Source organism: Camelus ferus, chromosome 23 (assembly GCF_009834535.1).
Source record: "Camelus ferus isolate YT-003-E chromosome 23, BCGSAC_Cfer_1.0, whole genome shotgun sequence".
NCBI classification, from domain to species: domain Eukaryota; kingdom Metazoa; phylum Chordata; class Mammalia; order Artiodactyla; family Camelidae; genus Camelus; species Camelus ferus.
Genome location: NC_045718.1, coordinates 27,169,373 through 27,230,129, shown reverse-complemented (window position 1 = coordinate 27,230,129; position 60,757 = coordinate 27,169,373). Strand labels below are relative to the sequence as shown.

At 42.0% G+C, this 60,757-nt stretch overlaps 1 protein-coding gene and 1 long non-coding RNA gene across 5 annotated transcripts; one reads left to right on the top strand and one right to left on the bottom strand.

Annotated features, from left to right (window-relative positions):
* Positions 1 to 661: 661 nt before the first annotated feature.
* On the bottom strand, positions 662 to 24,820 carry C23H1orf100 (chromosome 23 C1orf100 homolog). Of its 2 annotated transcripts, XM_006182693.2 has the most exons (5): positions 24,708 to 24,820; positions 19,936 to 20,004; positions 13,707 to 13,802; positions 8,940 to 9,112; positions 1,580 to 1,715 (listed from the first exon to the last, which is right to left on the bottom strand). In XM_006182693.2, exons 2-5 carry the CDS (start codon positions 19,989 to 19,991, stop codon positions 1,624 to 1,626), a joined length of 417 nt encoding a protein of 138 aa, XP_006182755.1. In that variant the 5' UTR covers positions 19,992 to 20,004; positions 24,708 to 24,820; the 3' UTR covers positions 1,580 to 1,623. The 2 variants fall into 2 exon arrangements, with proteins under 2 accessions (XP_014413092.1, XP_006182755.1); XM_014557606.2 differs by lacking the exon at positions 24,708 to 24,820 and having other exon boundaries at positions 662 to 1,715; positions 8,940 to 9,016; positions 19,936 to 20,040.
* LOC116659255 lies at positions 15,908 to 44,201 on the top strand. Of its 3 annotated transcripts, none has more exons than XR_004314495.1 (5): positions 15,908 to 16,099; positions 18,985 to 19,128; positions 32,985 to 33,047; positions 37,404 to 37,563; positions 38,410 to 44,201. It is a non-coding gene; the product is annotated as an uncharacterized LOC116659255 (long non-coding RNA). The 3 variants fall into 3 exon arrangements; XR_004314493.1 differs by having other exon boundaries at positions 32,952 to 33,047; XR_004314494.1 differs by lacking the exon at positions 32,985 to 33,047.
* The last annotated feature ends 16,556 nt before the right edge of the window (positions 44,202 to 60,757 follow it).

Below are 60,757 nucleotides of genomic sequence, written 5' to 3'. Positions count from 1 at the left end.
ATCAATAACAGAAGGAAAACTGAAAAAATCACAAATATGTGGAAAGTCAAAATTAAACAGACTAGAAGAAATCACAAGGGAAATTAGAATATACTTAGAGAAGAATGAAAACAAAAGCACAACATGCCAAAACTTACATGGATGCAGCAAAGGCAGTGCTCCATAGTAAATTTATAGTAGTAAAAAAAGATCTCAAATCAACAACCTAACTTTATCCCTTAAGGAACTAGAAAAAGAAAGTAAACTAAACCCAAAGCCTGTAGAAGGATGGAAATAAAGATTAGAGTGGAGCTAAAATAGAGAAAATCAGTGTTATCAAAAGTTGGCTCTTTTTTTAATTTTAGGTTTTTAATTTTTTCATGTCCTAGGTAGCAGCGTAGGTTCTTTCATTTGGGAGGGTTCTGGTCTTAAGCTCTGTGAAAATGTTTCCTTGATAATTTCTTCTACTCGAATTTTTCAGTTCTGTCTCCAGAATGCTTTTTAGTTAGATGATGGACCTCCAAGATTTATTACTCGATGTCTCTTTCTTTAAAAAAAAGTCATTTTCTTTATTTTTCTATTCTCCATAAAGTATTTCAGAATTTCCCCCCCAATCCTATCAAATTTAAAATTTTAGCAATCATATTCCTCAATTCCAAGAGCTTTGGAAAGATTGCTTTTTCATGTTTATGGATGTAATTATTTTGACCTATCGGTTGTCAGAAGTTATTTTGTTAGCTTGTTTTAGGTTCCTTTGTGTTCCCTAAATTCTATTCCCTCTGGAATAATTTCTTCTGTTTAATTTGGTCTTTGTCTTTCATGCTGCAATATTTTTCAACTCTCTGGTGATCCTTGGTTGGCTCTTCACAACTAAGACTAAGGAAATGGAGAGCTCTAAGTAAATGTTCTTGGGGAAGTTTGTTAACTGGTATTCTGTATTTGGCGGTGTCAAGTAGAGAACCAACTAGTATGCTGGTGATCCCTAAGGAATAGAATGTAGGATTCTTTGGAATCATTTCATTTCTTTAGAGAAGCACCTCTAGCTTTTTGCCTTAGAAGTTGATGCCTGGTTGTCAGGTTTTCTTTTTGTCAGGATAGGGATGTTAACTCTTCTGTATAGAGACTTTCAATTAATTCTTTTTACGAGTCCCACATCCCACTACAGCCCTATGCCATATCTGGGTTTCTGCATCCTGAGCACCTTCAGGGTCTGTGATGCTGCTAATCTTCCTCCTTGGCTACATCTTCAGGTTCTTCTCTTTCTCCTTCTCCTCCTCCTCATTCTTCTTTTTTTTTTTTTTTCCAACAATGATGCAATTATTGAGCAGATGCAATTCTTAACTGGTCCCACAAATAACCTTTTAAGTAAGTATAAGATGGTTTGCCAACACCAGCAACAAGACTGGTAGTGGAGCTAAGAACAGGCGACAGGCCTTCTTAAGGCTGATCTTGATACCCTGCCCTAGTCTGACAAACTTAATTGAAAAGAATTTACAGCACGTGAATATTTTAGGATTGTAATCATCCAGACACACACTGAAAAGTAGTCCTCTTACCATTATTTTAGTCAGAAAGAGCTATATAAAAACGTCAAATATTGTTTTGTTCAAATGCCATGCTATTTTGTTTTTAAAAGCCTCTCTTTCAAAGCCACCTCTCTTCACGACAGTAGTGCTCTGGCAGTGAATTAAGTGGTCTAGGATTTGCTGAAATGGTGGCTAATTTCTGGTCCCAATCTGGAATTTAAAACAAATAAATTATTTTAATATTACCCACTCTGAAATTTTAACACATTGTCCTTTCAGCAAAAATTGTATGCAGTAACAAAATAATTTACAGGATTTAAGACAAAGGAATATATTCAAAAGATGTAGAAAAAAGAACTTGGTCAAAAGTTTACTTCTCTGCTTCAGTCTCTGATCAAGACATATTATTGAATTATGCCAAAATGTTAATAAAATGAAATAAATTTACATTTTGACATCCTAATTCTAGACACTCCCTCAAAAAAAAAAAAAAACCCTCTTTAAACCCTACATTATAAACAGGCCACTTTGGATCCTCTTTTGTATTAAACTACAGTTGTTACTAGCCCTAAATTCATACCCATTGGAGTTCCCTCATGTCTTACAACCCCTTGTCTACAATCAGTAACAGTTCTGCTTATCTAAAGGTAAGGTTTAAGGAGCTTGGGTTGAATACTGCAGTCATCACATCTATACCTAATGAACCAAAGACTAGAGCGTTTCAATGATAGAGTTGTAATAAAACTTTATCACGTACAGTGCTATGTCCTGTATTAGGTGTGTTACTTACATTAACCCTATTATTCACAGTAACCCTCAGAGGCTACTGACATCATCACCACCTCAAAAAGATTAATTAACTTACCCAAGTTTACAGAATTTGTGGGAAGAGCCCACATTTCACCCAGGATTAGCAGGCCCCAAAGTTCCTAATCTTTTCACTGTTCTATTCCACCTTCCACAGCACTTCAACAGCATGGAAAGAAAGAAACATTTCTTGATATTAAGAATGGGTAACATGTCGTTAACCCAGGCATTAAAATCTGCCATCTCTGGAAGACTTTAAAAATCTAATTTAATTAAGTATGATCTTGTCTGTAGTCAGTAACCATGTGACTTCTCGAAGTTTACTGTTGGGTTAAACAGTAACTCTGACCTATAGGGGATTTCATTGCATTCCAGGGAACTATATGAAAGTAGTTCAGAAGTGTTAGGAATACTACTTAACAGCCTTAGTGATCCTTGTTGTAGGAGTTATCATGGAGCTGAATCATATACACATTTAACCAGGTAAATTCTACAATAAATGTTTTGAGAACACACAGCAACATTTTGGGGGGATTCCTTCTGCCATTCCACTTAGCGAGTATATACGCCCACAAATAGTGGATGCTATCAAGCCTGAACTATACTGTACAGATTTGGGGGCGGGGAATACTATGGAAAGAACTTGTGAAATGATTTTTTGGATTTCCTTATCGTTTGACAAAGGGAAATTATTGTTCATGTGGATTTGTGGTGATGGCTTTGAAAGTCATCATTGAAAAATAAAATGAAGAATTAATAGAGAACCAAAGATAAAATTTAACCAACTTGCTGAAGAATCCCATGTGTTCCAAACACTTTAATGATGTAATATCATTTAATATTATCATTTTGAGCAATTTAAGAAATTTAAATGATGACTTTGATTATATGTGATTAATAGCTTATGCACTGATTTAAGAAATAAATCCCAGTATAAGATGCAATTCTCTTTTATTAGGTTTTTTAAAACAAATATTTATTATGTTTATTCTTGATCAATAATAATAATAGCTAACATTTTTGGAGGCTTTTTAATGTTATGTACAGGCACAATGCTAGAGTCTTTAAGTGGACATATCAATTCTATTAGGTAGATACTATTTTTATCCTTTTTGCACGTGAGAAAATGGAAGGTCAGAGAGTCTAAGAGTCACATTGCTACAAAAAGCATATATTTTATTTTGGAAGAATGAATTTTTTGAATTATTTGGCACCAGGTTGCATAAAATCAGGGCAACTTTCATCCGAGGGGCCATCTCACCCTCCCAGGCTCATAACAGAGTCTTCATGTCTTCCACTGTGTCTTGCTCATAATCAGTGCTTAATAAATATTTCCTAAATAAATAAATGAACATCTATGTGCTGAGAAAACATTTTTACTGAGTGAGAATTTCTAAGGTAATAACTATGATCTGTAACGATCTATATAGAATCTGTTCTTCAATCATTACCAAATAAGAAATAAGAACTGAATGTGAAATACAAATCATTGCTAATCTAGACATATGCTCTGCCCCGAAAATCTGATGACAAAGACTGGTCAAATGGATAAGATTAAAAAAAAAAAAACCAAACCTACCCTTTGATAAACAACCAACAATATTTACTTTATCTTATCCTGTGAAAATCCCTTCCTCCAAATACTCCTTTAAAGAGTCAGTTTCTCAAATTCAACAAAAGCTCGATCCAGTCCCTGCTCCTTTCCCTGTCAAGTGCTCAGATTTGTGGCAACTCTCTGTTAGGTCCCTGGCAGACCAGCCTTTGCCTACTTGATTGATGTTGTTTATAAAATAATTACCACCTAAGTCTCTCTCAAATCCATCTAAATTTCCCATCATCAGTTGCCTAAACCACTGGTTCTTAACTTGGCTGCACGGCAGAATTATCTGGGTAATTTTAAAAGTCACTGATGCTTGGAAACTCCTCCCTCGCACCAGGAGATTCTGGCTTAATTAGTATTAAGTGTATCTGGATTTTAAAAAGTGATGTAGCCAAGGTTAAGAAACTTCATCCTAACTACTGCAATTACATCCTGACTCTCCATATTCAATTTTTGCCCCACTCTACTCCCCACCCTGCCTGCTTCTTTTCTCCAGTTAGAGTAATCTGTTCAACATGCAATTTTAATCAAGTCCCCTCCACCCTCCTTAAAACTTTTCACTAGTTTCTCATTAATCTCAGGCTAAAGTCCCCAAACCTGAAAATGGCCTGTAAAGCCCTACTTGTTCTGATCTTGCTGCCTCTCTGGTCACATCCTGCTCCACCCTTACTGATTTCTGTGCTCCAACACATTCACTTTTTTTTTTAATTTCCTCAAACATGTCATGATCCTACCACAGTGCCTTTGTACATGCTGTACTCCCTGAGAAGCTCTTCCCCCATTCCTTGCATAGTTTACTTTTAGCTCATCTTTCAGCTCTCACCTCATCATTTTTCTGACCTATTATATGCTGCTATAGCACCTCCTGTACTCTGCTTCATAGGACTTATGGCAGGTGAAATTTTATGCAGATTTCTGTTCTGGTTCCCCACCGAAGCTCCTTGAATGTAGAAACTTTGTGTTTATTTCTTTTTCACCTGGTATTGCACACTGACTGGCATATAAGTAGGCTCTCAAATTATTTACTGAAAGAATATGTAAAAATGAGTGAAAATGTGCTTGACATCAAATCTATCACCAAGTCCACCTGATGTCACCTCCAAAATGTCCCTGGAACCCATTTATTTCTTTTCATCCTTCCTGCTGGTCCAAGCCACCATCATCTCTGGTCTCAACTACTAGTTTGGTCTGCACACCCTCCCTTTTGTTTCTCTCCAAACAATGTTTATTTCTCTCTTAACCACAGCCAGACTGACCTTTTTAAAATACAAATCATGTGTCACTCCTCTGTTCAAAATTCTTCCAAGTCTTTCCATTGCTCTTAGAAGAGAATCCAAACATCTTACTGGTCTTATCCTCACTGAAGACCCACCAAGCTACACTGGCCTCCTTTCTGTTCCTCAAACCTGCCAAGCCCTTTCCAGCTGCCAAGCTTTAGCACTTATTGTTTATTTCTCCTGAAATGTTCTTTACATGATTCATTCTTATTTTCCAGGGCTCAGCTAAAATTGTATAGTGGTTTTCCCTGCCTGCACTAATAAAAGTAACCTCCCTTAGCTACACTCATCACTGTTTATTCCCTTTACAGCCCTACTACCATCTAATTTTTTAAAAAAGTGTACCTGGTTATGCTTTCTTTGCCTGTCCATAATGTCAGCTCTAGGAAAGCAGATGTCTTGTTTATCCTGGTCACTGTACCCTCGGCAGACAGCACAGAATCTGGTTTGTACTGGGTGTTCACTCAGTGACTGAACTATCTTATGGTTGGTTGCCAGCTTCCAAGATGGACCCCAATGATTCTTCCCCCTGCCCCCCCCCCCCGCCCCGGTACCCCTGCCTTGGGTTCTCCCCTTGCACACTGCTTCAGGGCTGGCTGTGTGTGACTTTTGAACTTAAGTCTAAACTGATGGCTTACCAGCTGCCTTCTTGAGTAGGTTTCTATGTCTTTAAGCCTCTGTGTCCTCTTCTGCTAAATGGAGTTCATAACAGTGCCTCCTTTGAGGAAGCCATGATGACTCACTGCAGCCATGACTGTGTGTACACATTTGTGAGTAAGTCACTGAGCAGAGTTTGGGGCCTATGACAGATATTTTAAATTCTAACAACTATCCTATAATGCAGACTTTGACTCTGCATTTTACAGAGCCACAAAAAGGTTTGGGAAGTCAAGTGTCTTGGCCACCCCACATAGCTAGAGTGTGCCAGGCCCTTGGGGCCCCCCAAGGCCTGAATCCTGCTCACTGCTTCACCCAGCTGCGTCCTGTGGTCTTGCCACAGCCTCCCAGATGCTCTCCTCACCTGCTGCCTGTGTCTTCTCCAGCCCAGGATAAGCAGCCTGACAGACCAGCATCCTCTGATCCTGACTGGATCACTCTCTTAACTCTGATTGGACCACGGCTCTGGTTGTCCAAATTCAATTTTCCAAACTCCTGCAGCTCCTTTCAGTCCAGGCATTCTCTCCTGCTCTGCCAGTCCGCACTGTATGTCCCAGTCCCTGGTCCGCCTTGCCCAGTCAGGCCAGGGTCGTCACAGCTGGGGGCCTCCCTACTCTCCCACTCCCCACAAATCTCCTCCTCCTCCTTCTTATTCACTGCCCCTGGTTACAGTGTTCCCATCCGGGGTTTCCCCCGGTTTTTCACCATGCAAATCTTTCTATTTTTACATTTATAACTTTATAACACAGACTATTTCACTATTGTCAGGAATTGTACTTATGTGCCTTTTTAATACAAAATCACATAGTTACAATTTAAGTAATGGCTAATCAGCCTTTCACAGATTCTAGTTTTTGCCAATAGCATCAAGTTTTCTTTTTTCCTTCTTTTTAACACTGTTATTGTGGTCTGGTTCCTGTACAGTAAACTGCACATATTTCAGATGCACAATTTGATGAATTTTGATAGTTGCCCACACCCATGAAACCACCACCACAATCAAGATAGCTAACATTTACATCACTCCCCAACAGCTGCAAATTTTGAACTCCTGATTCATCCCTTCCCACCTGCTTTCCCTCCTGGTAACCGTAGTTTGTTCTCTGCCTCCACCATGCAAATCTTATCCGTCCAGGCCCGGTTTAATTCCCCACTGGTGCATGCTGCTTTCCTGGCTCTTCAGGCCCCAAGTGACCTCATCTTTCAACTTCTGCTCCCCTACTTGGTACTTCATGATTCTCTGATAGGTTGATTATTCCCTCATCTTCCGAATTAGATTGTGAGCTCCCTGTGGCTGAGGTCACAGACTGGACTTCCTTTTACTTCACCCCACCTGGCCCACGTGGGGACATAGTAGATGGTAAATATTACTTTGCTAAACATCCATCTGGTTCTTCAGGTTTGGAAAGAATTAGGAATTGTCTTCTAAAATAAGCAAGGGAGAAACCTTTTGTGTCTGTCTAACAGGATTTTCACACAGCAGGAGAATTGTAATGAAGTGTTTACTATCACTTTGGAAACTAGAGGCTACTTAGATTCCCTCATGCAAGGGAATCAGATTTCACATTGGGTCAGTCTTGTTTTTGTTTTTTTGTTTTTTTTTTTTCTGCTTATTCTACAGGGATAGGAACCCCACTGATACTTCCTGACCACCTCATCTTTTCAACCCCTCCCCAGCACCTGGCAATGTCCCCCATCTCACCCTGGCTCCCTTTAACCTCACCCTCCCAGGGTGAGGGACCCTAACTCCTACCATCCTGCCCCTCCTCCTCCAAATGACTTAATCTCAGCCCTCCTCCTCCCCTCCCCTCAGCAACCTCTCTTCTCAGGCTCCAATCTCCCCTCCCCTCCCAGAACCCGGCTTTGCCCTGCTTGTAACCTCTTATCCTGAACTGTCCATCTCCAGCCCCAGTCCCAGCTTCATCTATTACCACCCGTATGCCTGGCTCAGCTCCCCCAAGATCTGCCTGGTCCTGCCAGGTTCCCACTCTTCCTGACTCCTGTTGTGCGCTGCTCCCTTGGGAACTGAATCAGTCCCAGCCTTGCTGGGGAGAAAAGAAGGCAGGGCAGATTCTTCCCATTCCTCATCCCACTCTTCCGCACCATCTTTCCACTAGGTTTCTTATTTTTTATTTTAAAAAAAATGGCTTGCTTTAAAGAAAATAGTAGGACAAGGGATGCTCAGCTGTGACAGAGGCTATCCACCTTAAAGATCAAGCCCAGAGCTTGGCCTGGAGCTGACTTCTGTGTCTGAAATGGCCTGGGTCTGAATTCTGCTTCCATGTATTGCAGGGTGATTTGGGGCTAGTGAATTAACTGTCTCTGCAACTCAGCCCCTGTAGAGTGGGGAGAGTACTGTCACTTACCTCAGAGAGCTGTTTTAAGGACAAAATATGTGCCTAGCACAGGGTTAGAGCCCTAGAAATATTGGGGTATAGTAATTTAAAAAGTCTGTCAATGAAGTAATTCATTCTGTGACTAAAATTCAAAGCATCAATGAATAGAGGTAATTAGATCGATCAATTCACTCATTCATTCATTTATTTTAATGGGGACACTGGGGATGTACTCTACCACTGGAATACAGGTAGTGTTTAAACTGGTGTCTGTGTGTACCCCCAGGATCATATCTTGGGGAGCCTTGGGCCCTCAGTCCACTCACACATGCTGCAGCATAGAGAAAAAGGGAATTTAGAGTTTTTGAAATATACCTCCCAATGTTGAATAATTGTCATAAATCCATTTAAAATAGCTGAATGGGGGGAAGGTCCCCTCAGCAGTATGTTTAGTCACAATAACAAATGTGTTGAGTGACAAGAAGGTCCAAGGAGTGGGCAGACAGGCTTGCTTCCTGCTGAGAACATTTATGCATTTGCATCCTTGATGTCTCCCGTACAGGGAACTAGGAAAGGAGGAAGCAGCCCAGGGTAGATCTCTAAATTCTTCTTCCTGCACCCAAACACACACATACTCCTCTCCCCAACGTGACTGGTCCCAGACATGCTCCCTGAGATGGCAAGACGCTCAAGAGAGATGCTCATCTGTGGCGCAGGCAAGGTTGATCTCAGAATCAGAGCACTTGATCTGACTTACCAATCTTGTAAAATGGCAGAGAATAGTCTCTTTGGTAAGTGGTTTCTTTATACCATGGTTCAGCAGGCTTTGAATGTCTTCGAAAACAAATATATCTAGTGAGAGTCTGTTGGTCTAATTGAGGCTGATACTGACTTTTTCTCTTGGATGGAATTTCCAAGTCTATGAGAGGTCTAAATGAAAATAGAAACAGCTTGCTGAATACTCATGCAGTAGAAGAAAAACATTCCATTTTTTTCATCAGCTGAAATCCATTCTCCAGAAGTGGCCAGGAGACTACCTAGATAGTCTTGGCAATACCCCATAACTCCAAGGCTAGCCCCAGCAAAGTTGTCAGTAGGTGGGATTTCAGGAAATTCAGATGCCTGTTCTTCCCTTTAACATCCTTCCTCCTTCCCAGTCACAGGTCACAGAAGGTGACCTGCATCAAAACTTCCACTGGATCTGCTCATGCATGGCTACTGCCCATACTCCAGACCTTCCCATACTCCAGACCTTCTCAGTGCCCCTTTGCAATGTAATTTTTCTATGGATGTTTGGTTCCATCAAGGAACCAGTGCTTTCTTTTCACTAGACTAACCACTATGGTATGGTGTGTACTGGTATTTGATGAACTTGAAATTGGTAAAACCTTCCTGTACCTCCACTCAGATGAGTAACCTCTGAAGGTGAAGGTAAATGTAATACTGAAATATTTTCATACACTTGTGGGAGTATACATTCAATGGTGCAATTTGTTTGAGAACACTTCAGTGATATGTAATAATACGTTTAAAATGTGTATATATGTTGTCCTAGAAACCCCAGAAATTAGGAATATCAACAAAGACTTAGCTCTAAGTTGCTTGCCAAAGTATTTTTATAATAATAAAAAGAATGGAAACAACCTTCATATGGGAAAAAATAAGGAATTACCACAGACAGGAATGCCATTCCACCATTAAAAGTGATGCTGTAGAACTATAATTTTTGAGATGGAAGAAAGTCCACAATATATTATTTTATCTAAAGAAAGATTGAATTGTACAGTTTAAATGAATGAATCATATGGTATGTGAATTATCTCAATAAAGCTGTTATACAAAAAAAGGTTTCAATCAACAAAATATTAGAAAATGGATTTCAACAATACATTAAAAGGATCATATACCATGATTGAGGGGGTTTAGTCCGGGATGCAAGGATGGCTCAATATCCACAAATCAATCAATGTCATGCACCACATTAACAAAACGAAAGAGAAAAATCATATTATCATCATGCACAAAAAGCACTAACAAAATTCAAAATCATTTATGATAAAACTTTCAACAAGCTGGGTATATACTTCAACATAATAAAGGCCATGTATGCCAAACCCACAGCTCACATCATACTCAATGATGAAATGCTTTTCCTCTAAGATCAGGAACAAGATAAGGATGCCCACTCTCCCCACTTTTATTCAACATAGTATTGGAAGTCATATCCAGTGTAATTAAGCAAGAAAAAGAAATAAAAGGCATTTAAATAGGAGAGGAAGAAGTAAAGTTGTCTTTATTTGCAGATGACATGATCTTATATATAGAAAACCCTAAAGATGCTATCAAAAAAGTGTTAGAACTAATAAACAAACTCAGTAAAGTTTCAAGATATAAAATAAATATAAAATATCTATTGTTTCTTCTATGCACTAATAATAAACTATCTGGAAGGGAACTTAAGAAAATAACCCCATTTGCAATTTCACCAAAATAATAAAATACTCAGGAATAAATTGAACAAAGGAGGTAAAATATTTGTACACTGAAAGTTACAACACTGATGAAAGAAATTGAAGAAAAATAAATATAAAGGTATTATTTACTCACAGATCAAAAGGACTGATATTATAAAAATTTCCATACTGTCAAAGCAATCTACAGATTCAATGCAATTCATATCAAAATTCCAATGGCATTTTTCACAGACATAGACAAATAATTCTAAAATTTGTATGGAATCACAAAAGACCCCAGAAAGCCAAAGCAATCTTGAGGAAGAACAAAGCTGGAAAATCACATTTCCTGATTTCAAACTGAATTATAAAGCTATAATAATCAAAATAGTATAGTATTGGTATATAAATAAACATATATATCAATGGAACAGAACAGTGAGCCCAGAAATACATCCATGCATATATGGTCAATTAATTTATGACAAGAATCTCAGTATGTGTGTGTGGTACTGGAAAGGGGAGTGACACTGGATGGGTGGAGAGGTGCTCTGTGTGGATAGGTGTGGAGGTGAACCAAGAATTCCCTCCCACTTCTACTTGCTATTGTTTTTTTAAAATATATTTTTATTGAAGTACAGTCAATTTATAATGTTGGATCAGTTTCTGGTGTACAGTATAATACTTCAGTCAATAGGGAGATACATACATTCTTTCTCATATTCTTCTTCACCATAGGTTACAAGATATTGAATACAGTTCCCTGTGCTATACAGTATAAAGCTGTTGTTTATTTTATATATATTAGTCAGTATCTGCAAATCTCAAACTCCCAATTTATCCCTTCCCACCCCCTTCCCCTCCTACTTGCTATTGTTTTGTGCTTAATAGGTACTTGGTCCTGTAAAGTGGATACCTTATATGGTGGGCAGGAGCACGTCTTTCCCTCCAAAAGCTTGTCTCCTGTGTCAATCAAAACATTAGCTGTCTGATGAATGTGTCAGTCTCTTTGTGAGTTTGGGTTCTGTGTGACTGTCACTCAGTCTGGTCATTTCTTTGCTATTGACAGCTATGGCTTCTGAACCAGACCCTGGCGATTGCCCCTAGACCTACCCCTGCTGGACTGGCACCTTCTCTGCCTTTGCTCTGGGTGTTTCTCCAGAACCAGAATATGCTCCATTTTCAAGTAATACATTAGTATTCTGAAGACAAGATTTTCACTTAAAGGAGAGACTTTAATTCCATCAAGTTGTTGGAGGAATATATCTGAGGAAGGTAAACCATTAGTTTCCCTCTAAGGCTAACCTTGGGCAGGCACAAGTCTTGTCAGAGTCAAGGAAAGTCAAGACTCCCTTTGCCTGAGCTGTCCTGTGGCAGGAGGAGGAGGGTGAGGCATTGGAGTTAGGAGAATGGTCAGAGTCCACAGAACGCACATGGAGAGTGCCCTGGGGAGCTGGCTTCAGGCAGTAGGGTTCTGCTGTTTCCTTCCTTGTTTTCCCCTGGCAGGGGACAGCACCCTAACAGGAGTTTAACGTAAGTATGTATCTGAGTTAGAACAAAGAGTCTAGAACTGGGAATCAGAAAATGTGGATCAATTCACATCCCAGCTTTTACACAACCAGCTATACTTCAGGCAAGACGTGTCACTTCTCCAGGCTATGCTTTGTTTATCTAATTAGATCGGAATGTCCTCTAAAGCTATTTCCAGTTTGATCACCTATTACGTTTGGACTATGTGCTGCTTTACAGTTGCCACGTCTCCCTTTTCTTTGGAGAATAGTCAGGAGATGACTATATCAAATGCAATTAAGAGAAGAAAAGAAGTTTGTAAGATATACTAGATGATGATAGCAATTTTTATTTTATTACAGTCTGGAATTTTACATCAATTATTTTATTTAACAGACAACTGATACTCAGAGAAGGAATGAAAATTGTCTAAGATTAAACATTTCCTAAGTTACTCAGATTGCTGCTTTAAGTGCTGTGGTTTCCAGCCTCCTCAAACTAGAAAATAACATCAAAGTGCCATTTTTTTTTTCCTTTTTGTTAAAATCACATACAGGAAGGCATAAATCATTTAGGCAAAATTTGTAATTTTATTGAGGAGGAAATTGAGTCTCTCTGGAAGTTAAAATGCTAAACTCATGATATTTCTTAAATTTCTTTAACGATTTAATAAAACTTAATTTTTATTGCTAATTATAAAAGTAATGTAAGTTCTCATGCATCCCAATATTCATAGCAGCACTATTTACAATGGCCAAGACATGGAAACAGCCTAAATGTCCATCAGCGGATGACTGGATAAAGAAGATGTGGTACATATATATATATACACATATACACACATACACAATGGAATATTACTCAGCCTTATAAAGAATGAAATAATACCATTTGTAGCAACGTGGATGGACCTAGAGATTATCATATTGAGTGAAGTAAGTCAGACAGAAAGAAAATATCATATGATATCACTTATATGTGGACTCTAAAAAAAGATACAAATTTTACTTACAAATCAAAAACAGACTCACTGACCTAGAAAACAAACTATGGTTACCAAAGGGGAAAAGGCGGGGAGGGATAAATTAGGTGTTGGAGATTAACAGACACCTATTACTATATTTAAAATAGATAAACAACAAGCACCTAATGTATAGAACAGGGAACTACATTCAATTTCTTGTAATAAGATATAATGGAAAAGAATCTGAAAAGAAAAAATGTATATGCATTTATATGTATAACTGAATCATTTGGCTGTACACCTGAAACTAACATTGTAAATCAACCCCACTTCAACAAAAACTTTTTAAAAAGTAATACATGTACTTTTTGGAAAATCTGGAAAATAGAGAAAAATAAAATACAAATATCAATAATCTCACCACTCATAAAAGAAACCATTGTTAATAGTCTGCCGTATTTCCTGCCAAACTTTTCTGTCCATTACACAATAGTAATTAAGACTGTTATTATTATCATTACAAACTGTGACTCTTATTTTTTATTTATTCCAATTTTAGTGAAATTTTTGGAAATTAAAATTTAAGAAGGTGTCTCACCTGGGAGATCTCTTCACAGTATAATCATAATGGACTCTTGCGAGCTGTCCAGGGTAATAGCCATGGAGATCCTTTCCTTGATGGGGGATGAATATACTAGTGGAGAAAGTAAGGTGGTGAGAGAAAAGCAGTTATTATGATTAGTTCTTTACAAAGGAATACCAGCTGTGGTAAAATAAAAAATACATTCAGTCTTTATCCCCAGTTCCTGGCACAAAGCTCCTAAAATCCTTGGACTCTCTTGATAGGAGTGTCTTCTGTTACCCATTTTTTTCAGGGTTGAGTTTTCAGGATTCATAAGGAACTCTCTGACATGTCAGGTATTACGTTCAAAATATCAGGGAAAAAAAAAAGGAGAATATGTAAGAGCAGTGGGGCAAATGTTGACAATTGTTGAAAGATGGACATGGGTAAATGGGGCTTCTTTACAGTTTATTTTTTCACTTTTGATATTTTTACAGACTTCCTCAATGTTTTGTTTGTTTTTTAAGTATATTGGGGCTAAAAATGAAAAGGCATTGTGAAGGTCAGAGCACAAAGCGCCTGTAAGCCTGGCAGAGGGACTCTGGCCCTGCCTGTGAGGGCTGGGTTACCGGAAGTTTGGAAGCGCAAGCGTAAGTGAACCGGATGGACAGTGGGAGGAAGTGCTTCTAAGGCGTGAAGGCCAGCAGGGTGTGGACAGCTGAAACCCAGCGGGGTCGGGGGAGAGGGGGCAAGGGCTAGAGGTGCCCCGACCTTACACTCTGAAATGCATTTTATATTTAATCACTCTTCTTCTAGGTTACAGTGATAGCATTATATTGATATTTTAAAATTAGGTGTAGTTGGATGACGTTATTGAGAGATTTTATTTCAGAGTAGTAGGGATATGATAAAATATTTGTTAAGGGAAAAAGGAAGTGTGTCGTCTGAAAGGTTGAAAAACCACTGATGTAGGAGATAGGGAATCTCTGCAAGATTTTTAAGAAGATTAATCATGTAAGGCAACTGTTTAAAGAAAGATTTGGCCAGTGGCAGCATGGAAAACAAATCTGAGGACAATCTGACCGGAAGTAGGAAGACTGGTTGGGAGGCAGTGGTAGTGATACATGTGGGACGTGGGAAACTTGGAACTTTGTGGTGGGGAGGAGAGGACTGACTGAGGCTGCTATTAGGAGGGAGAATGGAGGGTGAAAAGGAAGGAAGGGTCCAAGACAAGGCGGAGGCATCAGGTGTTGGGAAGAGCGCTGCTGTTTTCCAGGAGAGGGAACATGGGAAGGTGAGTCCTGTTGAGAGGATGACTATAGCGTTTGTGGTATGTGAGATCTTCTGGCACCTTCCTTCCGCAGATTCTGAGCGCTTAGTAAGTGTCATAAGAATTCAAGGGGAAGAGTCAGTAGGAAGGAGTATGTAGTTTTGCATGAAGTAGCTCGCCAAATACATAGTTTTGATGATGACTGGAAACTTAAACTATGCCTCCCGTCCAAACAGCATTTATTGAATGTACATAATGTTCCCTGCACGTGTGAGGTTCGCAGATTCAAAACTGACTGAGAAGCAGTCCTTGACCTCATGATGCTCTTCATGTGCTGAAATAGTGATCTGAATGAAGGGTCAATGGGAGGGGGAGGGTGCAGCTCAGTGATAGAACACATGCTTAGCATGTACAAGGTCCTGGGTCCAATCCTCAGTACCTCTATTAAAAAACAAATAAATAAGCCTAATTACTTTGCCTCTCCTCAAAAAAATTTAAAATAAAGGATCAATGAAGCACAAAGGGAAGGGTGTCCAGGGTTTGGCAAGTAAACAGGAGGGGGAGGGAATTATAGAAATCAAGACTTGGACAAAGTTGGGATCAGAGGAGTGTGTGTGGGGGCCAGGGAGGACCTTGCTATCAAGCTAGCATAGAAGGCAAGTGCTGTAAGCAGGGTGGGTCTGTCTGTCTATTCAAACAGGACCTCTGGGAGCTCAGATTTTCAGAAAAACCACAGGCTGTCTGGGCCTGCCCAGTGGCTGGGCTAATATGACTGAGCCCTGAATAGCAAATAGCAGCAGGGGATTAAGACAGAAGAAGAAAGAGGAACTGGCACAATAATGGGGAACAAATGACGTTTCTGAGGTCCTGGGAGTAGGAGACACAGCTTTCTCGGGCCCCCATCCAGTTTCTGAGCCCCACCTTGGAAAGATTACCCAACAGGCATGTTCTGCTTTGCTAGGCTTCCAGCTGGAGCTCCAGAGTGACTGGTCTCCCACAGCTGCTGTCCAGTTTGAACTGGGCTGTGCTTTGACTGTGGGTTCTTCACTGGCGTGGGTACAAGAAGTACCTGCTGAATCCAGGGGCTGACACAGGCACCGCTCCTTGGAAGCAGGATGTACACGCTGTTTTGAGAATGGAAGCCGTTCTCCAGCACCAGGTAACACGCCCTGCCTGAAGTCCCCAGGCGTCTCTCTTGGGAGGTTTTGGAGGGGAGAGAGAGGAAAGTGTGTACGCAGGTGGGTGTTCTAGCCCATTTTATTGACTTGGCTTTCAAGGTCCCTGAAGCAGCTGTAGAAAGGCCTTTCCTTCTCCTTGGGTGCGCCTGATTCCACCGCACAGTGTTTACCAGTCCCTGACAACTTGGCTCTTTGAGGTGATACGTTCAGTCCAGACAAGAGCAAACCTGTCCCCTGGTGGGGTGAACGTAACCGGAGCAGGATACGGGCTTAGCCCACACGAAATCCAGTAGCACAGTGGGGGGTCAGGAATGGTCATCCCTCAAGGGCCTGAGGTGGCCCGTGCTACCCTAATGATGCAGCCGTTACGTCTGCGTCAGGCCTCCTGCATTACAAAGCATCTTTACAGAGATGATCTCATCTCCTTCTCACAGTCGCCTTGCCAGGGAAACATGATCAACACCTCCTTACAGAAGAGGAGATTGAGGCTCAGAGAAATTAAGTGGACTTTCTATCACCCGCTGATAAACGCCAGAAGCATGAATCAAACCCAGTTCTCTAAACTCCACGTCACAGCCAGCGCCATCTCTGGGTTTGTGCGCTGACTTCAGAAGAGTTCAGCGTTATTTTTGCTTGAACTCTGATGCCTCACTTATAGGCAGACAGGAAGTAGGTGCCCGGTACCAAAGGAATAGGAGGAGAAGCAGACATGGCAGTGTAACTGGAAGCTGCTCTCAATTTAATAAAACACTAAAACCTATTTCAGGCTCTGAAGTGTCTGCAGTGTGCTAGCTAGGGATGCAGCGATGGTGAATATTGTCTTTCCACCTGAGAGTTCACCATATGGTAATAAAAGCCATATTCCTTAACAATATGTAGCATGCAGTGAGTGCTGTTCCACTCAGGAAATGGAGGCTCAGGGGGAATAAGTAGCTTACCAAGACATGGGCTAATGAGCACAGAAGGTGGGAGACCAGCATCCCCATGCTCTCATCCCCCAGTGTCTACTGGCACCACAGTGTCTCCTCAAGGAAGAGGGGAGCCCCAGTTTCCTCACCAGTAAAGTGGGGGTGATGCTATCTCATGATGATTGCATGAGAGTCAACGAGTCATGTGTAAACGTCCTTGGGGACGAAAGTATCCCCTACGTGTTAGGTGTTGCTGTCCTTCAAGGCAGGAAGGTCTGACGCCCACAGCTGCCCCCTGATCTCTCACAGACCGCTTCAGTTGGTGTTTTAAAAATCCATTTCAGTCTGACATGAATTCCACATCCATTATCTTCCACACCACACTGGGTTTAGTCCAACTGAAGTGATCTTTTCAAGGAGCATCCTGGGCTCCACCAACCAGCCCAGAACTCAGCCTTGCCCCTGAGTGACAGGGGTAATAGAATTTGCATCTAATATATTTCTTATTATGAGACTTTTGTGTGGTGACTGCTACTTGTGAACTGTTTCATATTTAATTTTATTAGGTGCCCCCTACTGGTTTGTAACCCAGTTTTCCCTCCTCTAGCCCAAGGGTTAGGCACTCAAGGACGAACTGGATAAATGCTTCTAGAGAGGAGCAGCAGAGGGCAGGCCTTCTGCAGGTACTGTCTGTCCCCAGGAGGCCAAACCACAAAGACATGACAGAAATGAATTTTTCTCATTGATTCATTCATTTTTATTTTTCCAACAAATGTGCACAGAGGACCTACCAAATGTGGCAGTCTGCTAGGGAAAGTGGCCTACGCCGGCGGGGTGTGGACAGACAAACAAGCCCCGCCCTGGGGATTGACCCAGAGGTGCCAAGGGCAGTGGCCAAGAGTACAGGTGTTGGCGCTGGACAAGTGGGTTCAAACCCTACCTCTGCCAGTTTCCTGCTATGTAATCTCAGGACGGTTACTTACTCACTCTGTGCCTCAGTTTCCTCTCAGTCGCTGTGAAGATTAATAGAGTTAATATGCACTTAGAACAGTGCTTGCTAGTAAGAGGTGCACAAGTGTTAACTATTATTCCAGGAGGTGAGGCAGACAGGAAATAAACACACAAAATAATTGGAAGCTGTGACCGGAGTCACAAAAGGAAACCAAAAAGGGTGTGAGATACAGAATAATGAAGGTAGAGAGTGGGGCAGAAGGAGAAGACCTCCCCCGGCCGGGAAGGTCAGGGTGGCCCCATCTGCCCTCTGGGAGCTGACAGCAGAGCTGAGCCGCAAGGGTGAAAGGGGGTTAGTTAAGCAGAGTACGGCTGCAGGAGATGGTGGGGAAGGCAGTGAGTCAGGGAGAAGGAACAAGTCCAGAAGCCCCGAGGGGTAAAAGAGTGTGGCCTGTGGAAGGAAGAAAGACAGTGGGGCTGGAGCTAAGAGAAGACTGGAGAGCCAGGCAGGGCCAGTTCATGTAGGGCTTTGCTGGCCCTGGCCACAGGTTTGGGTTTCATGCAGAATGAAATGGTTGCAGAGTTTTGTGCCACAGAAGGCTTTGATCCCATTTGCGTTTTATGGCGCTCACTCTGGAGAATTATAGTAGGAGGACAAGAGTGGCGATGGTTGTCGATGAATGGGGAAGAGGTAATGGTGGTTTGGATCCAGCGGTGGCAGTAGAGGTGGAGAAAAGCATTCGATGGGAGACAGATCCTGGGGGCAGAACCGAGGAACTTGCTGAAGGCTTGGTCCCACTACTGTTGCAAAGGCAGGAAAGGCACAGAAAGTGGACAGAGATCCTCCCTACAGTGAGCACTGCAGATGGAGGGTGGGGCCCCCAGTCATGTGCATGCACAGTGTGCCGTCTCCTGCTCTGACTCCCCACTGCCAGGCTTGGGCCAGGCCCCGGGACTCTGACTCCATGCAGCAGCAGCCAATGAAGGTTTGTTTCCATTTTCCCCAGGAGATGAGACCACAGTTAAAGAAGCCCAACAGTGGACAAAACAGACCTCAAACACACACAGGAAGACCGAGGACTTGTAGGGAGGCAGAAGTCAGGAAATAGTGGAAACCATCCCTGTTCCTCTCCACCCTGCTCCCACGACACGTGAGTTACAGGGAGGGAAGAGGAGGTGCTCTGCTTTCTCTAAGAGGGCTCTTGAAGCATCTAGGAACGGAGCATCCTTCCTTCACCCCTCTGGTGACTTCTGGAAGCAAAAGTACTTATCTTTGTTGACTAAACATTGTTAAAAATAACTAAATACTGAAATAAACATGAAGCTTGGTCAAAATCACAAAGTCAATATGGCTGCGGGAGGTTGACCCCAAAGTCACTTGCTGTGTGAGCGTTTCTGCCCCAATTCCACAGCTTCCCAATCCTTGCAAGACCCCCACAGCCAGTGGTGAAGGGAGGGTGGGGTTAGAATTTATAGACTGTTATCCAGTATCTCTCAGAAAGTTGAATTTAGCTCACTAAAACATGTCTAGGAGTTTTATTCTTGGGCCATCGATGATCTTGGGGAAAGAGTGAAACTCTGCTTAGTTTCCGTCTGTGCAGTTGCCTCCCCATGTTACAAAAGCGTGGGAGGGGTTTGTTTTATCCCAAGCAGAGCAAATGGGTCCCCTCTGAAATTTGGGCTTGGGTTTCTTGCTAGAGTTCTTCCCAAGCAAAACCCACTATCCTTCTAATCGTTTGGGAATTTGGAATTGCCTGTTTGCTTGGATTCTGCCATGAATGTGGGATTTTTTTTCCTTTTTTTACAACCTTCTCTAAACTCAAAGGAACTTCACTAGAATCTCTGGCAGCATTTCTCCCTCAGTCAGGGAGCAGCAGGGTGAGGAATTCCAGTTCCCCAGGTGTCGTCTGTCTGCCCTGCCGCAGCTCTAGAGGCATCTTCATCTGGAAGAACATTACCTGGGTGGGATCCCCGGGCGGCGGTCAAAAAATTCTCGTAGCCGGATGGCAGCCATGATGGATAGGATTCTGGAAAAAAAAAATAGAGTGAAGATTCATGCTGCAAGTTTACACACATTTGCAGGCGTGAGCTATCTGGTACTACAAAGTCTGTCTTGAAAGTAGAAGGACTATCCAAAGCTTCTGCTAGACTATTTAAGGAAGGAAACAGATTATTAAAGAAGCAAGAAGAAATGGAAAGCATAAGCCAATACATGTAGATGCGCCTTTCCTTAGAAATAAAGAGTCCTGCGTGAGTTGGGCACTTAGCCTCCACCTCGTCCTTCTTAGGGCGCCTTCCTGCTGCACCGGCTTGCAGGCTAAGCACTGCCTCTTCATACTCTCTCACAGCTAGAGTTCTGGAAATGAGTTAGGGTCCTCCAATCAGATGTCATTGAGCGAGATTTGGAAGATGAAAACGAGACAGAGGCTGTGTCCTGCTGCTTTGACTTTGTTTTACTGGCAAGCAAGGCTGTGATGATGTGGTATGTCTCTTTCTGCAGCAGAAATGCTAGTGTCCAATCTCCAACTTTGAGGGTGTCGAGAGGCGACAGTGTTGAAGGCAGCACTGGAGGCTGTGTTGTGGTGTTCAAGCGTGAATGTGGAGGGGGGCTGCAGAGGCAGTGCTGGTGGCTTTGGGACTAGGTTCTTGAACTTACTTGTTTGGAAGTAGTTTCCTGATCAGGACACAGGTAGCTGCTTCCATAATGAGTCAGTTTTGTGAAGGTGTTTTAGAAGCTTCCTGGACGCTTTCCCCAGAGCCTGCTCCTCCAGCCCTTCCCATGATTTTGTGAGCACCTCATTATCTACATCCAACCCTTTCTGTTTCCTATACTGACCCCAGATTTAAACATATAATATATAATGTTTCTAGTCTAAAATTTCGTATTGCACCTTACCATCCACTGGAGAGTACTTGCCCCAGAAAACCTTGTCTAAATATTCACTTGAGAAGGAGTCTACAAATGGGGAGGAAACTGAGTGCCTGAGGGACAGAGGCAGGAGAAAGCCTTACTTTTTTTTACAGTTTACCTTTTGTGCACCTTAGGACTTTTGTACTATGCATATATATTATGTATATGCAAAGATAGCTGGGCCTCTGATCTGCATAAACATGATGTAGCCAGAGGACATTGGACCTGTGGCAAGTCATTTCCACACTGCAGTGAACTGACTGTGCAATTCATATGTTGAATTTCCTGTGTTGAAGCCCTAATCCCAAGGTGATGGTATATGGAGGTGGGGCCTTGGGGCTGTAAATACGTATGAGTGTGGCACCCTCATGAATGGAACTAGTGCTCCTATGAAAGGGACCCCAGAGCACTCCCTGGCCGTCTGTCTGCCATGTGGGGATACAAGAAGTTGGCAGCCTGCAACCTGGAAAGGGTCTCACCAGAACCTGACCATGCTGGGCCCCCAATCTCCATCTTCAAGCTTCTAGATCTGTGAGAAAGAAATTTCTGTTCTTTACGAGTCACTTGGCCTGTAGTAATTTGTCACAGCAGTGTGAACAGACTAAGGCACTTGCTTAATGCCTCACAGTATTGATGACTGATGATTGCAAAATATTGACGATTACAGTATCTTTCTGGAGGGTTAAGTGATGCAGAAATGTATTTGTGAGTGTTTTGTAACCTAAAAAGCACCCTTGAGAAAGGACAATATATGAGTTTCTGCTTATAAGCTTGTATTATGTATCAGGGAACATGTGTTAACTCATAAGAGCGTCTCAGACACCCTACAAAGTGTTATCACTACTGACAAAAGACTGAGGCACTGAGAAGTAAAATAACTTCCGAGGGACCAAGGTTAGAACCCTCTGGCTCCAGCAGCATTAATCTTAATGACTACACTAAATCGAAGCAACCACGGAGCACCCAGACCATCAGCCAAAACAAAACTGGGACGTCCCCAGAGAAGCAGTAACCAGGAGGAAGAAAGAATTGGAGAAAAGAGTGTGATGCCTCCCTCTCTTCCCTTCTATAAATTGTTAACTTACTGTCCACAGGCCAGCTGGCTGCTTTATTTCATCTCTGTGTTTTCAAGCAACTTGAAACATTTCAAACAAGATTATTTTATAACAGAACAATTTGGCTATCCAGCAGAGCCTGTTTATTACAAAGTGTGTTTTTACTTTTATCACTGCTGTTATTATTTACAAAAAAGAAAGGAAGAAAGAACAAAAGAGAAAAATCTGAGTAAACACAATTGAGTTCTTGCTTAGACTCAGAAAACATGGTGACTGCTGGGATTTGGGTTCACTAGAAGTGACATGCTGGAGAGAAGAATGCAAGATATTCAGGACAGTTGTGCTTCTAACAAAGACAACACCAAGTGTGCCTTTGATGAGAGAGTGATTGCTCAGTGCCTAGGAATTCTGAATCAGCACCTTAAGGAACACCAGTCCTGGGTGGCCATGACTTGGCTATGCAGTGAAAACATTTTCAGAGGAACACATTAATAGCCCACTTTAAGTCTAAGTCTAAGTTTCCAGAATAATCAGAAGACCTTCTCTGGAAATGGTGACACTGCCATTCTGCACCTTTAGAGAGTGCCTCTACCATGGGTATAGGGTACCAAATCACATTTTCTGTGATTAGTTATCATCTCTTGAACACATAAGAAAATGTAGTTTGCAGTAAGTTATGTCAGTGCATTTTATTTTAGTTAATCTTAAAAAATAGGATCACATACCAAATCCGAATGCAACAATTATGAACACATGTTAAACTTGCATTCGTGTCTGTACACACAACCAACATCGCACAACTGTTGTTCTCGGCACCGTGAACAGTGCAACTTTTATTTCCTTTAAAATGTATAGTTTTAAAAGATGCCTTAATGGAAGATTCTCCCTCTGATGTTTCCTTTGAAAAATTCTTCCAGAGCAAACAGGACTCCTATCTATACCTTCATCCTACCTTTCATTCAGGTTTTCATATTAACCCTAGGACACCTTGGACATTTTTTTTAAAACTGAAATACAATCTGCTCAGAGTAAATAATGCTGTAAAATAATATGAAAACCACCCATAAATAACTATTTTCATTCTCTCTCTCTCTCTCTCTCTCTCTATATATATATATATATGTGTGTGTGTGTATATATACACACACACACACTTAAATACTTGAAACCACAGCAGACATTCTATTTTATTTTATTTTTTTGGTTTTCATGTAGCAATTTATCATGAAAAATTCTGAATTCTGATATTTAATGTTCTTTTGTGTTGTTTGGTGAGACCCACCCATCACTCTGTTTAAAACAGTACTCCCTCCACTCCCACCGCTGGACTTCTTATCCGTGCCCTATGCTTAATTTTTCTCTGAAACTTTCACCATCCTCTGCCAAACTGTATGTTTACTGATGTATCCTGTTTCTGTCTTGTCTTTCCCATTAGAGAGGGATCTCCAGGAGGGCAGGGAGCTTTGTGTTTTGTGTTCACTGCTGCATCTCTAGGGCCAAAGATAATAACCGGCACGTGGTAGACTTGTAGTGAGTATTTATTGAGTAACAGAATGTGTCATCATCTATGAAACCCAGTCCCCTAATGTTGGACATTTTGGGCATACTGAACATCTACATGAATATATTTTGATCTTCTTCAATTTATTTCTTAAGATACCTTCCTAAAAGTGAGTCAAGATTTAGGCATCTTCATGGCTCTTACTTAGGAGGATTTTGGCCAGCTCCGTTAATTAATGCTGTCTCATAAATCAGTATGGTTATACCCTCAAGGCACAGAAATTAAAATTTAATAATAAAAATTTTTATAATGCTGGTATTCAGAAGGTGAACTAAGGTAAATGAATAAAAGATGTACCTTGCAACAAACTTCCTCAGCATTAAAACTCAACATGCTGACTTCAGGAACAAATATGTGAGATTTATTTTGCCAACTTTCTCAGCAACATTTTGGTCTTAGAGAATATATTACGAATCAAATCAGAATACAATAACATAGTCAAAACCCTGATAAAATCTTCCTATTTATGGTAATATTTCTTAGCAAGCCATGAAGGAACTTTCTCAACCTGATAGGAAACATCTGTAAAAACCTACAGCTAACATCATAATGCGGAAAGGCTAATTTGTTCTTAACATCAGAAATGAAACATGACCGTTACTCTCACCACTCCTACTCAGCGTGGTCCTGGAAGTCCTATTCAGTGCAATATGTCAAGAAAGTGAAATGAAAGGCAGACCGATGGGAAAGGAAGAAAACTCTGCCTGTTCACAAATGATGTAATTGTCTGTGTAGAAAATCTCAAGGAATCTACAAATACATTCTTAAAGACAACAACTGTTTTTTTTTTTTAAACAAGATCACAGGATACAAAGTCAACACATGAAAAATAATTCTACTTTTATACTTAAACTAAAAATTTGGAACCAAAATGTAAAACGCAACTATTTTCAATAGCTCAAAAAACGAAAAAGAAGCTTTTGTCTTCTTGAATCACACAGGGTCAGATACCTTAATACAAGTATACCTCATTTCTAAAAAAAAAAAGTTGAGCTAAAACTATTCAAATAATTCAAAGTTGAGAGGTATGACTGTTCACTTTTCAACAGAATTCTTGGCTTTACAAAATGGTTTGCCACTAAGTTTCTTTAGCTTGTGAGCTCCTGTCTCTAGAGCATTCAAAGTGCAACCGGTCATTTAGTAATACAATCACGAAGTGAGAGGAGAGAGAGGCAGGAGCAGTAACAACCATAGAGCTGTTACCTGCTTGGGCTGCAGTGGGTGGAGGCTTCCTTGTTCTTAAAAGCAGTCCTCCGAGGACAGCAGTTGCTTTAACCGCCTCCTGGTGTTGGATGAACTGCAAAGGCTCACTGCAGAGTTATAGGACTTGATCCTTTTACATCACTCAGAGGGTATTGTGATGCACTGTGGGTTAGAAAGTTTTGCTAGGTAATGCCTTTCAGGTCTTGGGCTTATAAAAAGCAGAGATCCTTTGGTCTTTATGTGAGACCCACATAAAAGAAAGGTCTTTATGTGAGACTCACATGAAAGAAAGAATAAAAATTGGTATGAAAAGGAAAACCATGTGGGCAACTAACCCAGATTATTTAAACACAAGAATTCTCTTTTTTAAAAAATAAAGATTATTCTAAAGGCAGCAGAAGGTCAAAGATCTGGGAGGTGCTTTATTGCAAGCTAAAACTGAGGAAGTAGGGGTTGGCATGAGGGACAAAAATATCCAGCTCTGCTTGGTCCAAGACTAGATCAGGCTCCATCCTGCTATTACTGAAGGCATCAAAGGAGGCATTTAATTGTTTAGAAATACAGTTCAGAACAATTCACAGAGCGTCCCAGCAGCACCGCCATACAGAATAGCAAGTCATAACAGAAGAACAGATTGGCAAGTATGTTCATTCAGACAAACTTTTATCAAAAACAAAAACAAATAAAACACCAGTGTTATCCACAGTAGGCTGTGGATACAGGAACACCTTTCAGTTAAATAGTGTTAAGTTTTTTTTTTAAAAAATTGAAGTATAATTGCCTTCAATAGTGTATATGATAGGTGATTCAATATTTTTATATGTTATGGAATGATCACATGGTAAGTCTGTCTCCATACAAAGTTATTACAATATTATTGACTGAATTTCCTATGCTGTACATTACACCCCTTATGACTTATTTTATAACTGGAAGTTTGTACCTCTCAATGCCCTTCACCAGTTTTGCCCATCCCCCCCACCCTGTGGCAACCACCAGGTTGTTCTCTGTATCTGTGAGTTTGTTTATGTTTTATTTGTTCATCTGTTCTGTTTTTTAGATTCCACATATAAGTGAAATTGTACAGAATTTGTCTTTCTCTTTCTGACTTATTTCACTTAGCAAAATACCCTCTCAGTCCATCCATGTTTTCAAAGAAGAGAAGGTTTCATTCTTTTTTTACAGCTGAGTAATATTTCGTTATACACATACACACACACACACCACTACTTCACCCATTTGTACAGCAGCGGGCACAGCTATCTTCCATGTCTTGGCTATTGTAAACAATGCTGCAGTGAACATTGAGGTGCATATATTTTTTTGAATTAGTGTTTTTGTTTTTTGTCAGGTAAATGCCCAGGAATGGAATTGCTGGATCACATGGTAGTTCTACTTTAAGTTTTTTTGAGAAACCTGCATACTGTTTTCCATAATGGTTGCACAAAATTTACATTCCCATCAACAGTGCATGAGGATTCCCTTTTTTCCACATCCTTGCCAACACTTGTTATTTCTTATCTTTTTGATGATACAAGCAGAGATTGTTTGATTGTGCTTCACATATACTTTGTTTTTTACAAAGTATAGGTTTGTGGCAACTCTGCATCGCGGGTAGTCAAGGTTGACTACCACTTGAAATGATGGCTGAGGATGGCTAAAGAACTTGTCTGTAGTCAAATAACCAGGCTATAATGAATCTAGGATTTGAATCCAGCTTTGTCTGACACTGAAGTCCAGGTTGAATTACATTTTAACTAAAAATGTTTTAATTCTTAACTTTAAGAATAATAACTTATGTTCTTTATGAAGGAGAAAAACCAACCAACTAAACAAAAAATACCCTTGTTCTTCATGAAAATGTACCCAGCACAACAAAAAAGAAAGGTAATAGATGAACACAAATCTTATTAGTTAGAAATTATCATTGTTCACAATAGGTGAATATCAATTTAGATGTCATGTTAAACCTATAAATAGATTGCCATCAAGAGTTGATAGCTTTATAAATGGGAATAATTTTGGAAAACTAGGGTCATAATATACAATGCCATATATGTAAAAAATTAAAATATAACTTAAGTAATTAAAAAATATTTAAATAAAGAGTCAAGTCAAAAGTTGTGATGACTAATCTACACTAGTCATCATGTGGATTAGTCATCTAAACCCCTCTCACAATAGGGACTGCTTTTACATAAAAATGCTCACTGATAAGAATTTTTTCAAGCTTGTGTCAAGCTTACTGACCTCTAATACATAGTTATCTATTCTCTTTAGCTTTAAAATATCCTCCAAATTAAACATCCCCCCCCGGATTTTTTGTAAATAGTAAGCTAGAGGGGCGCTAGTGGTACCATTCTCCAAAATTCGGTTGTAAAGCTATCAGTCCACCATTCCATCATGTCCTATTGTCATTTGACTCCCTTAAAAGTCAAAGTATTGCTAGGCCATCCTAACCACTCTCCAGGGAAGCAGTCATCACCTTTTCTCATGATGCCCAAATCTTACCTTCCAGTCATCTTCTCTCCACTTAATCTCACATTTCTGGGTGACATCAGAGAGCTCTGAGCTCTCCCTTCCTCATCTGCATAGAGCATCTAACTATTATTGTAAAATAGCACATGTTCTCATAATTCAGATAAACACAGTTTGCAACATTAAAACAATCAGAAATCCTTCAATCCAGGAACACTACTGTTAATATTTGAGCTCATTAAAAAGATCCCAGTCCTTATTGGGGCAGGGTGCCGTGGTCTATTTAGATCCCCATGAGGGTTGGAACAAGAGCAGCCCCCACTTCTAGTGACCCACACTGTGTTCTAGGACAGAACAACTGTGCTGAGTATTCCTCAGCTACTTTCCTGAGACCTCCCGTTTCCTTGTCACCTTGAATATGGAGCTAGCCGTACGTGGCAAGTTCCCCTGCCATTCCTTTGGTCCCCCTGCTGGCTTTCTCTACTTCTCTATTCTAAAGGTGCCTTTCAAGCAAATGAGCCCTTTAGCCACAAAGAGGGTGAGGGTTCCTGGAGTGGAGAACGTGGTGTCCTGCCCAGGCTCTCCCCCTTGGGACAGAGGCATTTCCACATCTGCTTAGAGTATATATTGCCTCTCGCTAACTCACAACTGAGTCTCCCTCCACAAGCTGCCCTTGGCTGAAGAATACAGTCTTCCAGACTTTAAGCTCCCACCTGTAGGCAGCCTACCTCCAATGACACCTGGCCTCAGTTTGGACAACTCTGAAGGGCCAGCCCAGCTCCCATGGTTCCTGTGAAACCAACCGGCTGAGCTTGAACTGTGGTGTCTGAGTTCACTTTCTCCCTCTACTCAGTCCTGCTCCCTTTGTTCCAATACAGAGGTAGTTCCTGAGACTCTTCCCCAATAAACCACCTCCATACAATTCTCTGTCTCAGGATCTGTTCCCCGGTGAACCTGATTTAAAAGAGTTGGCTTGAGGAGTTGTCAGAGGAGACAGATTTTGAATTGAAGTTTGGAATTTCATCACCCACTGGCAGACTATTGGCGAGGACTTCAGCACCGGTGGCAGGTGCAGCAGGCATGGCTGTGGCATGGTAGGAGAGGAATTGCTAGGACTTTCATTTACGGGATAGGGGAGGAAGGGAACCTACTGGCGGGTGCAGTTTCTCAGGCAATAGGGAAGTTGGAGGAAGAAGTAATTATGACAGCAAGGAAGCTGGATGGCTCTTGATGTGGACAGCTGTGTTTTTCAGTAAGACAGTGAGCCTCTGAGGGTCATTCATCATTAATTTAGACAAAATGTGGAAGCAGAGGACCCCTTTTGCAACACATAGGACGATGCACAATTGCTGTGGCAAGAGGGTAGAAACAGATGAGAATCAAGCTCAGGACTTAAGTGTAAGGGTGGTGGAGCCCAGAGAAAAGTACCAACAAGTTTGCTGTGTCAATGTCAAGGCCATAAATGGAAAGGAGTGGCAACCTAAGTTCTGGGATAGGAAAAAGGGTCAATGCACTTGGGAACCTTGAAAAATCAGACTCATTGGAATTTCTGGGCCTGCGCAAGTGGCTCCTCCCTTTTAAGGGTTATTGTTCCTCTCGTGCTTGAAGGCAATGCAGAGACCATCTTCTTTCTTCAGAATCTACCCATTTTCCCTCTTCTGGCCACCAGACAATACTTAGACCAAGGAAGAATATAACCTTCAGGGGAAGTACTGGACCTGCTAAGAGAGGAAAGAAATTATGAGTCAAAAGAATACAACCTGAATTCTAATCATAAGGACAGACTAGACAAGCTTAAATATTTCTACAAAATAACTGGCCTAAACTCTTCAAAGACGTTACAGAAGATACAGAAAGGCTGAGAAGCTCTTCTAGGTTAAGAGACTAAGGAAATAAGACAAACAAAAGCACCATGTGATCTTGGACTGAATCCTGGCCAGATTGTCAGAGGGCTCTCCAGCCGATCCAGGCTGCACCTGCTGGAGCCCCAAGTCAAGGCAGTGCCTGCGGACATATCCCAGTTCAGCCCTTTCCCAAGAATTTCCCTCCTAAAAAGAGTTGCCTCTGCCAAGACACCACATTCTTCCTGGCGCAGCCCACATCCAGTGGCCCGTTAATGTGGGCTATGAAGTCCAGACTCCTGGCCCCCGTTGGGGACATCTCCAAGGTTCCCATTCCAGCTCCCATGCCATTGGCTGAGGCCTTTGAGGCAAGTGACTCACAGCTCAGCTTATCCCTTTGCCAGGTCCTGTTTCCTTCACTCCCTTCGAAGTGTTGCTACAGGAACATACGCCAAAACCTCCCCCAAGCAAATGTCTGTCTCAGATGTATTTTCTGGGAAACTCTATGTAAGAGACCAACCCAAAGCTGAAAGACCGCTCCCTTTAAAAGAACCACAGCTCTTGGATTCTCCATCTGCCTCCAGCAAATGCTGGGGAGGGAAGGAGGAAATGGTGGCTAAAGAATATTCCATTCAAACAAGGCTTAAAAGAAGAAAAAAAAAAAAGTTTCTTCCCTGTGATAAAAACAATTCTTCCCAAGCTTCTGGTGTCTTGCAATTGGATGAAAAACAATCTGAAATTTTAGGAACTATTTGACACAATACTCCTCATTAACAATTAAAAAATTTCTGTTTGTCAGGCAAATATTACATAAATATTTAAGGAGCACCTGCCAGGTGCACTGGCTACAAGGAGTGAGGAAAAGCTAGGAGGGCTGGAGTCACACACAGGCCAGAATTGCAGCTCTGCTGGTCAACTCTGCACCGGGCTGCAAAGTAAGGCAAAAAGGCTCTAGAAAGGCAGGCACCAGGACAGGTCTCAGGATCCAGAAGCGGGGTTCCTGGTCCCCTGGGCACTGACATTGATATGACGATGACACAGCCCATCTGTCGGGGTTAGGATCACATAGCATGGACACAGGCCCTGGGGAAATAGGATCAGGCAGCCACTCCAACTGCCTTCGACTTGATGATGACAATTACTGTTTTGTTATATGAGGCTTATGTAAGAGTGATTTACTTGCTTTAATTGTTTCATGTGTCAGCAGACCAAGAGATGGGAAAGTCTCTGAAGAATCCCCAAACAATAGGATGTCTCCTGAGTCATAAAATCATTGTATGCGTGTTATGGACTGAACGAGTGTGTCACCTCGAAATTCGCGTGCTGAAGCCCTAGTCCCCAGTGTGATGGTTTTGGGGTTGGGGCCTTTAGGATATAATTTGCGTTAGATGAGGTCATGAGGATAAGACACCAATGATGAGTATAAAGTTTTTTTAAGAAGATGAAGTGTGAGAGAGAGGGAGCGCTCTGCACGTACACGGAGGGAAAGCCCCGTAAGGACACAGCAGAGGGCAGGTCAAGAAGAAAGCTCTCACCAAGAACCAAATCAGCCAGCACCTTGACCTTGGACTTTCCAGCCTCCAAAACTGTGAGAAATACATCTCCGTTGTTTCAGCTGCCCTGTCTGTGGTCCTTTACTACGGCAGCCCGAGCTAAGACCGTACATTTCATTATTCTGCCTTCCAGCCCTGATCCTCTGCCCCCTGATGAATTAAGTCCCTGACAACCCAGTCACCCGGGCCCTACATCTGGGAATTGCCGACGAGTCCCGGTCTCTCTGCTCTCACCTCCAGTATCTTACTACCTGGTTTCAGTTCTTCCTCTCACTCGTCTCACTGTGCTGTTCTCACCTCCCCCTTGACTTTGGTGCCAAGGACCAGCACAGGTCTTGGGATCCAGAAGCAGGGGTTCCTGGTCCCCACTTCCCGGCTGCCTCCCCACCACACAGCCCCATTCCTTCTTGGCTAACACAACCCCAGTTTTGTCAGGGCTGCAACTGGCCCAGCCCCAGTGGATGACTCATGACTCATTTCAGCCAGTGGTGGCTTTTCTGTCCTTCCTCTTGGCACCTTGTGATGTAGTTCAGGTCAGTGGGACATAATAGGGACTGCTGGGGGTTGCTGAGCAATATTGTCCTCACTGATCAGTGAGACATCTTTCCCCATGCACCCCTTCCTTGCTTCCTGACTGAGACCACATCTCGGAGCCCGGCAGACACGTTGGTGTCGATGAAGGCCATGCTGTCATGTGTGCTGTCGCCTGGATCTGGGACACTTCTCCCCCTTTGTCTGCCTGGTCGATTTCCATTCATTCTTCATCTAGGGAGCCTGCCCCACCCACCTGACTTTGTACACCCCTGGGCACTATGGACTGTTTATTTGTGTCTCAGCCCATGTACGCCTGACATTTTTAAAGTCCACATGCATCTTCTCGTCTTTGTGAGAAGCAGCATTAGTTAGTCAAGTTAGTTAAGGGCAAGAAATCTGGCCTTTCAAAGACTTGGGTTCAAATTCTCACTGTGCTACTTTAATGGTCTCATTGGTCATTTCTTAATCTCTAGGCCTTCATGTTGCCTTTGGTTTGAGAAGTGGTAATAACAATATGGTCTATATCAGAGGATTTTTGTGGAGAATAAAGAATCCATGTATATAAACTATGTAGCTAGCGTGTGCTTGGTTCATGGTAACTTCTCATCAGGCATTAACTACTGTTACTATTTCTGTTCTGGTACCTACACGAAATCACTCGCTGAGTGGTTGAGCTCTGATTCCTAATTCAGTTTAGAACCACTGACCCAAGTCCAGTGCTCTTTTTCCTGAACTGTAGTTTAGGGGAGTTAAAGAAACGAATGCTTTGCTGATGTCTTGGGCTCAAATGAGCTGCTGTTGTGGGCTGTGTAGTGACACGTGCATGTGTCCCAACTGGCATCACTCAGTTAGACCCAGATGTTACTTGATCATCCAGGCACTTAGAATCTGGGTAAGAGTGCCTCTAGCCCAATGCCATTACATGAGGAAGCCCAAAACCCTCTCAAGATTTCAGTGAATTGGGGCTGGAGAGGTACTGGGGTGGTTATGTTCTTATGTCGTTTTTCACTTTAAATTCCAGCTTCTTCAATTTGTGGGTGTGATATAGACTGCTATTTGTCCCCCAATATCCCTTCTGTCCTTCCTCCATGGTGATAGAATCCTAAATTTTTAGCTGAGGTCAGGATTGACAAAACCAAAATTCATATATTTTCTCAGCCTCCTTTCTATTTGTTCAAGAAAATATGTATCAAGACTGAGACACGGGGATGGAGCACGGGGTGGGGAAGTTGTTCTCTCCAGCAAGGAACCCGTTCCAGCATGGATACTAGACTCTGGGAATCAGTTTTGGGAGATGAGAAATGTAGTAGGTTTTTTAAAGCCAAAAGAGTAAGTACTACTTCCATCTTGTATTAGAAAACCAGGGTCTGAGGCTGCTGATTGGCTGGTGACATGTAGAGTTTGCTGGTTAAGGAAGCACTGAGCTGGCTGGGAGCTGTGCCATCTATGTGGGTCCCCACCTTGGGGTCATGGCCTCCAGTGGCCTCTGCTCAAGTGAGGGTCTCAGTGCCCAGTGAGTGAGGTCTGCATCAGTGTCAGAAGCTGGGTCAATGTTTGTGCATCTACTTGTGGCTATGTGTCTAATTCTGGCCAAAGAAATGCAAGTGGAAGTGTTCTGTGCCGTCTTGGGAAAATATCTTCAGAGAAAGAGATGTGGTCTTCTCCTTCCTGTTGGATACACATGAGATAAGATGCAGGGATTTGAGCAGTCCTGGGACCATGTGGTAGAAGCCCTGCATTTAGGATGGTATAATAGTACATTTGAGGAAGGCTCGCTCCCTCATGACTGTGGAGCCACCAAAGCGATGCTTGACTGCTTTCCCTTGAATTTTGTTTAGGGGAAAGTGCACTAATCTTCTGTCTTCTTTAAGCCTGTCTCTGCAGAGCCAAACCCACATACGTGCTGAGCAGGACAAGATCCACCTTCCTTAAAGGTAATCTTGTTTTTAAATAGGACTTTTCCATTCACTCACTCCTCTTCATTCATTCATTCTTTGAAAACTGTTAAGTATTATATACCAATACTTCCTTCACTGTATACTTAGGAAAAGACAGGAAGCTGAGTATAAAACCAGTGGCACTGAGAAAGAGTTGGGTGTCATTGTGACTAACATCCTTTTTTAGTTCCCAAGCCTAGTGTGGCCTCTAGGAAGCAAAGATTGACTAATCACATGGTTGTCACAACACAATCAGAATTTACAGTCATGGTTAGAGCTAATAATAACCATGGCAGGATATGAGCATTTGTGCCGTTTTATTGTGGGAACTTGTTTTGTTTCTCTTCCTTTCTTGGCAGCTTCATGTAGCCTGGTCGGTGAGAGCAAATGCTTCTCCATGCCTCCTAGGAGGCTTTGAAGACTAGGTCCAGTGTTTGGGATGATAATCACTTGAATTTTGGCTCCTTGCTACCATGTCATTGGAAGGTGGCAAGACCCTAGAGAAAAAATGCCTTGGATGGGAACCTGGAATGTGGACCACCATTAAAATTAAGTTTATGGAAAAGAAAGAAACGCAAAAAATCCATTTATGTAAGTTTTGGAACAAAAGTTATACTCGCTCTGTCACTTCCATTGGTTGAGCACTTACTAAGATTCTTTTTCTTAATTCTTACAATGATATGAGGTGGGTGTGGCCAAATCCATTTTGCAATGGAAGCAGATGAAGCTTGTAAACATTCAGTAACTTGCCTGTAGTTACACAAGCAGTAAAGATAAAGGTAGGCTCTGAACGTAGGTCTGTAATACCCAAAGGTCTTGCTTTGAACCCTTATTTTTCTCTGCCTCCATCAAGCATCCTTTGAGTACAGTGGGGAGACTGGGTCAGAAGACTGGGGTTGGAACTCAGTAGCACTTTAACTTTGGATATTTAAACTCTCTGGACTTACTTCCTCATTGGCAGCATCATGTCTTCCTGTGCCCATTGGCAGTAGAAATCATTGTCCCACGACCCAGTCCTCCTGCTTCCGTGGTGTCCCATCTTATAATCTCATGTAATGGCTAACTAACGTGGAGAAAACTCCTGGGAGGATTTTACTGGGCAACAAGATAGATGCTTTGTAGGGGGTTCTTGCAGGAAAGAACTGCAGGTAAATCACGGTTCCTCTCCCATCCCAGCTCCCTTGGACCGCAGCCCTGGTCCTGGAGTTGGGTGACTCAGCACTTGTGATGGGAGACAAGGCTGAAGTTGCCAGAGGAAACCAAACAATTCTTATTTACCAAGCTGTCAAAATCCTATCATTGCAATTAAGGAGATAGGCAATTAACTGTGTCTTAATTACAGCAGCTGCCACTTAATCTGAATGCTGTAATTTGCACAGAGAATGGGAGGAGACTTTAAATTAATGTGTGTCTTTAAACAACGAAAAACATTGATGGAGCCTAAAGAAAATTGTCAGCAGTGGTCGCAGAGGCCTCTCCTGAAAAGAGGCTTTGTTACAAGATGTGCTTACAGAATGCCACAATTTTCCTCTGCCTTTGTTGCCCAATGGTTGCATTCTTAATAAATGCCAGAATGACATTATTATAGCCTATTTTGTATGCAATGCAATTTAGTGATTTCAATAGCAATATCATCTGTGAAACCCTCTGCGTGTGTCATCTCAGTTGTTTTTTCAAAGTCAGCTTTAAAACAAAGATTTTTTTTTTTAAAACAATGAGTCCAGACTCATGGACAGAGAAACCAGCTTTTAAATTTAGGATTTTAAAGGGCAGTCTGATTTGTGTCTGTACAAGCACCCCTGAGGTGAGGTTTATCATCACACTCTACATACGATGACACAGAGGCTCAGAGTAGCTAAGAAACTTGCTCAGGGTCACAGAGCAAGCTATGAAGTGGCCAAGCCCAGGCATGACTCCAGAGCTTGTTTTTTTCTCCAAAGGCTGGTTGACAACATGAGCTCAAGGTACAACAGAGAGGGACACCCCAAACAGGGGAGAGGACAGAGCTGTGACAAACCTAAGGTGAGCAGCACTTAGAAGCAAGTTGTAGGGCATCAGGGAGGGTGGCTGGCAGGTCAGGCCAGACTCAGCTGCGTTTAGAGCTGCACTTCAGTTCCTGGAGCCCCCCATGGGGAGTGATGGGACCATAAAGGCTTCAAGCCAAACTGACCGTGCTTCAGCCTCTGCTCCTCCACTTCCGAGCTGGGTGACCTTGGGAAATGTCCTTATTGTCTGTCAGTTTCAGTGGCTTCCATGTTCTTCCTCTGTATCTGGGGACGAGATCAGCCTTGCATGACTGCTGTGAGGATAGACAGGGATAATGCACCTCCATGTAGCCGGCACACTGAAGCCACCCAGCACAGGTTAGCTCATCCCTCCTCTTCCTCAGAAAGGGACCCAGCTCAGATCCAGGAGACATGGGTGCTGGGGGAATGTTTGGGGCGGTTGCCAGAAAAATGAAAAAGCCAGGGGCCTATGGTAAGAACTAGACCATGTGTTGGGGGAGGGAGACTCAGTCTTAGGAACAAAGTAGAGGGGGCATGGCTCTGTGCCTGCAATCCACCCCACCCCAGCTGGGACCATCGCTTCTCTTGTCTGATTGAACTTTGATCTCTCTCCCAGAAAGACAGAGTTTTCAATACAATATAATAACTTAGAGATTACATAACAGTAGAGTTGATGCTGTAAGAGTTGAGAGTTGAGAGTTACAGATGGGACCCTCCCTGACCTTGCCAACCATGGGCCCTAATGCTCTACTGCCTTCCCGGGGCCCCCTCTTCACTCCTCCCACCAAGGGCAGTATCCAGGAAAAGAGCTAATGTTTATCATCTGGATCCTAACATCATCTGAGGGTTGGTTTGCCTCTCCCAGAAGAATGAGCATTTTGGCTTGTCTATTTGTAAGCCACAGAATTATAGAGGCGTCCTTCATCTAACCACCAGCAGCAGTGCTGAGCCAGGAGACCGTGACGCTCTGTCTCGGAGGAGCTTCCCAGAAGGGGAGGGCAGAAGATGAAAGGGCACCAGGTGGTGGTGGCACAGAGGGTGCAAGACAGAGGAAGGGCCTGGGGGAATCGCCCTGGTGAGCCTGCTGTCTTAAGAACCGATTCTCTGATTCTTCAGTTGCAGGGGATTGCCCGTGCGGGGAGGGACGACTCTGCAGCTTGTTAATCTCCGTATATTGTATATTCAGATTTCGCACAGAAGAAACAAATGTTTACAGGCTCTAGCCAACTAGAATCCACATTAGGTAGACTCTGGGTCCCTGCCCATAATCCTGTCACTCAGCTGTATGAAGCCACCAGAAAATCTCCCTTGTCTTTACAGAACCACAGGAAGTAGAGCTGGATGGACCTTGGAGAACATCTGGTAAAATGAGGAAACTGCTTAAGACCACAGTAAAGTTTATTCATTCATTCAGAATTTATTACTGGAGCACCTACTATGTGCTGGGCCAAGTATACTGTGGTTACAAAACAGGCTGCAGGCAGATCTAGAGCCAAACCTCGTTTTTCTTAACCCTGTCTTTCACTTTTTCAGACCTCATGGGAAAGCCAGTGAGCCCCATGAGGGTTTTTTCTAAGGGGTTTTGTTAAAACAATTTAATGAGATTCCCAGGACAGGAAAACTCCTTTCGCCTGCTCTGAGTGAAAGGCTTGGAAACAGACCAGGAGAAGAAACAGAGGAAGGTTTGAGAAGAGTTAAAGAATTTCTGAAAAAGGGGTCAGAAAACTCAGAAGCCTTGAAGTGAGGGGCCAGGCAGATGTGTGTCAGCGACGGAAGCGGTCATGAGCCTGCAGGGGGCGCTGCGGATCTGGAGGGTGTGTAGCCGGGTGGAGGGGCAGCTGCCGCTCAGCTCTGCACTATTGTGGCTCCTGTGGGAAAGTGGGCCCAGTGTAACCAGGTCTTCCAGTTTCTCCAGAGAAAACAGATTTCTAGTGGGAAACTTCCTGACTTCTGGTACACTGAGTAAGCGGAACAGGGCATGTGGTTGAATTTGTCCCATCAGCCAGCCACCCGTTATCACCTTTGTGAATCTCAAAATTAAAAACTACTTAGATGCATCAAAGAAAAACAGACTACCTCTCTTCTTCTTTAATCCCATTCTGCATATCCTGCAGGGTTATATTCGTTTCTTTAAGAAGGGTCTCCAAGTTCATTATTCACAGTGATGTAAGTAAAATTTTTAATTTAGTGATAATACAATGCCATTAGCAGAATTCATTCTAGGAGGGATATTGGGGGTGCCTGCAACAACTGAAGATATGGGGCTTCAAATGCCAAGGAAAGTCCACCTGGTTGAGACACGTGTTCATGTGAGTAACATCGTCCTTTCACGCTCTTTTCTCCTTAGGTTCCCACATTGACCCTTTGACAATGAGAAAGTATTCAAGAGAATCCTACCATCTTCCTAGACGACAAAACTGGAGCTGCTTCAGAGCTATCTGTCAGCCTCTGCAGACTGGCACTCCTAGCTAATCCCCAGGGCTCCCGGGGCCAGGGTGTCGGAGAAGGTTTGTTGGTGCCCTGGGAGAGGTGACCCTAGGGAACAGGTGTGGCCCTCTCCAGTCAAGCAGAAGAATGGGGCTTGTCTGGGATGTCAAAGATTTTAAATATTTGCAGAGAGTTAATCCCTTCTTTATTTGTGAAGCTAAGACTATTATTTTTAAAATGCCTTTTAGCTGCTGATGTGGAATTTAGGAATCCTAATTTAGGAATTACTTGGGAGTCACTCCTCACAAGAAGCAGTGGGTGCTTAGAGATGGCTGCTTCTGTTAACTCGCTTGCGACTGTCATTTTAACATCTTTTTTTGAGTCCTTCATTGTCTGCTGAATAAGGACCAAAGTCCATGATCTGACATTCTTGGTCTTCTGTCAGCTGGCCGCAGTCTCATCCACTCCACCTCTCCACAGACACCATAATCCAATTATCCCTGACTATTGACAGTTCCGGAACACATCATAAAGTTTCAGTGCTTTTATTGCTCCAATCTGATATGCCCTGTTTTTTTTTTTTTTCATTTTCCAGTTATTAAATTTCACTTATTTACTTCCTTGAACATTTAATGAGCATTGGGAATACAAACATGAATGGACCTTGTCCTCCAGAAATTTAGACTCTAAACAAGGGAGACTGACATAGGAATAAACAAACTCTCTGCACCTGGCTAACTTGTCATTTTCCTCAGAGTTCTGATATTCCTGTCCTCTGGAAAGTTTTCAATGACCAGTGAAAATTGGGTCATGTGCCATAATTATCATAGTAATTGCCTGATTCTCTAGTCTTTCTCTCCCCCTTAGGCTGTAGGCTTTTTAAGAGAGGAGATGTTTTTATTCATAATGGCTTTTTCCTTTCTTAGGAGAGTGGTTGTTTGGCACCTGTTATTGGGCAAGGAATGAGAGAATGAATTGCTCGACTGGAGGAAGCACAGGGTGTTAGGAGAGCAAATAGAGGACATGCTCCTCCCAGGCATAAAACCAAAGAAGATTGTCCAGAGGATGCCTAAGCTGAGTTCAGAGGATGGCCGAAAGTAAGAATCATCAACCAACAACTTCAGGTTTCTGGTTCCACAAGTAAGGTGCTTGGAAATTGCCACTTGCTCCACTATAACAAATAAAAAGCTGAACAAACTGAAGAAGTGACAACTCTTAGATTCATAAGAGATGTGAAGTCACAGGCCATACTGCTGCGTCCAAAATTAGAGAGACAGAAAGGTGAATACAGAGAATTCCAACTTATCAGAGCAGAATCTTGTGAGCAGAAACTCCTCTGTACTTAAAGGATGCTCGATGGGAACCAGGGCTGGGGTAGGAAAACTGGAGCTGTGATTGACAGTTACCGGATGCCCAGTGTGGACAAGTATATGCAAGATAAGAGCTCCAGGGGAACCCAATGTTACGGGGCCCATACTCTTGTGAGAATACTTCTAAATTCATTCTGTGAGGCCAGCATTACCCTAATATCAAAACCAGACAAATACATTACAAGAAAGAAAACTGCAGACTGATATCTCTCATGAGCATAGACACAAAACTCCTCAACAAAATACTAGTGAATTGAACCCAACAATGTATAAAAAGAATTATGTATCACGACCAAGTGGGATTTATCGCAGGTATGCAATTCTGGTTCAACATTTGAAAATCAAGTAATGTAATCTATCACGTCAACAGACTAAAGAAGAAAATCTCAAGATGAAATCAATAGATGCAGAAAAACTAGTTGACAAATCCAATACCTACTCATGATAAAACTCACAGTGAACTAGGAATGGAAGGGAACTTTCTCAGTCTGATCAAGGATAACAATCTACAGCTAACATCATACTTAATGGAGAAACTGGAAGCCTTCTCTTTAAGATCATGTACAAAGCAAGAATGTTCCTTCTTACCAATTATTTTCAACTTAGTATTGGAAGTCCTAGGTAATGCAATAAGATGAGAAAAGGAAATAAAAGGTATACTGATTGGGAAGGAAGAAATAAAACTGTATGCAAATGACATGATCATCTATGTAGAAAATCTGAAAGAACTGATTAAAAAAACAAAAACACCTCCTGGTAATAATAAGAAATTAGAACAAGGTTAAAAGACATAGGTTACTATACAAAAGTCAATTGCTTTCCTATATACCAGCAATAAACAAGCAGAATTTGAAACTGAAAACACAGTATTACTTACATTAGCATCCCCCCAAATGAAAAACTTAGGTATAAATCTAACAATGTATGTATAAGATTGATGTATAAGTTCTTCTATATAATCTCTGAAGGGGTTACATAACCAGGAAAATACATAAAAAACATAAATGAGTATGCACTGAGACATAGAACTTCAAATACAGGAAGCAAAAGTTGACTGAATGAAAGAGGTAGGTAAACAATTCCACAATCATTGTTAGAGATTTTAATACCTCTTATATCAGCAATTAATCATAGAAGAACTAGACAAAAATCAGAAATAACTTATTTGTTATTGATAGAACATTAAACTCAAAAATAGTAGAATATAAATTCAACTGCAAATAATACATTTACCAGGATAGTCTATATTCTAGATAACAAAATAAATCTCAATAATATTCAAAGGATTGAAATCATACCAAGTATATTGTGTGGCCACAATGGAATTCATTACAAATTGATAAAAATAAAATAACTAAGAGAAAGCCCAAGTGCTTGAAAATTAAACATTAAATTTCTAAATAACTATTAAGTTTTAAAAACCAGGATAAATTAGAGAATGTTCTAAACTGAATGAAAACAAGTATACAAACCATTAACACTTGTGAGATTCTGCTGAAGCAGTACTTAGAGGGAAATGCATAGCTTTAAATGTCTATAATAGAAAAGGAGAAAGGTTTCAAATCAATGATCAGAGCTATAAGCTTAGAAACTAGAAAAAGAAGAACAAATTTAATCCAGATAAAGACAAGAAATAATAAAAATTAAAGCAGAAATCAATAAAAGAGAAAACAGAACTATAGAAAGAATTGATAAAACCAAACCTGACTCTGTAAAAAGATTTTTTTTAATTGATAAATTTCTAGCCAGACTGATGAAGAAAGCAGAGACATAAATTCTCAATTTCAGGAATGAAACACAAGACATAACTACAGATCCTCCAGACATTAAAGAAATAATAAGAAAATACTATAAACAATTCTATGCCAATAAATTTGACATCCTAGATGAAATGGACAAAATTCTTGGAATACACAAATTACCAAAACTGACCAAAGAAGAAATAGAAAACTTAAGCAGCCTTATATTAATTAAAGAAATTGAATTCATGAATAAAAAAAGGTCTCACAAAGAAAACCCTAGGTCTGGATTGATTCACTGATGAATTTTTTTAAACACTTAAGGGAGTGATAATATCAATCCTACACAAACCCTTTAAGAAAATCGAGGATGGAATACTTTCCAAGTAATTTTATAAAGCCAGCATTGACTAGATTCCAAAACCAGACAAAGAGCTCACAAGAAAACTTCAGAGCAGTATTTCTCATGAACATAGACATGAAAATCCTCAAAAACATTACCAAATTCAATCCAACAAGCTGTATTTATCCTGGGAATGCAAGATTGCTTTAACATCTAAAAATGGTTCCATGAAATTGAAACTATTAATAGAATAACGGAGAAAAACCATATGACCATTTCAATAAAGGCAGAAAAAGCATGTGACATATTTCAACACCCTTTCATAAGAAATCTAGTAGGAAACTAAGAATAGAAGGGAACTTTCTCAATTTGATCAAGGCTATCTGACTAAAAATGTGTATGAAAAAACCTACAGCTAATGTCAGTGCTTCTGCCTAAGATCAGGAGCAAGGCCAGGACATCGGCATTCACCACTTCTACTTAACATTGTATTGGATGTACTTGGCAGTAATAATTAGACCAAAAAGATATAAAAGGTATATATAATATATATATATATATATATATATATATATATATATATATATATATATGTATGTATGTATGTATGTATATATACATGTATATTGGAAAAGAAGTAGTAAAATTCTGGTGGGAATGCCAAATGGGACAGCCACTTTGGAAAAAAAGTGCGGTGGCCTCTTGTTAGTTAACCAGATTTACCGTATGACCTTGTAATTCCACTGCTAGATATTTATTCAAAAGAAATGACAATGTATTCCACACAAAGATGTGCATATGAATATTCACAGCCACATTATTCATTTCATCTAGGATGTCAAACAGTGGAAGCAACTCAAATGTCTGTCAGTTAGTGAGTGGATAAATAATTATGGTATACCCATATTATAGGCTACCACTTAGCAATAGAAAAGAAAAAAAATTAATGCATGCAACTAAATTGGTTGAATTTCAAGGACATTAGGTTGAGTGAAAGAAGTCAAACTGCAAACTGTATGATATTACTATCATGAGAGAAAATAGATCAGTGGTTGAGGGTGGGGTGAAGGGAAGAACTATAAAGGGGGCACAGGAATCTTTGTTTTAAAGTTTTTTTTGGGGGGGGAGGTAATTAGGTTTATTTATTTAATTTTTTTTTTAAATGGAGGTACTGGGGATTGAACCCAGGACCTCAGGCATGCTAAGCATGTGCTTTACCACTTAAACTATACCCTCCCCACTAGCGAATCTTTCAAAGTGAGAGAACTATTGTATATCTTATAGTGGTGATGGTTCCATGGTTTCGTACCATTATCAAAGCTTATCAAACCGCACACTTAAAGTGGATGAATGTTTTGATATGTAATACCTTAACTTAGAAAAAAAGAAACTTTTTAAGTGATTGAGCAAGATCTTGGCTACAACAAACCTGGTTTGACTCACTAGCTGTGGGCAGTGGGAAATTTATTTATCCTCTTAGAGCTCAGTTTCCACTTTTATAAAATGGAAATAAGTGATCTATTTTACAGTTATTCCAGTGAATAAACGGGGTGAGGAATGTACCTGCCACCAGGTAGATGCTCAATACACATCAGCCATGGAAATAGTGGGAACCCAGCTGGAGACGTAGAAAGCATGTCTCAGACTGAGCAAGCAGCAGGTGCAGTGGCATAGAGGTGAGTGAGTGGGGACAGCAGGTTGTTCAGTCTGGCGGGGGGAGTGGAGAGAGTGGGGAACTTGGGAAACGAGGATAAACAGCAGCCAGGAGGCAGCCTTCCATGGCCTCTGTCTACCACATTAATGAGTTAGGATTAACTGTTCGGGAGGAGAGTTAGTCAAGTGGTGGTAGATGTAGTGCTTAATTGAGTCTGGGAGCCACACTGGACTTGAATCCTGGTTTTGTCACTTACTAGCTGTGAAAATGTAGAAAGTGCCTTAAGTTCTCAGTAATTTGCTCACCTGTAAAAAGGAAATAAGAGCCATGTCAACTTCCGTAGATTGTTACGGGGATTAAATGAATGATGTGGTTTCCACAGTCCCGGGCACATCAGAAGCACTCAACGTGATTCAACTTATTTTCTGGTGTGGAAAGTGGTTTGCAGACATCTGGCGGCAGGGAGATCTGGGAGAAAATGTTTTCCTTATCTAAGTGAGAACGGAAGGTGATCTGAGCTAGGATTGTGATCATAAAGACAGAAGCAGAGACAAGCTGGAAACATACCCAGGAGGTAGAATTCACACAACTCTGGGACTGACTGGACAGTCATGAGACGGGGAAGCAATCAAGGATGACCTCAGTGGGGTTTCTGGTCTGATGGGCGTGCCCCTTGGGAGACAGAAGACCTCCAGTTCCCACGCCAACTCGTCCCTGAAGGATATTACTGTACTTGCTATGAGCAAAACACCTTTCTCCTCCCTTCCTCCCTGGTACCCCAACAAATGCATATTACGTTGGATGGTTGCTTGGTGGAGGTAAGAGGGTATCAGTGAGTCTGGAATGAGCAGTGGCAACTCTTGGATATTGAGAAAAGGAAAGACCACATTTAAGATATAAAATGAAAGGATTGACTTCATCATGAAAGGAAGTTTACATCATCTCACTGTATCTCCTTTGTGTTCCCCTTTGTGATGCCAAGAAATAATGAAAAACAAGCTAGATGAGAAATACCCCTAGAAAAAGGGAAGGGAATCTTACTATAATACAAAGTGAAACCTGCAAGTCTGCCCCTTGGAAAACAACAGAGAAGATCTAGCTCCTTCTGGCCAAGTGTGGCTACACAAAACATCACAGCAGACGCACGACACTCAAGTGTACTGTGGCCTCCTATGCGGAAAATGACTCATGTATTATATGAATGTATAATATATAATATTATATAATAGGTATACTATATTATGTTTGTTGCTTGCTTGGCTGAGTTTACTGAAAATTTACTTTCCTTCATGTACTGATTATCTTGTATCAGAAGGTTAGTTTTTAAAAAATATGTCCTTGAAAATTGGCTTGTCACAATCTGTTAATATACATGATTGTTTGGCTAAGTTTACTGAAATATTTACTTTTCCTTCAGGCACTGATTACCTTATCCCAGAAGGTTAGTTTTTTAAAAAAAATGTCCTTGAAAATTGGGTTGTCTTTTAAAATCTGTATAATGTATGTATCAGAAATAGAATGTACTCTAGTGAGATAGACAATTTAACCCATAAAAACAGACTGGGAGAAGATTTTCAACAAAATAATAATAATAATAAATAATAATGGGAAACATTGGTTGAACAGTTGTTTTATTCTCAGTGCTTGTCATATATTAGAATATTTGGTCCTTACCATTTTTACAGATTTGGAAATTGAGGCACAGAGAGCATACTTTGCTCAACTTTGAAACTTTCCCACAATTCCTCCAAAATGGATTTACTTAATGAGAAAAAAAGGAAGGAAAAAGGAAATGATGACGAAAAGTCACATTTTCTGTGGTGCAGGGAAGCTGCTTTATCAGCTTTCTGGAAGCCGGCTTGATGCGACTCCTCGTTAAGCAGCCTGAGTTGCTTTTTCTCTCCTGCAAGTCAACTGGTCAGGGAGATTTGAGTCAGGACTGACTCACAGCTGTGGTATGTTCTGCAACCAGAAAACAAACTTTGTTTTTTAAGCCACCAAGGAACTGTCTGTATAAACTAAATGGACCTCTGTCGTTATATGTCATCTCTGATTCATGGTCTTTTGAATAGTTCACTTGTAAATGATCATTCTGTTTATAACAGAGTTGGTACACTAGATAGTCTTTGCATTTAAATTGGTCTTTCCCAGTCTGTCCTGGCACCATTCTTTGACTGTCTCCTCAAAAGACAATAAACAAATTTACGGATAATTCCAAAGCTGGACAAACTGGTTCAGCGGGCCTCAGTGCAAGAGGAAAAAGGAAGGGGTTCAAGCAGCAAGATGATTCTTTTCTGATTATTGATGTAAGAACTGTGGTTTTGTACAAACACTACCTCTGGTCTTTTTGAGTTACTCCTAAAACCCAAAAAGTCCAACCAGGTCTTGGGACAGAGAAAATCCAGGGAGGAAAGATCAAAATTATTCCTATTAAGGTTTTTGGTTTTTTGTTTTTGTTTTCCCAGACTCAAGAACACTACCCAAAAATGTTAACGGTAATGACAATGTTCTGAATAAAGAGATTGAGCAGCCTTGTCTAAATGCCAACTAGACCATCAAACAACGCACTTTCAGTGATCATAGAATCACAGAGTCACGGGTTAGAAGCACTCTCAGAGAGCCCCTGGTGCACCCCCCTGTGTATTAGGAGAGACAGAAGCCAAGGAAACAGCAGTGACCTTTCAAGGTCACAGAGCTTAATCTTCTCAATCAGACTCCATACTCTTTTGTGTGTATTGAATGTCTGTGATTAAATGTGATAGGAGGATAGAGAGCTATAAACAAGAGGTATAAGATAGCTCTTTTAAAATAACATTTTTATACACCATTTTCTCATTAGAAATTTGTCCGAGTTGGATACACCATTGAGCCTTTGAGAGACTTACAAATCTGGGAAACCCTTCATATATTTGAACACACATTGGTTTATATACTGGCCTAGGAAGGCAAGTTTAAGTGTCTCAGGGTCTGTAGGTTGAATTTCATGATTGCTTTCTTTAGGGCTGTCATTTCTACACACTTCGTTTATGTTCTCCTCCTCATCTGCCCGCTTCACGGAGTTGCCATCCTGCCAGTGAAGCATCCAGCTTAGAGGTGGCCCCGAACCTAGTTAGGAAGAAATGTTGGGGAGAGTGGGCCCTCTAGAAACCACGTCCAGGACCCAATGCCAGTTTGGAGCTTCCTTTTTTGCTCTGAGTTTAGATGACCAAGTGAAAGACAATTATGTTAATCCTCCTCAAAGGAATCAACTTCCATTATTTTCCTCTAAATTATGAGCCAGGTGTCCCACTATCATTGATTGAACAACTGATGCTTTACTTTTATCATATGATTTTATTACAGAGAGTGAGAGAGTCTTTTTTTTCCTTTTTCAGTTTTATTAGGTAGAATTATTACAATTCGACCGCACATACACATTATATTGCATGTCAATACATATAGACAGGATACTGCACATTTTTCGCTTACATGTATGTACTGATTATTGTTTCTAAGAACAGATTAGAGCTTTAACTTGTTAAACTTACATAGTTATCAAAGGAATAAAGCCAACTACAAAATAAGAATCAACAGAATGCAGTAATCCAATCATAAAGGACAGTCAAATGTGCTTACACATATTCAAGAACTCAATCATCTTAGTTATAAATAAGTATATTTTTTAATACTATTTCTTTCATCTGGCAATTCTGCAATTATTGCACACAGTTTTAGTTATTGCGGTTTTGTGGACAAGGCCCCCTCATTAGCTGGACGGGCAAATAGAGACAGAACGTGTTGTCCTGAGAGACCTGTGGGTACTGGCCCCTTGGAACTGATTCGTCGTGCACAAGGACCCCCCAAAGAGTCGCTGGGATGCCCTGTTGCTCTGGTTTGACTGTGGCCGGTGGATCTTTCTGCCAGACTGCTCCACGGATAGTAAGTTAATCACCATGGAGGTTTGCTCTACATTTTAAAATTCTAAAACCACAGGTCAACATGAACACGATCCGTTTCTCACTGGAAATAAACATGGCAACGGCCCTCACACCACACCCCGACTCCTCCTGGGCTGCAAATCAGGACATGTTCATCGTAGCAGTTATTTGCACTTTGTCTCAGGTGTCTGCCAAGCCAAATCCATTGGTCTATTTTGGCATGTAAGTTCCATTTAAAATGTGTTTTTGTTTAATTGGACTGTGCGCTGCTGTTTGGCTGTCTGACTCAGTTCTAGCTTCCTCTTTGTCACTTGTCCTTTCATGGTTCCTTGAGCTCATTACCTTTCTTCTTGTCATGGGCAGCCACATCGTTGGTCCTCCTCACCTCACAAATCCCCTGAGCATAACCCAACAGTTTTCACTTGAAAATACAACAAGGTTGCCAGATAAAACACAGAATGCCTTGCACTATTTGCGACATACTTCACATAGGGCACCATGCAATATTTGGGATATACTTGTACTAAAAATTATTTGCAATTTATCTAAAATTCAAATTTAACTTGGCATCTGTATTCTTACTTGCTAAATCGTGCCACCTGAAAACACAACTACCTCTGTCCCTCAGATTTATAATAATGTGCAAATAGTGCTAATGTCCAACTCGTGACCTTGGCCTCCCTTCACTTCTCTGTCTCCAAAAACCATGTCCTTTAACTGTTAAGAACACTGGGGTATATATGTGTGTGTGTGTGTGTGTCTGTGTGTGTGTCCAGGAAACAAATGGGGTGGGGGGACAACAAGATAAACCCAAACATATATTATTAGTACACTGTTGATATTTATAATAAAATTTAATGTTATTAATTTGAAAAATTGATTTTTTTTTTCTGACTTACAAGCAAAATGGTAAAAAAAGAAAACCCACAATGTCTGGCCTCCTCTTGGGCTCTCCTGCCCACAGGCTGATGTTAACTGCCTCTGAGCACCTCTGGAACATCATCCCGAGGGCATGTGCTGGAATTTCTGTGGGCCACGAACGTACCAGGGCTACTGTACACATCATTTTGGTCTTGGGAGTCACAATGACCCCCTACTGGCCTCCCAGCATGTGAGTTTAGGCTGAACTTGAAACAGCTCCTTTTATTCACATCTGAGATGGCCTTGCTCCAGAGAAACCAGGCAACCTTGACACTGATCAGTGGCTGTGGAAACATAAGCCAAATTCCTTTGTGGCAAGACTTCCTGTGAAAAATATCTTCAGGGCCTCGCCAATGATCCACTTGCACTGAAAAATGTTTTCTCATAAATGCCCTCTGTGTTGGAAAGGAACTACTCCTCCCCACAAAACTCTTTAAAAAATGAGCCAGGATGGTCGAAGGAGGGTTTCATTCACTTTTTAACCTACTTTCAGAATCTCAAATGGCAACTCACTGATCACGTGATGAGTGTCTCTAAACAGGTGAGATGTTAACGTGGCATCGCCTTTGTTCTCCCAGCTGATGACCAAGCCCGGTGGGTAAGGTTGGCCAACAACTTCTCTCCAGTACTTTGAAACAAAATTTCAGTCTTCTGTATTGTGAACTTTCAGATCCTGCTCTTAAATAAGTGTGAGAAATATTCCATTCAGGTTAGCATATCTGTCTCCAGAAAAATTACCTGTGGGAAGAAGGTGCTCCCAATCCTACTCCTTGCCTTTTAGATCCATCACAAATCCAGGTAGTTAAGGTCCTAAAGTTAACTAATTCTATCTTGGGTAATGCAATGTAAATACAAGTTAAATATTCATAAAAGAGAGACCATATGTCCAAACAGACAGCATGCACCTTGATAGGGGAACGAGCATGTTAAGATAAATCATGTCCAGATTGCAAGGTGCAGGTCTCCATCCTCATTCCCCTGCAGATCTGAAGGACTCTGGGAGTGCTGCTGGCAGAGAGCCTTCAGATGCCTGCCTTCTCTAGAAATTACCCTTGACTACAGAGGGCTAACTTGCCCAAGGTCGCATCCTCTTCCTGGGGCAGCCTGTATTCAATGACTGTTCTTTGCAGGGGTATAAAGGCTCAGATGCCTTGTCCCACATCATGACAACTCTGAAGGGGCATCCCAGTATCAAAGCTCCCCATGGGGTTCACTAGGTCTTCTTTGTTGAGATCACAGCACAATCCAACTTCTCCTTCCAATCATTTCCTTCTCTTCCTCCAGGAATGTTAATCCTAAGAACACTCTCTAATAGGCTTCCTGCATGCTGATCTCTATCTTATGGTCTTTTTCCCAGGGAATCAACCTGTAAGTGTTGCTACCAGGAATATCTGCCCAAGAGGCAGATGCTAAAATGGGATTCTGCAGCTGAACTGCCTGCTGTCCAGCTGGCAAAGTTGACCTCGTAACTGCTGGTGGTTGGGGCACAGCTTAGCCCTGGTAAAATGTAGCAATGCAGTTGTTAAAACTTTGGCCAGTCATGAATTTGAAATTTGGATGGTAGGTCAGTGGGAGGAAATACACTAGCAGGTGAAATGTAATAGACATTTAAGACATATGAGGGGAAGGAATTAGAGACAATGGATTTGGATGGCTGTTCCAGGGGGCAACTGATGCTTTGAAAAATAAAAGGCTGACAATGATTTCACAGATTACAAGGTGGGTATGAAAGTCAGAGGCCTTCTTGGGAGCATATAAAGGAATCTGTAACTCCCGTAGCCTGAGGCCAGAAAAAGCTGAGGCTTGCTCTAGGGTTTACTTGTAAGAGCAGCAGAGCCCTGGAGGGGGTTGGACACTCAGCCTAGGTGGATTTGCTCTGTCCGGGTCAGGACTCTGATTAGTAAAGAATGGGATCTGGAAACATGAAGTGGGACAGCTGGTTTGGTGCACTTGAAAATCCCGATTCCCTGAACACTCTGAGGCTGTAGAGTTGGCTCCCTTCTCCACCTGAAGGGCTAACATCCAACCTACCCGCTTGAAGACACTGCAGAGGCCAATCCCCTGCATGGGCATCAGGCACTCTCATAGTGCCTGCCCTCACCTGCCCCCCTGGCCATCAGGCCAATAACTAGCATGAAGTGACACCATTCCCCAGCTGGGGAAGTGCTGGACTTGCTAGGAAGGAAGGAGAGAAAGAAGCACCTACTGAAGGAGCTGCAGGGCTCAAGAGTTTTCTGTCTTTCATGTCCTTCAGGTTTAAGGAGTATAGGCCTTTTGTTCTGTAAGATGACCACAGACTTGGTTCTATTTGATACTTCCTTTTAGTCAGAACTTGCTGTGCATTCTTGGCAGCAACACCACAGAGAGGATGCCGGGCTGGGCTTTTCCTCTTATAGCATGTGACAACACACGATGTCATCCTGTCCCACCAATGGTGACATTAGTCCTGATCACTGGTTCATGTTGGCCTCTTCCAGATTTCTCACCCATCAAGTTACTACTTTCTCCTTTGAAATGGTAAGCATTTTGTGGGGAGACTTTCTGAGATGATACCAACATCCTGGTCCTTATCAATCTCCACTCATCAGCCTTAGCATTTTTTTTTAAAGCACTTTTATTGTGGTATGATTCCTATACAGTAAGCCACACATATTTCAGATGTACAATTTGATGAATTTTGATAGATGTATATGCCCATGAAACCACCACCACAATCAAGATAGCTAATACTTCCATCACTCGCCAAGAGGTGCAAATTTCAAATTCCCAATTTATCCCTTTCCACCCCTTTTACCCTCTGGTAACCATAAGTTTGTTCTCTATGTCTGTGAGTCCCATCAGCCTTAGCATGTTGACCGCTATCTGAATAAGTCATCACCATGATGGTGTCATCTGGTGGTTTTCAATTTCCATCATTCCTTCCACACTTATTACTTGGCAGCCTATTGTAAGAAACAGCTTTCACACACATACATGTCCTATTTACGTATTTATTCCTTTATTTATCAATACAGATTCCTATTTTATTTAATAAGTGAAAATAAGATATTATATCATTTTGATGTTTAGGTTGTCCCAGATTTAGGCAGTGGGATCTCCTGCAGCTGGCCGCTCTGTCCTTCGACATGTCCTTGTCATTCTTTAAACATCTCCTTACTTTCTGGTACAAGAAGATATTCCACGCTCACCTTGTTCCTGTTCCATCCTTGGAATCAGCCATTCCTCATTCCTTTTAGTGAAGAATGGTATTTAGAAACCAAAGTTAGAGGTTTCCTGTGCTCATTGCTACTGGGATGTTATTATCTCTGAGCCCTCTCAGCTGATGCTTGACTTTGCACTGTATATATATATACACACCCCCTGCCACATATATAACTATATCTGTGTGTGGATCTCTGTATCTGTGTATCATCTCTATCTATGTATATACATCTATATTCTTATATATTTAAAAGCTGTGAATTCATACTGTACTTCCTATTCAAGCCAATGCCTCAAAAATTCCTCAAGTTTCTTTTCAATCTTTCCCTCTCACTTCCTGTCACTTCTCCAACCTGGCTCCCACTATCCTCTCTACACGTACTCACCTGCTCAAGTGATTTGTTTGTTCATTGTAACCCATTCCAAGCTCATCGCTGCCTCTGTGGGGACAGCTCCCACCACCACCTCCATGCAGCTCAGCCCTCAGACACAGAGGCCTCTGAGAGAGGAAGGGAGGGGAGAGAAAGCTTGAAAGCAGTTTCAAAGGAAAACGTGGAAAAGATAAACTCAACTCTCCAGGAAGCCAATTGCAGAATGTGAACTTTGATTTTATAGCACATATTTTGCCCTTAGTGAGAGGAGGTAAAAGGCAATACGTGATATTCAGTCAGAAGAAGAGAGGCCTGAATTTCCCCCTGGCTCTGCCATGATTTTCACAATTAAGTAAAGCCAAATAGAGAAAGAAAGTGGGCCGGGCTGGTGTGAGAAGAAAGAGGAGGAAAGAGGGTGGCAGAGATAAGGCACTGACATCGGCTTTTCAGAAAGTCCTGGAGGCAAAATTCCTTCCCAGGTCCTCCTCCACTTGACACTGGGGCCACCCAAAATCTGACTGTTACCCGCCCTGGGCCCAGCCTTTCCTTTTCCCCAGCACCTCTCCTCCTAGACCACCAACATTGATGTCCGCTCAACACAGCCCCTCCCCACAGGCCCTGAGAGCTGACCCATTTTCCTTTCATCCTCTGGGCTCACACTGCCATCTTTAGCTCTTTGGATTTTCCTCTGCCTGAATTCTTATGCTGTAGAAAGCAAGGTGCACTTGGAGTCAGGCAACCCTAAAATTTTAAATCCTACCTTTTCCACTTTCTAGCTCTGTGTCCTTGGGCAAAGTATTCTCTGAATATCTATTTCAATACCTTTAAAATACACACGACCATAGAGAGCTCACAGGGCTGCTGGAGTAGTAAGTGGTAAAAACTAGCTTTCCCTTTTTCCTTATTCAAATCAAGATGGCTGATCTTGGGCTGCTTTCAAGTCCCCATTTATCAGAAGCAAAAATCCAGTGCAGTCTTGGCAAAGACTCAGAGAAATGACCTTGTTTGTCTATAGTGAAAAACTTTCTTAAGAAAACATTAGATACTAGGAAGGCGATAGAGCTAGTGGCAAGAGAAATCTTAGCCACAATAAACGCCCATGACTCAGTGACCCGGAGAACACTGATAAGGAGGAGTTTACTCTTGTTTTGAAAGAAAGGAGAAACAAATTACGCAATACGACAAGAATTATATACTGAAGTGTGTAATTAAGTGGTTTCTGGCAGGAAGAGTCTAAGGTTCAAAGGGCTAGGTCTAGTCCTAATTCTCAAATCTGCTTTGTTACAATTTCTAGTATTCCCTATTCTTATTACTTCCTGGGTTGTGCTGTAAATCACAGGGCCATTGGGGGAAAACGTTCCTGGAAAAACCTGCGTGGGCTAACAGCGGGGGCTCTGGCTGCCACCTTCCCTGGAACAGCCTCTTTCTACTGTCTTTGTCCAAGAGACACTTTCTCTATCCAGTGTGGGCGAGGACTTCTAAAGGAAGTGAGACCAGGCACCTGGAATGTGTCACTCGAAACAAGAATGAATCCTCTTCCTTCCTCTGAGCAATGACCACCCTTTGTTTTGGCAAAGATGCTGATTTGCAAATCTGATGTAAGGGGTGGGGGGCGGTGTCTCCAACCCATCCTGGGAGGTTTCAGGACTGGAGTAACTCAAGTCTCCTTATAAACCAGCCTCCCCGGAGGAAGGCTTGGAGGCTCAGGCCGCTCCTAGAGTCTCTAACATAGCCACCTCCTGATGCTTTGCTCTTTTCGGCCCAGTCCAAACAAAGAGGCTGATTTCTCAGCGGCACTAAAAAGTTGCTCTGTGACTTTCTGACGTGCAGATTTGGTTTCAGGAGGAAATGAAGTTGCTCTCAGTAAACTGCTTCTGTAATTGAGGCTGGCTGCCTCCAGGTGGCACCAGTGTGCCATCATCCTGACCTGGATCTACCCTGGGGTAGAAGCAAGAACAGTTTTGGGGGGACACAAACGTGGACCATTGCAGTGGCCATACACTTTATCATCCTGGGAGATTTTATTAGTGAAGTAACTCAAGAATCTCCTTACTGTAAACTAGTGTTTCCTGGAGACCTGCCATTTAATGATTAGAACAAAACTTACTTTTTTTTCTATCACTGCCTTCAAATACAGTGGTATTTGAAAGTATTGGTCAGATATTCTTTCTCCCTCTTGAATAATCTCTTAGGCAAGGCCTGTAATTTTTCCAGTCACAAAAATCCCAAGCTTTCAAGAATTGGAATAGTCTCAGGGGGGAAGGGTGGGGCTCAGTGGTAGAACGCACACTTAGCATGCATGAGGTCCTGAGTTCAATCCCCAGCACCTCCATTAAAATAAATAAATAAACCTAATTACCTCCCCCCCAAAATAAAAAAATAAAAATACAAAAAACATTAAAAAAAATTGGAACAGTCTCACTTCCAAATGCGAAGTCAGAGCTCTGTTTACCAGCTGATTCTAAGCTGAAGTCTGACCAGCAGCAGCAGGGAAGTTCCGACCTTCCCTCTGGGTCCAGCACCTTGGCTCACTCTGCTGCCTCTGGGTTCTCCAGTTGGGTGGAGGAGGGGTGAGAGTAAACTGACACTTCCAGTGGGGAAGGGGGTGCTAGTAATAACTATGCGGGGGCAGCTGGCGTAAGCACACACTTTCCACCAGACGAGTTGTAAAGCCAGCCCTCAAGGCCTCTGTGGCCAGGCCCCTGCTGCTTTTGTGGTCATATTTGGCCCCCAAATATTTGTCCCTCTCACTTCTGAGAAATAAAAAATAAAGATAAAAATAAATGTAATATAGCATAAATAAAAATACAATATAATAAAAATATAAATAATTTTAAAAGTCCCTCTCACTTCTGAGAAATAAACAATAAAATATAAAATGAAAATAAATATAATAAAAATAATATAAATAAAAATATAATATAATAAAAACATATAAATGAAAAAATTTAAAAAATGTTTGTCCCCCTCACTTCTGAGAGGAAAGTTCCAGTGTCTGGGCCAAGATACACTGCCTCTCCCCACCCCTCCAACTCCCTCAGGCTTCCTTGATTCCTTGGGAAACTGTGATAAAGTGTGAAGACACAAGACCAGGATGCTGGTGATCTGGGGAATTTAGTCTTAGCTCTGTATCTTATCTGCTGTGTGATTGTGGGCAAATCACATGTCCTCCCTGAGTCTTGCCTTCTTTACCTATAGACGGGGAATAACGCCATCTACGTCACTACAAAGTGACATCAGTTCTGGGAAAGTGTGATGTGAACTTCATGTGACCATTTAGCGACTAAGATTGTTTTCCTTGCCATTTTTTTTTCTGGTCTCATCTATTTCCAAAGGAAAAGGGAATCATGAAATTAGTGTAGAGGGAGTGGGGGAAACAGCGCAAGGATCTGTGTTTTTCTCTCTCTGACTTTCTTGAGGATTCACGTGATTCCTCATGTCCCCATCAGCCCACACGGGGAGGTTAACTCTGCAGAATGGAGGGGTCTCAGGAACTCTGGCAGTCTGTCCAGTGATTATCACTTGTACCCAGAGCAGTGCCAGGCACAGAGCAGGAGCCCAGTCAATATTTGCTAAATGACTGCAGTTTGTAACATAACAAGCAGAAGTATGTTGACTGTACTATTTCTTTTCTTACATTTTTTTCTGTTTTATTGAAGTATAGTCAGTTTACAATGTTGTGCCCATTTCTGGTGTACAGCATAATGTTTCAGTCATACATATACATACACATATTCCTTTTCATTATAGTTTACTATTGATATTGAATATAGTTCCTGTGCTATACAGTAGAAACTTGTTGTTTATCTATTTTATATATGGTTCTTAGTATCTGCAAATCTCAAACTCCCAATTTATCCCTTCCCACTCCTTTTCCACCATGGTAACCATAAGTTTGTTTTCTATGTCTGTGAGTTTCCTTCTGTTTTGTAAGTAAGTTCATTTATGTCTTTCTTTTTTGTTAGATTTCACATATAAGTGATACCATGTGCTACTTTTCTTTCTCTTTCTGTCTTACTTCACTTAGAATGATGATCTCCAGGTCCATCCATTTCAGCAAATGGCATTATTTTATTCTTCTTTATGGCTGAGTAGTATTCCATTATATAAATATACGACAACTTCTTTATTCCAGTTGTCGGTTGATAGACATTTATGTTGCTTCCATGTCTTGGCTATTGCAAATAGTGCTGTTATGAACACTGGGGTGCATGTATCTTTTCAAATTAAAGTTCCCTCTAGATACATGCCCAGGAGTGGGATTGCTGGATCATAGGGTAAGCCTATTTTTAGTTTTTAAAGGAATCTCCATACTGTTTTCTGTCATGGCTGCTTGACTGCTATTTCTAAGCCCATCTCCTACTTCCCTGCCTCCATCTGAGAGTCACTGCTCTGAGCTTGTTCAAAACATGTTTGTTAAGTTCCAATTCTGTGCCAGATTCCAGTGGGAGAACCAAGGAGGGGCAGATACAAAGATGAATGAGAAGACCTTTGTCCCTTAAAATTTAAAGTCTAAAAGGGGAGAAAGGATGCAAATGTAAATGAATATTACCCTTCCCTTTACTTTCTCCAAATGAGAAAGTACCACAAATGTCTTTAGCCCTTAGGAAACACAGAAGGTCCATGCCTTTCCCAGACTAAATCATATACAAAAATGTACATTTAAGAAAAACTTTTTAAAACTCTAGTTTTGTAAACATTTGATTTTGCCTTTTTATTTTTTGTCTTAAACTATCTGATCAAGGCTTGCTTGCAACATATTTCTAATTTTCTAACAGTAGTCAGCCCTAAAAATGACATCGGGTACAAGCTCTTTATATTCTCACCCTGGTTGTTAACTTGCAGTGAAGATCCTTCGGAGTTTAAACAGCCATCTAACTCAAAATGGGAATTATGAACAGCCAATTACCCTTGATTGCCAAAAAGGTCTGGGACTCCTGTGATGAACAGCTTCTCCTCTCTTACTGTGACAATCAAATGGACAGAACCTTTCAGCTGGAGACAGAAATGGTTTTGTGTGTTAAATGTACCTGCAGAGTCATAGCAGGTAAGATGCTGACTGGGAGGAAACAGGGCAATTGCGAACAGGCAAGGTGGCCTTCAGTACAGGCAGAGGTGGGAGATGTGATGTCGGAATGACAACTAGAGAAATGACTCGAATTCAGTCGAAGAGCTAAGGAGGCAGCAGTGGGTTTCGAAGAGACATATTGACAGTGAGGCAGTTTGGATACTTTGGAAAGAGATTGATCTCAGAGCCTGTGGGAGTCAAGGATGCCAGGCAGTACCTGGTCTGGAGTGTCAGGCATTCCCTCATCTGAGTTTTGTCTGGATTCTAGTCCCGACTCTACTCAGTCACACTGATAGTCACAGCAATTTTCCAGACCCCAGTGTACTCAGCTGCTTAATAGATGGTTAGGTCAGACCAGTGGTTCTCAGCCTTTACCACAAATTAGAATCACCCAGGGAGTTTCCAAAATCTTCTGCCTCCTGGGCTCCATTTCCAGACATTCTGATGTAATTGGGGTGGGGCAGGGCACAGGTGTGGGTATAACTTCAACAATTGTATTCAGATATAGTTCATATGACAAAAAAACTCACCCTTTGAAAGTGTACAATTCAATGCATTTTAGGATATGCACAGAGTTGTATAATCTTCACCTCTATGTAATTTTAGAACATTTTTTTCATCCCAAAAAGAAACCCATGTGCCTATTAGCAATCACTCTCTGTTTCCCCTTCCACTAAGCCCTAGGCAACTACTAATCTACTTTGTCTCCATAGATTGGCCTATTCTAGACATTTCCTAAATAGAATCATATAATACGTGGTCCTTTGTGACTGGCTTCTTTCCCTTAGCGTAATGGTTTCAAGGTTTCACATGTTGTAGCCTGTATCAGTACTTTATTCCTTTTTTATGGCCCAATAATATTTCATTGTATGGATATACCATATGTTAAGCATGGATAGATTTTTAAATTACTTTAAAAAATTTATTTTTTAGAGCAGTTTTAGGTTCACAGCAAAATTGAGAGGAAGGTACAGAGATTTCCTGTATCCCCTGGCCCCTACACGTCCATAGCCTCCCCCACTATTCACAACCCCCATCAGGTTGTATATTTGTTACAAGTGATGGGCCAATAGTGACATGTCATAATCACCCAAAGTCTGTGGTTTACCTTATGGTTCACTCTTGGTGTTGTACGTTCTATGGGCTTGGACAAATATGTAATGACATGAATCCATAATTCTAGTGTCATACAGATTAGCTTCACCCTAAAAATTGTTCTGTGCTCCACCTATTCATCCTTACCTCCCCTTGAATTCCTGGCAACCACTGATCTTTTCGCTCTGTCCATAGTTCTGCCTTTTCTAGAATATCGTATGGATGGTTTTAAAGTTCTAATGTTCAGCCATGATTAATAACCAGTAGCTGGTCGTTAAGACCCTGTGAACTCCACAGTGCTTGTGGGTAGGACAGGAAAGCCAACCAGAGCGTCTGTCTGGAAAAGCGTCTCCAGCATTACCGTATCTGTGTCCTCATTTACTGCTGAGAAGGGAGCTTATACTTCCATTTTGTGCCCCGTTTTGCAGTGAGGTTGTCTGTTATGCCCGGGGAGTTGCAGGTTGTGAGGCTGTGGATGAGGAACAACATGCAAGGGCCCAGGCTGAAGACATCCCAGTTCAGTGTCTTTGGTGAGGAGCCAGAAAGTCACAAGTCCTGAAAAAAAGGTACTTCTAACACCTGAAGATGATTCCATGGAGTTTAAGAGGCTCCCCTGTTGTGTAAAACACAGACTTAGTTGTGAAGACATCTGAATAAATTCACTGGCTGAGCACATTCACAGCTGTGCTGAAGTCCTCTCCTGGAGCCTTTGGCCCTTTGGCCTGTTGTCCATTCAGCAGAAGACCCCAACTGGGCTTTTACCAGTTAGAGGGGTTGGCGACAAGTCACTGAAATTGCCATTCACCGGGTCAGAAAAGATGGCTGCATCTGTTCCCATCTTGGTTGGACTTTTACTGTAGCCAGAGGTGTTTCAGCAACTTCAGACCATTAATGGGAAGTGGGTTAATACTTCTGTCTCTGCTTTTTATTTTTTAACCTGGGAAGAAACTCAGTGACTTCCAGCACTGTCACAAAGCAAGATGAAGACACATGAAGGCACAAAATTCACCAAGGGGGCCATGAAGGCCTCTCCCATTGTCCTGGGGTTACTGCCTCCTGCTTTTCACTCAGCCCCACTAGCCTCCCCTCCAATCAGCAGTCCCTGTGATCTTCGTAAAATATAAATCAGAGAATGTTTCTTCCTCTTCTGGGTTTAATAACCCCTCAATGGCTTTCCTATACTTAGGATGAAATCTGAGACAATTAACCCTGCTGGACAACCCTTGGGAATCTGGTCCCTGCACTTGCTTTTCTCTCTTTTTTCCCACCAATTTATACACAACTTTCTGTCTCTATGTCAATGTCTTTCCCTCAGAGACACCTTCTCTTTCCCCTTCACCCACTGTCTAAATTAAACCCCATTTTTATTTCTTCTCATGGCAGCCTTTGATGGCTTTGCACAGCTCCCCACCCTTTGTGATTCTGTGTTTCTTGTGTTAGACAGTCTTCCCCCCACTGGTTGGCGAGTTCCATGTTGGATTTGTTCTTACTCTGTTCTCCTGCGCAGGGCCTGGCTGTGATTTCAAACTCAAAATCCTTGTTGCAGAAGGGGTTGAATGCATTAATGCATGGAGGGATTCCTAGGAATCCTGAGTCCTGGAGGTGGGTGCTATTCAGGGCTGCGAGCACTTGGGAGAGCCAGGAAGGTTATAAGAAAAGGAGAGAAGTGAGGCCCAGAGATATGTTAGTTACCTACAAACAGTGATAGAAACAGGAGGCCAACACTGAGTGGGTGTTTAGGACCAGGAAACAAAGGGTCGGACACCAAACAGGTTGTCAAGAGAACAAGTCACACAACCAAGGCAGCTCCTGTAGTTAGGGCAGGAAAGGTGTGTCAGGGAGAAGGTAGGAGAAAGTGTGTCTGCGAGGAGTTTAGGGCAGCTCCACAGGCCTCAGGACACAGCTCTGTCACCTGGGGAGCTGAGTGAAAGGTCAGAGGGAGCCTTGTGGATATTACTGCCATTGGAGTCATAGGAGACATTCCTCTGAAAGATTTATGTTCTGGCATTCCAAGGATCTACCTCATCTGTAGGTAATTTGAAGCACTGAGGATGGTCAGAGGCCATAGGAGCCCAGGAGCCACAAATTGGCACCCAGTGCAGAGGGGACTGGGGAACATACGGGTAACCTGCTCTTAAAGTCTTCTCAGGGGCCAATAGTGTGGCCGTGGTCTGGCTCCTCTGTATCTGGATGGTGGAGGCAGCCTGATGTATTGGAAGGCCCCTGCTAGAGATATCTGCCAGGTGCATGGGTGGGGTGGGCATGGCGCGGAACCCCCACAGGGCCTGGGAGAGTCAGGGAGAGGCCTCAGAGGAGGCTGGGCTTGGCTGATGCCTGAGGACTGATTTGTCAGGAGCAGAGCTGGACCCAGGTGAGTGGGCGCTCTGAGTTGCCCGGACAGAGCAGCTGAGGCTCCTCCCACACTTTCTCCCAGGACGACGGGCTACACCGGGGCCCATCCCATGGGAGAGAGAGGCCCTCCTTTACCCCGACTCCCCACCTCCCTTACCCCACAGGGGGTCTGCGATTTTCCCAGACAGCCCCTCTAAATAGCCAGCATCCAAGGCTGGCTGCCTGGTCCCAGCAAGCCAGTGCAGAAAGGACACCATGGAACCTCCTCTGAGCCCTGATGCATGGAGGCCCAGGAGGGACCCACCTTGCACAACAGGGGCAAGGTGGGTAGAGCATTCCAGGCAGAAAAGTGCACGTGCAAAGGCAAAAGCGAGAGGTGGGGTCTGATGGGGCCACGGTGCCCATTGTTCGGGGGGATGTTTAGAATTATGGACAAAAAGACTTCAGTACCATTGAGGGTCTCTATGGAGAGGGAGGGAGGGAGGGAAGAGGCATATGGTCATGTTCCTGCGTGCAAAATCTTCATTTCTTCAAATAGCCCCTTCAGCTAGCTAGTGGGATTCTCATTTTGAAAGATGAGGAAATATTCGAAGAAGGTGAACATCTTGATCGAGCTCACACAGCCAGTAAGTTGCAGAGCCAGGACTCAAGCTTATTTGCCCGACCTGGGCAACTCTGTTCTCTTTCCTTGGCCCTCTGTCACCAGAGAAGGACATCATGGAAAACAGGTGCAATGAGAACATAGCATCACTTCTGTGATGTCTTTGTCAAAGATGAATAAACTGAACCCACTCATAAGGAAATGTTGGACAAACCCACATTGAGGGACATCCTACAAAGCAATCTTTGAAAGTGTCAAGGTCATGGAAGTCAAGGAAAGACCGAGGAACTTTCCAGACTGAAGGAGGCTAAAGCCACCTGACCAATATATGCAACTCAGGATTCTGAATAGGATCCTTTGCTATAAAGAATGTTACTAGGACAACTGGCGAAACTTGGATGAAGTCTGAGGATGGGTTAGTACAGACATAACAATGTCAATTTCCTGATTTGGTTTTTTTTTTTTAATTGAGGTTATATAGGAGAATGTCCTCATTTTGGGGCAATAGACACTAATATGTTTGGGGAAGATGGTGCTCTAGGTGGGCAAATTACTCTTAATTGGTTTGGGAAAATGTTTTTTGTATTGTGTTTGTATCTTAGTCAGTTTGGGCTGCTTTACCAGGATACTACAAACTGGGCA

What these genes read in the sequence shown, in the direction of transcription:
- C23H1orf100 (XM_006182693.2), bottom strand. Translation starts at nt 19,991, where the DNA reads ATGGCTGCCATCCGGCTACGAGAATTTTTTGACCGCCGCCCGGGGATC. An exon ending in CGCCCGGGGATCCCACCCAG is followed by an intron (nt 13,803 to 19,935) that starts GTAATGTTCTTC and finishes TTTCTCCACTAG; the next exon opens with TATATTCATCCCCCATCAAG. An exon ending in ACTGTGAAGAGATCTCCCAG is followed by an intron (nt 9,113 to 13,706) that starts GTGAGACACCTT and finishes ATTTTCATTTAG; the next exon opens with ACCTCTCATAGACTTGGAAA.